Source organism: Manihot esculenta, chromosome 5 (assembly GCF_001659605.2).
Source record: "Manihot esculenta cultivar AM560-2 chromosome 5, M.esculenta_v8, whole genome shotgun sequence".
Taxonomy (NCBI): Eukaryota; Viridiplantae; Streptophyta; class Magnoliopsida; order Malpighiales; family Euphorbiaceae; genus Manihot; species Manihot esculenta.
In genome coordinates this window covers 10,957,333-11,029,421 of record NC_035165.2, presented here as the reverse complement: position 1 = coordinate 11,029,421, position 72,089 = coordinate 10,957,333, and the positions used below count along the sequence as shown (strand labels likewise).

The window sequence follows — 72,089 nt, the reverse complement described above, 5'->3', positions numbered from 1 at the left end:
AGTTTAGTAAGTTAAAGTGTGATTATGAAAAGTTTGAAAGTAAATTTCAAGTTTGGTTTTTTATTTTTCCACCTCTTTACTTGTACCCTTCATGTGACTTAAATATACACAGAAGAAATGAAAAAATATAAATAAAAAGTTATCTTCATCTTTCTTCACTGTGGTCGAACCTACATTATGAAAAGGACAAAGTGAGTTTTCTTCTTTTCTTCTGATTTCTTCATGAAATTAAGAGCTCTATCCATGTAAACCTCTTCCTAAATGAAATAACTAGCAAAGGAACTATAAAAAAGAAAAAAGAAAAAAGAAAGAAAAGTTTAGGTATTTAAATGGTAAGTGATAGAAATTGAAAATTAGGTTAGAAAAATATGCCATTTCATACTTTCAATCAATTTTATATTGTTAAACGAATTAAAACTCTTGTTTTACTTATCATTTATAAAGAATATATTTAAAAGGATGAAGGTGTTTCAAAGAGTAAAAATAATTAAAAAAAAAAGAGTAATTAAGATGCACCAAAAACTTTTAAAATGAATTGTGCAAAATACTTGGTATTTATATGGTTTTCTATTTTCCTTTATTTTTCTTATAAATATGTAAAATTAAGTATTGATTTTGATTTTCGAAAATATTGCTTTGATTTATATAAATGTATAATATGAATATTGAAATGGTGTTTGGAAGATTTAAATAAAAAAAACTTTAACATAGAAACTAAAAGTGCAAACCTGATAGAATAGATTTCAACATTTATTGTCTCTGTTGGTAGTTTCATAACTTATTGTGTAGTTGTCGAAATTAGAACTAACATATACCAAAAGAAAGATAAGACAAAAAAAACTAAAACTTTCATGAGTGACTAAACTCTGAATCTATATCTAATTTTATATAAATTTCAAGTGAACTTAAACCAGTCATAGTGATAGTGTATCTGAAACAACTTGTATTACTCATACTATAACTAACTTTGTACTTAATGAAATAAGATAAGACTAGTGCCAAATAAATATTGAGAAATATATCTAAAACTTGGTAGAAGAAACGCAAACTTGAATCTATATACAAGAATATGCATCTGACGTATTTTGTTAGACTAAAAATAAGTATCAATACTAGACTGATTAGTGTTTGAAGTTTAATCAAATTTTGAGAAATATATCTAAAACTTGGTAGAAGAAATGCAAGCTTGAATCTATATGCAAGAATATGCATCTGACGTGTTTTGTTAGACTAAAAATAAGTATCAATACTAGACTGATTAGTGTTTGAAGTTTAATCAAATTTTGTCCCTAAGGCACTTGAAAATGTGAAACAAAATTAGGCAGAAATAATCCAAACTTGAAAATTGGCTAAAAATGAATTGACATTGCGACCAAATTATCCACGTGCTAACTTAATAAACTAAAACTTTAAACATATTTTCTTAATGAATTAGTGATACATTCATGATTAAATAACGTCTATTATACACATATACATGGTTTTAAAAACTAATTTTATTGAAAATTTTGCTTATGACTATCTAATCTGATATGCTTGTTTATTTGAATATGTTAAAAATCTAAATAAATAATTTTGGTGTAAGTGAATATTTAACATATACATATACACTATTAGCCATAGTAAACCCCAGTAGGAGTTGTAGACATAATAAAAGTATGATATGCCATATACAATTTAGCAATATTGTGCCATAATGGGTTACATGATATGATATTTTGGCACTTTATGTCATATATAGTTTTTCTGTTTCTGAGCCATACATGCACAATATTTGGCTCTCAGGCCATACAGTTTGGCATACTATGCCATATAGACACAAGCTTTCTCTTATCTAGTTAGATGATCATGCTAATAGTTTATAGAAGCTGAGATTTAATTATATGATTGGTTAATACTTCATAAATATGCATACAAGGTGGTTACCACAATATGAATAAAATTTACATGTATATAACTGTATGACTTAATTTGCTCACTTTTTATCTACAGACACATAAATTTTTTATATGTTTTTATGAAATAATTTTGTTATAATTTGCGTATAAATTCCTGTTTATACCTTGTTTGAATATATTATTATTCACCCACTAGATATAAGCTCAGTGTATTGAATCTTTCCATGCGCGGGTGGTAGACAGAGAAAATGATAAACGAGAAGTTTGATTCCGTATCAATATAGAGATATCATCATAACTAGTTAATCTCAAATTTTCTATAAATATTTATATTTAGTATGTACATAAATAGTCTACTAGAAGTCTGCAAATGAGTTTTGAAAAGTGAAAATGTGTAACAACCCGAAAACCGGATCGCTACCGGCGCTAGGATTCAAATCGACTTAAGGTCGCCGGAGCCCATAGCAAACCTACTGTACATCCTGATACATCTGATAAAAATCCCATATATGATCACATGATATAAAAAATAAAATAAAAAAAACTTAAACATTTCATGAACCAAGACTCGACCTGTGCATGCATCATAACTGAAAACATAAAATCCATACTAGAGCCCTCATCAAATGCTCCAGTATGGTCAACAAAACATGCCTCAAACTCAGTTCAAACATAAACTCATACTTTAAAACTTTTACATAAGGATCATGAAAAAACAGGGATTACAAAGACAAATACTAAGGTAAAGCACAATTCTAAAATCATAAAACAATACATGTCTACATATATACTATTATAATAAACTATACCAGCAACTCAGCCGACTTTCCCGAACTAACTCTGATCCTGCAAACCTGGGATTAGGAGAAAGGGATAAGTTACAAGAGTCTAGTGAGCAGAATATAAAAATAGTTCAATAAATGTATGATCGTATAAATGCGTCACAACACAAACAATTCACATCAAGATGGATTTGTCACCAGTAATCCTCTACAAATTCCAATAGTACCCGGCTCACGACGGGTGCTTCTCAGGACTTCCTGTTAAACATATCATAGCATATCCATAATACCAAGGGTGTAGAATGGGCAGCCCTGGTCTTTCTCTTACATAGTGCTAGGGGCGTAAAATGGGCAGCCTGGTCTTTCCATATCCATCATAGCATATCATATCATACTCGAGGGCTAGTGGGTCATTCAATATCCATCCATAACAACAAATAAATTATGCAATGCATCATATTCGTAAATTCTAATGCAAACAACCTAATTACATATACATGGCATTCGTGATGCATGAGCATGCTTAAAAAGTTTGATTTCTTTAAAATAATAGATCAGTTCAGTTTTACTCACCTCTGGCTGACGCTCGCCTAAAACTACAACAGTTATCTCATTGCAGGCCTCTACGGTCTCCCAAGTTCGATTCTACACAGATGGACTTAAATGAGGGACTAAACATAACTTTTACAATACTCTAAACAACTCCCCAATAAACCCTTAAAAATATACCAGAACATATATAGAAAACAAGCAGAAAAAGGCTGGGCAAGGAACTTTCGGCGATAGGTTCGGCGGCCGAAGGTCGCTCACAGATCCGAAAGTCAAAACTTTCGAGGGCAGGTTCGACGGCCTAAATCTCTTCACAGATCCGAAGGTCAAAACCTTCAGGGGCAGGTTCGACGGCTTAAAGCCCTTCACAGATCTAAAGGTCAAGCCTTTGGGGGCAGTTTAGGCGGCCAAATGGCTGCCTCCACATGCAGGTTCGGCGGCCGAACTTGAGTTCTCTAGCAAGACAAAACCCGATTCTACCCTATACTTACAGCCACCAAAAGCTCCCTTTCTCACATGCAACAGTTCAGAAACAATTGCACGCACTCAACATGCATAAGGGACATCTACATCTAGCCTAATCCTCATCATGCATAAACAGAAACCCAAGAGAAGCACATCCCTCAACAAAACTAACTCAACCTTTCATCTTAGGAATATTTAACATGCATGCATCAACAAACCTCCTTAAAACACCTATAAACTTGCTGGAACCTTGATGTAAACAGAAGAAGGGTGAAGACCAAACTTACCTCTTGAAGAACACTAAGGTGACAGCAAGCTAGGAGAGGGTTTTGGAGATGGAGAGGTGAGTTCTGAGGGTTTCAAGAGCTAGAATTCCGAAACAAAGCTTAATCTTTAAAACAACAGCAGAAAAATATGAATTCTTGAGGGATTTGGAGAAATTTCAACAAAAAAAAAATAAAAAATAGTGCATAAATTCACCTATGCCCAAAAATGGAGAAAGAAATCTCGCATTTTCAGGCTGATTGCCTCTTATAGGCGGCCGAGAAAACCACATTCGCCGGTCGAAGAAACCACATTCTAGCCGAACCTTAAGATTCCTCTAAAACTCTTTTCTCTTTTCATTTCTTTTAACATAATTTAAAATTTTCAAATTTATTTTATGAAAACCTTATTTTACTCTTCTAAAAATTCAAGTTTCAAAATTCCGGATTTTGATAGAGATTCCGTCGAAAAGTGAAAATTTCAACGTTGGACTTTAGACAGATATTATAAAATACAAATTAATATATTTATTATTTTCTATTAATATATTTTATATATTGATTTAATATCATGAATAAATATTGAGAATTTATGAGTATTAATATATTTTATATATTGATTTAATATCATGAATTGAGTAAATATTGAGAATTTATGAGTATTTTTCATAGGGATAGTTTTAGTTGTTAATAAACTGAGAAATTTTTTAATTTCTCTATTTAAAATTTATACTGTAAATTGAATATATTTTTTTAAATAAATTAAATAATTACTAATAATATGAAAATTAAATTAAGTCTACCTATAATATAGTGTGCAATATTCTTTTCTCAACTATCTTAAAGATGAATAATGGCCGTTAAGATAACGGACATTATTTGTTACTATTTTCCATTATTGAACCGCTGATATTTTGTAGTGTAAATGTGATGCTGGTTTCTCTCCTTAGCTGGTTGGATTTGGGGTAACACTTCAGATTTACTGCGAGAGAGTGATGGACTTGGTTGTGCGGTGGAGATGTACAGTAGAATGAGCTGGAGGTACTATTCTGACACTGTCGGCCAACTAGCAGATGTTCTTTGGTCCTTCATTAACGGTTACGGCAACTCAAGTGCACATGCTCTCACCAGATTATTTTCCATGCTCCATAATTTGCAGGTCCGTCCGCTGCTTCTGCTACTCTTGCTTCGGACGTAATCCTCTCTTTTGTTTCAATAAAAGCTTTATTTTTTAATAATAATAATAATTTTAAAGGTGTCACATACTATTATCAATTTTAGAATAATATTAATAAAAGAATTTAGACAATAAATGACTAATCTCTTTTTTTTATTTTAAGTGGATAATAAAATTAAATTATTCAATATGGAAATTTTGAATTATACAAAAATAATAAGCATTGGAATATGTGATTGCTAAAAATATATATGAAAATAAATAAATAATTTTATATTTTTTTAATTGGGCAATAATATTTAGAGTAAGTGGTACACAATAAAACCTAATAAAGAATAGAAATTTTAATAAAATTTCAAATTTATTTTTTAAAAATTAATCATATATATATGTCTGAAAAATTTTAATTAATTGAAATAAAATAATGAATTCAACTGATTGTAATGTGATAATATAAATAATATTTTGATTGATTTAGAATCTTAATAGAATTTTAAAGTCTCTTTTTAATAAATTTAATCTAATAAAAATTTATATGATTAAATAAATATAATAATAACTTTAACAAATTCAAATAAAATAATATAAAAAATTATAAATCTCCGTATAAAATTGAAGATTGGATAGCTAGAAAATTGAGAGTGACCAAAAGGGATATCGAGGGGTCGCTTTCAACCGATTGCCACTCATAATAATGCACCGAGTAGTGGGCGTCCTCACCTACTTGGCCACGTGTATACGTCTATTGTTTTCCGACACGTTGCACCTAATTAATCCCCATGGCTTCGCTTTTCCATCTCTTCCTTTTCTTTTTTTTTTTTTTTTAAAGCCGATAATTCAGTACGTATGTTAATTATATTAATACATGATGAAGAATTTTATTAAAAAAAACCAATCCAGTGGACCCCACCCATGACATGGAGCATGGGTACTCCTTGTCTGAGACTGAGACCGCGAGTGTCACATCCATTACTCGCCGATTTTGTTTATAGGAAAATTCCTACCTCGTTGGCTTAAAACTTTTTGCTTTGACCATATCGAATGATTTTCAGAAGAGCATGCATGAATTGATTGGTTTTCATCTAATTAAATAACGTTCTTATATATATATATATATATATATATATATATATATATATATATATATATATATAGCGTTCTTATTATTCCACCAAAAAGAAATAACGGTCTTATTAATTAAATTTCTCATACGATTAATTTCTATTTAAAAATTCCAATTTAGACGTTCATGTTTAAATTTTTATTTTCTTTTTACTAATATACTATTCACTTATATTATTGAATTACTAAATTATTTTTATATTTAATGAATTTTAATTTTTTTTAATACATATCAATAGAGATATAATAAAAAATTAATCAATAAATTATTATCTAAAAATTATCTAAATGAGTTTTAAAGTTTTGGATTCGCTCTTCTAAATCTCTTAAGGTTTATGATATGTCGATAATTTTTATATTGAATACAGTGTTGATTTATATTTTATTTTTATTTTTTTATTTTTAATTGAAGATAAATGATTTCATTGATAGAAATTGCCCAAGATTACAAACATGTATGTGATTTCAAATGTTCAAATATAAGACCCACAGGAAAAAAAAATCACTAATTTTATTGAGAAAGAAACATTGATTTATCACCAATGTCTTGTTCTCTACTGGGGATAAAGCCAATAAAAGAGTTTTGGATGGGTGTCAATGATTGCTTGAGAATTGATATGCACAAATCAATCATAAATCAAAAGAAGAAATAATACTCATTTCATGTTAATACTCAATAGTCAACAAATAAAAAAACACGACTTGAATCATCTGAACTATAGAAAGAGGTAATAAATATCTTTATTTAACGAGTAAAATTAATCGGTAAAATTTATCGTTTATAGAAATAAAGATAGCAAATGAATTTCAAAAACGCTATGCGTCAATATTAAAGATGTAGTTTTTCTCGTAGCGAATAAATGTATCTATCTAAATGAAATACTATTCAAATAAAAGAACTTCAAATCCAAAAAGAAGAATGCTATAAAGAGACAACATTCTTCCCTACTAAAGCTAACAGAAAGATGAAGAGTCTTGGAAGAAGCCGATGAAAACGTTACTTCCTATATGCAAAGGCAACACACAGAGCTAACAAAAATAAGAAACTTACTTATCTTAAAGAAATTATATTTTTATTTATCAGGTTTAGCATTTAGTGTTTAGAATTTATGCATAGGCAACACACACAGCCAACAAAAATAGAAATTTGCATATTTTAAAGAAACTATCTTTTTATCTATTAAGATAATTCATGGTTATTGTGATATCACATAAAAGAAATATTATTATATCTTACAAATATTTGATAAATAATCTCTATAACCTTTTTTTAAAATTATCCAATGAATAATTTTCTATTAAATAAAATAGTAATTAACATATAAAAAATATTATAATTAAAATAAAAAATAAATACATCATAATATTTCAATGATAAAAATGATTTAGGTGGTGTTTGGTTCGATAGCTCATTAGCATAAAAACAACTAAACTAAGTGTTTAGTAAGTTTTTAAAGCAATAAGCGATAAGCAATTGATAAAGACTTACTAGCTTTATTTCAGATTAGCTCTATAATTAGAGTCATTTCCCATGAGCTAATAGCTGTTTTGATTTTATTTTTTATTTATACTATATTATTTTTTTAAAATTTATTAATTATAATTTTTAAATTAAATTTTCTTATTAAATTTTGTTAAAATCTAACCCATTACCACAAAGCCTTGGTCTTACTCCAATTTGAATTTAATACTTTTTTAATTATTTACTTATTATATTATTTTATTACTTATTTATTTTTATTTTTAAGTATCAATATTAAGTAATATTTTAACTATATAAAATAATTTCAAGAAAATATAAAATATTAATTTTTTTATGGATTATCACAAATTAATTGTTATTGAATATTTATTTTTTTATTTTTAATATCTAATTTCATAAAAGATTGTGTGGATAAGAAGAGTAAAAAATCTTAATATTATTTAAAAGTGCTAAAAAGTTTACATTTAATAATTAAAAATAATAAAGATAAATTTTACAAGTGTAAATATTTTATTTATTAATGTAAATATCTAAAAAATATGAAATTTTAATTTTAATTAGAAAAAATAAAATTATTATATATAAAAAGAAGAAAAATATAATTTGCATTTAATTTAGAAACTCATTATAATAGAAAGAGTGAATTTAACTAAAGTAGGAAGAGTTTTAAAAAATTAGAGAGAATATCTTGAGAAAGAAAACGAGTGAGAACCAGTAAGTATTGTAAATTAAAATTGAGCGGTTAAATTAAATTAATCGAGAGTTTGAAAAATTAAAAAAATTAACAGTTTAAAATAAATAATATATTTAAGATTTAATTTAGAGGGACGGTATTTGAATAAATTTAAGTAATTTTTTTATTTTTTTAATTTTTTAATTTTTTTTAACAGTAAATAATAAAAAAGCTAGAGGAGTCAATTATTGAAGGCTAGCATTAGGGTTGTGTAATCCGTCGATTCAATTTTAAACTGAATCAAATTAAAAAAATTAAAAATTAAATTATAAAAATATTAAAAATCGAAAAAATTTATTATAAAAATATAATCAAACTAGTTTAGTTTAATTCAGTTCGATTCAAATTAAAATCTATAAATTTTTTAAATTTTTTATTTTTAATTTCAGTAGAATAATTTAATAAATATTTTACATAAATTTATTAATAAATATTATTTGAATATATAATGATAATATTTAAAAAATTTATAAAAAATTATATAAAATTTAAAAATACATATAAAATTAATATTTTACATAATAAAAATATAAATAAAATTAATTATTTAATTATTTAATATGTTTAAATCGAATCATATGGAAAACTGAATAAATTAAAATATATTAACAGAATTAAATTAAATATTTTACTTAATTAAATTATTAAATTAAAATTAATCGATTAAATTTGATTTTTCAATTGAAATGGATTTATGCTCACCTCTATTGCAGTAGTATTAAAGAACCGTGAGTTATCCGTCACTGTAACAAGTGGAACCCTCGCAGACCAATCCAACCACTAGACCAGAAATCCAAACTCTACGACGTATCCTCACGAGTTACAATCCCAAAAGCATAGCTTCCACGTGTCAAATTCCCAGACGCCTAAACTGAACGACACGTGGCGACTTTTGCTTGCTTTGCTTACCTGTTGACACGCGTCCACACGGAAAGCGCAACTTGTCTTGGGTAACAGAGACTCGAAAAGGACAAAACATAACAATAATTAATTTTTTAAAAAATGAGGAAAAGAAAAAAAGGTTTCTGTCAGTCTTACGCACGTGTCGCTCTGCCGCCTCTCATGATCGCCACTTGGCTCTCTCCCAGACACTTTCTTCTAACGTTAAGGGTATTTTCGTCTACCAATAAAATAATTTTCCTTTTTTTCCTTTCCTTTTGTTGTTTTATCTCTGTAACCCGAACCCCTTCTCTCCTCTTCTCTTCTCCCTCTTCCTTCTGCTCCCTTCTTCCTTGTATTGTTCTGGTTCTGTTTCTGTTATTTTTCTCTCTCTATTGTTAAACCACTAATTTTCCTATTTGGGTTTCTTGATTTTTCTTTTTTGGAATTTTTTGGGTTTTTTCATGAGTTATTGCTTATTACAAATTCAATTACAAAATTTTGCGAGTTCTTGTTTTTTTTTTTTTGAATAGCAGAAAAAGAGAAACCTTTCTGTTTTGGGCTTCTGATTGCGGCTTTGGGTTTTGATTGTAACGCTTTGTTTGGTGCATATTCATTAAAGAAGATAATAAAAATCAAGTCTTTTTTAGCCATGGGTTTTTCTAAGTCAGATCAAAGATTTCCTTCTCTTTTCCATGCTCTGTTTCATTGCCCAAAAAATACTGTCTAGTTCACTGAAACACTCGTATCTGTTTTCTTTTCCCTGTTTCTGTTTTCAAGAAAACAAGAGACAAACATGGGAGAAGAAAATCAAAACAGAAGCAGAAATAGAAGCAGCAGTAGCAGTAGTAGCAAAGCAATGGAGAGCCTCTCTTTGGAAATAAACAAATACCCAAGAGATCTGTTGCAGAGATTTATGTCAAGTGACACGCAGCAGCAATACAAAACGTCACCAACTCAGGGACAAGATACAGAAGAGATTGAGCTGAATCTGGGGCTATCACTAGGAGGCAGATTTGGTGTTGACAAGACCTCCAAGAAACTAACACGATCATCTTCCATAGCAGGCTCAATACCACTAGTGAGAGAGGATGATGCATTTAATATACCGCCTGTTTCATATCCTGTCCTTATGAGGACATCTTCTTTGCCTACAGAGACAGAGGAGGAATGGAGGAAGAGAAAGGAAATGCAGAGTTTGAGGAGAATGGAAGCCAAGAGAAGACGAAGCGAAAAGCAAAAGAACTTGAATGCCAATTTCAGAGGAGACTTGAATTTGGAGGAGGAGAGAAGGGGATTAAATGCGAATAGAGGAAATTGGACACCCTCATGGACTCGGCTGGGTGCTGCCGGAGCGATAAACCTGAATAGAGGTAGTGCTTTTCAGGGATTGGTAGGGCAGCATCAGGGTTCACAAGGCTCTGTGGAGTCTCAAGGAGGAAGCTCTTCTGGGATGTCGGAAATGGAGAGCAAGCCTGTTCAAGGTAATACTCTCTCTCTCTCTCTCTCTGTATGTGTGTGTGTGTGTGTGTGTGTGTGTGTGTGTGTGTGTTGTTTTATATAATAATCCCCCTTTTCACCTCCTATTTTCTCTGGTTTGTGTTTAGTTGTTTTGTTTCACTTGCTCTATTTTTTAAAAGAGTTTTGGGTTGAAATGGACGATTTTGATGTTGGGTCATGTCAAACAGTAGATGTTTTATCTTATGCTAAGTTATTCCTATATTAGGTCTTTGTCTTGGCTGCGAAATAGTCCCTTTCTTAAATTGTTAATGCTTCTATTCTTTAGATCACTTTTGTGAAGGTCACCTGCCAAGATGTTGGTTGCTTAGTTAGAGTTGGGAAAGTGTTAAATTTTGATGTTTGTTTATTTTCAATAAATGCAACTGGTAGGTGCTGCTTAGTGGAGTATATTTTGTTTTCAAAAACTTAGAAGAAAAGAATTGATTTTGGGTTCAAAGAAGATGCCGTATAATGTTTATTTAAAGCAAGAAATTGTGATGGGTAATGACATAGCATGTTGGTTGAAGATGCTAATAACTATTGTTTCATTGCCATTGGTGGGAATTAAATGGCTGTAACTTAACACTAAATTTGCTTACTTTATGGTACTTAGGTGTTTAACCATTTGTTTCAATAATGTGGGATATCATTAGAAGCTATTTGATGTGTGACCAACTTGACTGAGCACCTGGGTTAGGCATTTTGTTCAAGGTGAGTGCATGTCCCATAGTTCTCATTGTGGATTCCATGTAAATTTTTGCTGGACAGGGAGGCTCATTTTGTGGTAATAGGTTCTCCTTTCTAACTGCCATTGCATTTTAAAATATCTGACCTTTTGGTAATTGCAACAGTATATAATATTATCCTAAATCAGGCCGCAAATGGATGATTGCTGCAAATTTGTTTTGTAATGCAATGTATGTACATATATATACATACACACAGCTGCTTGTCATGCTTGCAACAATTTTGGAGGATACAGCTAAAAAGTGCACAAGCATTTGAAGATGAGGCCTAGATTGTGTAGTCTATTTTTGAATTGGTTTCTAATGATTCTATTAATCCCAAGTTGTGCTTAGATGAACCTACGCATATAGACAGCATATATTGGGAAATGTGTAGGGTGGATGCTCAAATTTTTGACATAGAAATAATGAGTTAACTGTTGGGCAACAATCTGATAGATGAAGCATCGGGGATGAGCAACATACATCACGTGTCAAATATGTGGTGGGAATAATTAATGACTGAAGGAGAAGGGCAGTGAATATTTAATGTATCTTGCCAGCATAAGAATTTGCCCCTTTTTTTATTGTTGGTGATGCTGATGACAAAAGGATCTCATTTTTGTAGATTTTACATATCAAAAGTAGTGTTGTATGCTCCCCCTTTGCATGTTGCTTGTCTCTTCCTCCCAGAGGAGCCTGGTTGAGATCAAACAAGACTGGCTTCTGACTAGTTTGTTTTGCTGAGGCCGATATCTACATGGCACGATGTGTTGAAAGTACTTATGCGCGATTGTGCTACTAAGCAATGTAACTCGTCAACCATTCTACTTTTGTAGCGATCCGAACTCGTCACAGGTCTTTCGAGTATTCCATTGCAAACTTTTTCATTTCAGCTATATATGACTCATTGACATGTTCCAATTGTTAAGTGTTTTAAGGGCTTGGTCTGTTCAGTGCTCCATCTGTAGCCTAGATTTTCCCTTGAAGTGGAGTTGATATCTTTTGCTATTAGCTAGGTCTGTAACTGTTATTTCCAAAAACTTGTGTCTTTCCAATTCAGGGAAAATAAAATTAAATGTCAAAATCCAAGTGGTCTTTTCCTTCCTTTTTTTGGGGAGGTCTAGGGAGTATCTCAGTCACACATGGACAAACATATTAAAGTGAAGAAGGTGAAGGGGTTCAAGCTACAGGGATTGACTTTGAAATTTTCATGTTTTCAGAGGATGCTATTTGCTTGAATTGCAGATTGGAAATGAAACTCATCATGGAGAGCATAAGAGAGGAGGATGTGTTTTACATCCTGCTGGAAATGGTAAGGAATAGAGTGGCTATGTGATTCAGGGTGCTCATATTGTTTACTGGAACTCAACCCTCAATGAAATTGCTTGTGTAACAATTTGGCTCGGTGATGTGGTCAAGTAAGATTCAAGTTAGGAATATGTAAGCAGTTCTATTAGGTATAGTATTTTCTTAATTACAATTGCTTTTACATTCCTAGTTAGATTGGTTTAGTATTTTCGTTTGGGATTACTGATGCCATTAGTAGTGGTAGGATTAATATTATACTATAAAAATCTATGTCATCTATCTATGTATTTTATCAGGAACTTTTCTTATCGAAACTTGAGAAATGATTTTAAGAACTAATACAAATATGAGAATTGTTTATAGTGACATTTAAGTGTTATTTGTTTTATATCAATTTGGTATCTGAGCATTTGATCCAATTGTCTCTGCGAAATTCCTTTTTCAATCTTTGGGATTTTTCTTTGTGCTAGAAGATCATTCAATGCATTTTGTGCACATGTACTCTCACTAATGAGTATGTTGGTCCATTCTCTATATTGTTATGGATGATCCATTTTTTGCAGAGTGGACTCATTTTAAAGTATTCTAGAATTTCCCCATGTGACTTTGCTTCCCTGTTGCTATTTATTTTCCCAACTCTTGTGAACTCTTGCCACTAGACTTGTTTCTGTGCCTCTCACTTGCTATGTTATTTCAAAGAGTTTCAACCTTTTTCGTCTTGTAGAATTTCATTGGTATCTTATACCAAACATCCTTGCACAAGTGTCACCTAGTTTTTCTTGATCTCTCACCATCCTTTGCATTTTCCTTTTTTCCTATTGTTCTCCCTTTTGAAAACAAAGCCTCTCTACTCTTATTCTCTAAGCCGCCACCATAATTCAACTGCCAAACAGCTGCTTATGATTAGGTGAGCTTTCTAACATCAATCGGCCGGCCATCAAAGGTTTTGGTTTTGACCCAAACACCTTCCAACCCTAAATTTGTTGTCACAAATCGTATTGATATACTCTCACATGCTGATCGATACATTGCTATTGCCATATTGCTTGTCAGGTAACCTACATGCTGACATGTGCATGGTTGGTTGACACACACTAAAACCAAGGTGACACACACTATTTGTATTTCATTCCTAATCTAGTATCTTGAGTCTTGACTCTTGCTATATCATGCCAAAATACCTGCCACATGGCACCTCAGCACTCATCATAGTTGACAAATTTTTGGTAGGATGCTACCTACTAATTTTGACTTCATGATGAGGATTTAAAATAAGGAAGAAGTCATGTATAGTATATATTGGAGAGGTGTTTTCTTTCAGACAGAGAAGTTCTATTTTGCAAGTATTTGGCTTATGATGCTCTTTTGAGTAGTCAAGAAGTTATAATCTTATGGGAAGATGAGATCCATCTTGAAGCATACATGGTTGGCTTTTTAGTTTGAATCGGTTTCAGTTCAAGGATTCGGATTAATTGGGATCAACCGAAGGGCCCCTTAGTCTAAGTTCTAGTTCAATGCTGCTTTGATCAAAACTAACGGTTGAAATGTTTTGAATGTTTTCTTCCTTTTTTTTTAAAAAAAGGAAAAAACAGGTTTAACCCAAGATTAGACAAGACCAAAGACCCACCAAATTTGGTTCCAGTGCTAGTTTTAGTGGATTCAGATTTGATTAACTTTGATTTGGTTTCGGTTTCATATTGGGGAGTTACAATTCTAAACTGGACCGCAACTATGATTTCCTTGTAGAAGCTTTGGATTAGGCTAAAAGTGGAGTTAGAAGAAATATCATATTGCTTGAAGTTGCAACGAATATAAAAACAAGAATGTGATAATGAAAAGCTCCAAGAGCTGCTTGAAAAATCTAAACTCTTTAATTGTTGAACCAAAGCATGTTGAAATCTAAACACGTTTCTGTAGTTTTTGCTTCATTCTTCTTAGTATCATCGGAGAAGGTAGATCTGTCTGTTCTCCCAATTTTGCTTCTAATTATTTAGCAGTAGAAAACTAAAGGTGAAGTTCTTCTCCAATTAGGATAGAATGATACAGGCAAGGAAGATTGTTTATAGTCATCTTGTTTTAGGATTAATATACCTATTTCATCTGGATTTTTTTAGAGAGACTTCTATTATTGATAGTTAGAGAACTGCTTTTGTGTGTTCTTAGTGAGAAGAAAAAAAAAACTCGGATAGAGATATGACCACCGAGTATCTATCTTCTAATATACTTCATATGCATCACAGGATCAAGCAGTGGTGGTGAAGCAAGAAGCCCCATGAGTAATCAATCCTTGCAAGACAGAAGCAATCAAGAAACACTTGGTTCTTCAGGTACCAAAACAAGCGAAAACATGTGCAGAAGTTCCAGACAAGAAATGGAAAATAATCCATCCAAGAAACTTGATTCTGCAGAAAGTAGAGGGAAGGAAATCGGAACGAATGCAATGGAAGACATGCCCTGCGTGTTCACAGTAGGAGATGGCCCTAACGGAAGAAGAGTAGAAGGGATACTTTACAAGTATGGTAAGGGTGAGGAAGTAAGAATAATGTGTGTATGCCATGGGAGCTTTCTCTCTCCTGCAGAGTTTGTGAAGCATGCAGGTGGAGGAGATGTTGATCATCCTCTTAGGCACATAGTCGTAAATACTTCTGGCAGTTCCCTTTTTTAACTGAGGTGTATTCATGTCAACCCCCTCCAAGAAATGCGGGGATGTGAAATAGGAAAACGAGCAATGAGAATTTTTAGAGGATAGATTTTTATTTTATTTATTTGTTCTTTTTTTTTTTTCTTTTTAAGTTCATGAAAAGGGAACTTTATATAATTTAGTGTTTTCTTTTTTTTCCAATGTTTTAGAAGAGAGATTCTCAGTTGGAACTCGTTGAGGTTGTCTGTAAAAATTTCGTTTCAGAAAAAGATGCCAAGTCTCTATTCTGCAGATGAGTGATTGTGATAAGATTATTTTGTATTTTATACAAGAAGTTAACTGTAATAATGGTGAATATTCAATTGATTTGAATTAAAATTGAATTTAACTGAATAAATGAAAAAATAATTACCGAAACTTATGCAACTAGTGAAGGGACCGAGGTTGTGGAAGATAAGCAAATCTGTCCCATGGAGTCACTTAAAAGATCACAACAAGTGAAGGGACCGAGGTTGTGGAAGATAAGCAAATCTGTCCCACAGAGTCACTCAAAGATCACAACAAACAATTTTTTGTGCGACCACCATGTCTGAGATGGAAACGGAAGCCAACAATGGCTTCAGACAAGTTGCACCAAAGCATAAAGAAAAGGATGATGACAAGGAGGCTGCTAATAGGGTGAAACGGTCGGGTATTACCACGCAAATAGAATATATTTTATCAAGACTCTTTAGAATGGAAGGGAGAGAGTCAAATTCGAGATTTTCGGGTGATTCCACGATGTCTTGTCACTCTACCGATGAGTGGTAAGTGCAAAAGACATAATGTAATTTGCCTTTATTTGAACAAGATTTAGGTTTGAAGAGTTGAACTTTTTTTTTTCCTTTATTTGTGAAAATAGAAAATGCTAACAAGATTTATGTATAAATTAAGAAAAATTTTAAGATTATTGTATAGATTTCACATGATTAATTATCAATATCTAATATTTTATGTATAATAATTATATTAAATGAATTTTTATTTACAATATTCATAGTCTCGAAAATAAAAAAAAATCATTATTTAATTCTTTTTTTTTTTCTATATTTTCTAAATGTCTAAAAGTTGAAAATTCTCTCTGCAGATCATTACTTTGAAATGAAGTTTGCACTTATTCTGCAAATTATGGTTTCTCCTTTAGCAGATGTCGTCGACAGGGTAAGAAGTTTTTGCACTCATCCAAGAGAACTGGATCATTTATTAAGCTCATATCTTCAATATTCTTAAGCCGAATCTATATGGACTGGTAGCGTAAACACTCAGAAGTTATTGAGCTAACCTTATCATTTCAAACACAGTACGATTGATTGCTCCATATCGCCGGCATATATCAATGCAAAAGAGAATTTATGACAGAGATTAAGGGGCCTAACATTTGCAGCAAATAGCAACAGAGAGCCGAAAGAAATGGAATAGTAGTTCAGAAGAAGAAATAGAGAGACGAATAACATCTTTTGGGCAGCAAGAACGGCATGACATGACATGAATGAAAAATAAATGAATCGATTTTTTCTTGGAATAAAAAATTTTATAAAAATTCAATTTAATTCAATTATTTTTCGGCTTTAGATATAAGGAGACTATTAAATTCAGTAATTCGTCTCTTATAAAAAAGAACATTCCTCTGTTAAGCTAGCTTTCTTGATAGGAAAGATTACAGAAATCAAATGGAAAAAGAAAGAACAAGAAGCAAGCAATGAAACGTGATTCAGCGAGTGGCTTAGAAGCAAGACTCGTTAGAGTTGTAACAATTCATGGCTGCTTAACATACCTCCATAATTTCCAATGGAAGAAAGTCTTTGCCAACTAAGAAACATGGAAACACAAAATTGTCAACTAAATGTTGAAGGTTGAACTCAAATGAATGGTTCAGAAAATCCAATTCATAAATACTCACAATAACCAGATGTTGAGGAACTGGCCAAAAAATTATTCATTTTAAAGGATATTAGATAACAGAGGAAGATGGAAAAGAATTGAAACTCAGGAATCTGTTTTCCCAACCTGATATTCGTTATTGTGAATTGGAGTATCATTTGCCACATAGCACCTTAGAGCATATCTGCTGGCTTCTCCGACATTCGGCTGCAAGATGGCCAGCCTGACCACTGGGTGGCTCAGTAAACATGACTAGCTGTGTCATGACTCATGAGACAAATAAATTTTTAGAATCTTCCAAAAGGAAAGTGAGTTGGAACCCAGAAGTAGATTTATATAGAATTACCGACTAACCTCTCAATACTGAGAACAGCATAATCGAATATACGTTCTGATTATCATAAACCAGAATTCTATGTGGGACTCATCAATCTAAACAGAGCCAAAAATACTGGGCAGGAAGATCAAAGGCCTAAAACCAATTATAAAGGGGGGAAAACTCAGACCATATAGACAATGCCGTCTGTTTGGTTACTACACAAGAAAGGAATTTGTCCACTCTTAGAAGGGAATGAGCTGTGATTCAACCTCATCTGTATACAATATTGAAGTGCAATTGAGAGCATACCTAGAGGAAAAATTGGTGCCAAGAGTGATGATGTTAGGCCATCTCCAACGCTGCGCTAATTTTCATTTTGGCGTTGGAAATGGCCCCCTAACGCTACCCCAAAATCCAACGGGATTTTGGCGCTCGCTACAGTGTCACGCCACACTGTACCAGCGCTATTTTCTTTTTTTTTTTAATTTATAATATAATTTAAATTTTATATTTTTTTTATTTTTTTAAATTATAATATAATTTAAAATTTATATATATTTTTAATTAAGTTTAATTTTTTTAACTTTTATAATTTATTATATTTTTAATTTATTTTATATTTTTATAATTATTATTTAATTAATACATTTTTATAATTAATATATTTTTTTTATTTATTTATAAAATAATTAAATATTTGAATAAAAATATAAATATATAAATATTTAGAGTAAATATATAAAATTATATAAATTTTTTTACTGAAATATATAAATAAAATTAAAGTAAAATAAATAATATAATATTAAAGAGAAAAGAATATAAATAAAATATTTTTTTTTGTGTTAAAATTATTGTTAAAGGTTGGAGATAATATTACACAATTTTAGTGCAAAACACTAAAATAGTATAAAAAATGGTGCATATGGTTGAAGACAACTTAGAATCAGATGTTTCATGCTGTCCTTTAAGAGATGAGAGATTCCCCTTCACCTTAGATTCTTTTCTCAATCTTTCTTCCTCGGATTCCTAGCACATCAGAATGAAGGGTCGGAATGTAACTTCAGTACTTTCATAAAAGGAGCCACTCAAACTAGCAAACAGAAATCTTACAGTGTCTCGGCTAGGGCAGAGCAAATATCAAAAAACTGAAAAACCAAAATGTTAATTATTATTAAACTAAACCAAACCGTTTTTATAGGATAAATGAAGCAAATCAAACCGAAATATATCACTTTGGTTCGGTTATAAACCGTTGCTTATGGAAGCCCAAATTAGCGAATTCAACATAAAAAATTTCACATATTACACTCAAAATCTCAGCATTCGCATTTCACAACCACAATCAAAATGGCAATCACAGATAAACAGTTCCAACAGTTCCAAAATGGCAATCACAATCACCATCACAGAAAGCAAGGGGAGAAGACCCATAAAGCTTTAAAGTTTAAAGGGGCAATAAGGAACCAGGGCATGCATGTGCCATCTTCATCACATGCAGATCCATATTCATAAGACTATACAATCGGTGAAGAACCGAGGCCAACTGCCAAGGCAATGAAGGCCAAACTGTTGGTTGAAGTGAAGGCATGAGGGTGAGGGCTGAGGGTCAAGGCCCCGCTCAACTGAGGGGAAAGGGAAGACGGTCATGTACTGCACTCACATTTAGAGGAAGAGAAACGGGATTGGGAGCTGAAAGCATGTGTCCGTATTCTATCTAGCTGCTGGAGGCGAGAAAAGTAAAGGAAAATTAGGGTTAAAAGGTTTAGGTGTTATATAGTCAGCCAAAACCCCCAAAATGACACTATGCTTTTGGTTCGGTTGAGTTCATCATTTTGGTTTTTCAACTGAATTAACGAAACCGAAAAAACCAAATTGATTTGTGTGGGTTGTCAGTTATAACCAAAAACTGTCGCCCTAGCTTCAGCAGCATCTTTTGCAGCTCTAAAGCGCCGAGACCATTGTTGATTTATTTTAGCTTTAGGTGGAACCCCATCTATAAAATTCAAAGGTGACATTCCTGCCAGTGCATTAGACTATGATGCCATCTTAATGCCAATCCTATGTTGATTTAAGACCATATCTACAACAAAAGTACACATTTCTCCACAATGAAATCATAAATTACACTTAAAAAAATCAGCTTCTTTACCTGTAGTTTGACATATTGACAACCACAGGAGAAGACACTTTACTAAAGGTACATCAATGGCAAGTAACCTCGAGGGCGTAAGTGACATCTCCATAGCTAGGCATAGAAGAGGTGGCAATTATGCCATTTTATCCCATAATTAAATATTTGCATACATGGGCTATAAGCTTTGCAGCTTTACTGCATATCTATAAATAGTTTCTTCTTCCCACACATCTCTTACTCTTCCCTGTCTATTGACTCTTTCCATCCAACTAATTTCTCCAACTTCAAACTACTTTTGTGAGTAAAAAGCCTTTATTATTTCTCTTCTATGTTGCCATATCATCACAAAGATATTAACTTCTAAATTCTGAAATCTGTTTATCTATACTTTGCAGGAAATGATTTCCTTGGAATTTATCTGATAACCCTTCTAGCCACACCAAAAGAGTTCATGGATATGCAGGTGGATAGTCGGATGCACATGCTACTTTCTATGGAGGTGATGATGCTTCTGGTACAGTGGTAAGAACTAAAAAGCAAACACAATCAAAACCTGTGAACAAGCATTCCTTACTGTATAGTTTTTGGCTCAAGCAATTTTTGGGTAACATAGAAGAGAAATAATGAAGGATTTATGTTTACACAAGTAGTTTGGATATAAGAGAAATCAGGAAAAGGAAGGAGTCAAAGACAGGGAAGGGTAAGGCACATATGGGAGGAGGAAGCTGTATTTATAAATGTGCAAAAAGGAAATTAAGCAGTATGCTGCAAAAATTATTCCCACGTGTGCAAGATTAAATTACGGGAAAAAAAGCCTAATTGACACCTCTCTGATGCCTTGAATTTTATGGAGTTGTCACTTTGCCGCCTGATTAAAAAGGAAAACTTGAAAAGGGTATCTTGATTTTAAGAAAAGAAGGACATGCATGCTTCAAAAAGTATTAGATAAGCAAAAGGAGCTGTTCTCCAACCAATATAGAGCCTTAACTCTATTGCTTGACATTATAGTTTAAAACAAGCACTCGTAACTGAAATCAAAATACTATCAACAAGAACTCCAATAAGAAATGAATCATCTGAGACAAACCAGAGCTGCAGAACTAGGTGATCTTTCTGCAAATTCTCAAGTTCCTTCAAACTACACTTGGAAGAGAAATGAATCATCTGAGAAAAATATGCAATGTAAGAAGTAGGTGGATCTTTCTGCAAATACTTAAGTTCCTTCAAAATACGCTTGGAAGCCATGATGTTTCAATCAGGGAGCTGAAAATACTGCAGATAAATTGTAGAAGCTGAGAAAGAGCAATTAAAATCCTACAAAAATTAAAAGAGATCTACAACTAAATAAGACCAAGCAGTCAGAACCCAAAAAAAGAAAAAAAAACACAGAAACAGAGATAAAGAGAGCAAATAAAAAGATATTAGAGAAAAGTGAGCACCTGAAAATGAAAATTATGGTTTGTAAGGGGTAATCAGGGTATGTATAATAAAAGTGTATCAGGGTGTCTGTCTATCTATATCTCTGTGTGTGTAGACTCAAATTACAAAAGTGTAAAGCACGTATTCATACCTAAAAGAAAGTAAAGCAGCTGTAAATTACGCTCCACCAGTGCTAAAATGTAGAATAGACGGCCCATACCATCCACCAGTTGTCAAATCAAGTACCCAAAAAAAAATCACAAAAGCAAAGATAAAGGAAGGAAAAGCAAATAAACCAAAACATATTATCTTTGATTGAAGGCATCAGATGCGAAACAAATAAAGAAAATTATGAGACTAGGATAAATCTTATACTTTAAAAATGCCCTTGAATACGCCATTTGAATCTCCATTGTAGGGTAAATTCCCATGGAAAATAATGTAATATTATGTATATCCAAATTGTTGGAGTTTTTAAGAGTAATTTTTTACCTTTTTTTTTTTATGGGGGGTGGAGGGGGGGAGTGGTTCTCCAGTCTCAGTTGAACTAATATATACCTATGAAGCTCTCAGAATCAGAAATTTCAATGATGGACCTCTCCTTCGAGCAAGTCAAGATGTCCCCTATTAAATTTACCTTGCTACACCAAGAGGAAAGATACGTTTCTCATTTACTACTGCATCTCAACAACTTGTTGTTTCCCAAGAACTATAGAAAAGTTACTGAAATAGGAATAGCTTATATGGTAATCTCAAATTCTAATGAGCTATTTTCTGCCCTCAATGATCTAATATAAAAATCATATAAATTAGCCTAGCCCAAATCACATGTATAACTACAAAGTTTTAGCAAAAATATGAAGCATATATTTTTCATAGAATGATATTGATGTTCCAGCAAGAACAACAATTTTCATAGGATGATATTGTTGTTCCTGCAAGAACAACAATTATCACATTCCTCATACAGTATGTTTCTACATTTAACATTTCTATGTTAACTATGATAATTTCTATCAGCCTAATGCAAGATGGAACATGGCTATTGAAGTTACAGCATAAAGCAATTAACTTTAGGTTAGCATCAGATGGATGCCTGCAAATGTACAAATTACATTTCGAACACGCACGCATAAGCTTCTTTGGCTTGCTAACATTAGGCAGGTTGAATTTGCTTCAACTGCTGGACAACTTGCTTCATATTAGGCCTCATTGAGAGAGACGCAACTGTACATCGGGCAGCCAAGTGCAGCATTTCCACTAGATCATCTCGGGGTGCTGAATCCCATAACCCTGCATTGAAGACATCATTCCCTTGGCCATGTCGCAACAGCGTGCAGGCCCAAGAAACAATATTGAAACCATTTTCATGTGAAGAAAACGAAGGATCCAAGGCTTTCTTATCTGATATCAGCTCAAGCAAAACCACACCATAGCTATAAACATCAGCTTTTTCGGACACACGGCTTGTCATAGCATACTCTGGGGCAACATATCCAAATGTTCCAGCCACACTAGTGGTTACATGGGTTTGAGAAATTCCCAAAAGCCTAGATAACCCAAAGTCAGATAAATATGCATTTAATTCATTATCCAACAATATGTTATTAGGCTTAACATCACGGTGCAGAATACGAGGAACACATTGATGATGGAGATAAGCAAGTGCAGAGGCTATGTCTAAAGCAATCTTGTGGAGAACCTTCCAAGTAACAGCTCTTGCTGATCTTTCCTTGATAAAATCTTCGAGATTACCTCCAGGCAAATAATTATATATGAGAAACATTTCAGTTTCACTGGCATGGTACCCTACTAAAGTTACAAGATTAGGGTGCCTCGCCCTACTCAGGGCCTTTATCTCAGCATGGAATTGTTGAACACCTTGAAACCTTCCAACAGCAAGCTTCTTTATAGCCACTAGTGTCCCTGGAGAAATTTCAACCTTGTAAGTGGCACCAAAACCTCCATTCCCTATGCAGTTGCTCACATTAAAGTTCCCTGAGGCTTCTACTATATTCTCATATAGTAATGGAACTCCAATGTTAACAAACACGGTAATTTCCCTTTGTTCAGATACCTGAGCCCTGGCATCTGTTCTCCATTTTCTTGTACAAAAGAACAGAAAAATTAGAACTAAAAGAACAGAGACAACAGCCGCTGCAGATGCCATAGATAAAATCTCAATGTGCTTAAAACCAGTACTCCCAGTTTTGGTTTCTGGATTAGAAGTTGCATTACTTTGTTGATCCCCATTGCCCTCTGTTGGATGTGGAGATGATGCAGAAAAGGAGTATGTTTTACAAGACCTAGGAAAAGGATTTCCTGGGGCATCGGTACAATTCATCAGCTCACTAGTCAAGCGTGATGGCTCTGCTGGGTAATTTGAAGACAATGATCGTATATTACTGAAACCAGAAGAAAGTTGGCGTAAGAGTTTGTTGTTTTCAAGCACAAAAGATGTAAAATTTCCCAATTTCACAGTGTTCTCTGAAATTTTGCCGGAGAGAGAGTTTGGGGTAATTTCTAATGATTGAGGGGAATGCAACTGCCTGAAACTAGAAGGGATAATTCCAGTCAGGTTGTTGCCAGCCAAGGAGATGCGCTTTAGGTACTTTAACCGATAGAGACTAGCAGGGATTTGACCCTGCAGTTTATTCCCACTCAAGTTAAGGGCAACAAGAAATTTCAAATCCCCAATACTTTGGGGTATGGACCCCAAAATTTGATTCTCAGACACATCCAAAAATTTTAGAGATCTGCAAACTGAACCAATATTCAATGGAATAGGACCAGATATCTGGTTTTTGCTAATATTGATAATCACTCCATGTAATTTATTGCAGTTTCTAAATAACCTTCCAAGAAATAATCCAGTAACCTTATTTCCACTGGCAAGAAAAGCATAATCAGTCTGCTTGCCCAATCTCTCTGGTGCAACTGGCAGCCAACGAATCGGACCAGTGAACTTGTTTCCACTAAAGTTGTGAATCATTGCCGTGTTGGCAACAGAGAATGGCAGATGGCTTGCAAGGCAAGTTTTATATCTTAAGAATGATGTGTAACCATGTGTTGGGTCACAGGCTTCACCAAGACCTGAATTCAAGGAGCGCACACGTGAGCAAATATTGTCATTAAATTTGTGGATGGTGCCAGAAATTTCGTTTTGACTAACATCAAAGAAAGTCATACAAGGAACTGGAAGTTTCTTGTCAAGCTCCCCACTTAGCATATTTGAACTCAAATCAAGGTAATAAAGCTTCTTGCATCTCCCAAAAACTCCGTTTATTTCTCCAACAAAACCATTCTGAGCTAAGTTCACCATTTCCAAGCTTTCACAACGACCCCAAGTGCTTGGAAGCCTCCCTCCAGAAGTTATCCTTGGTGCCCAAAGCACTCTTAGCTTTGGAAGGGTTGTAATCTCGGTAGGAATAGACCCTTGAAAATGATTGTACTCATGATTTGCAAATGTTGGCAAATTAGCTGATATCTTTCTACTCCTATTTCTGTCATTCGGCCACGTCTCAAAAAGGTTTGAAAGTATAAGAACTGACAATTCAGCACAATTACCAAGCTCAGCAGGGATAGCACCATTAATGAAATTCCTTGAAATGTCTAGAACTGCAAGCCTTCCAAGCTGACCAAGCTCAGGAGGAACCACTCCATTCAACTTATTCGAAAACAACAAAAGCGTCTTCAACTGCCGACAATTTCCCAAAGCATCAGGAATTCCACCAAACAGGGAATTTCCAGACAGATCAAGATGCTGAAGATGCTGGCATTTACTTCCTAAGACAGCTGGAATAGTCCCATTCAGCTTATTATTTGCCAAATAAAGCCCCCTTAGCTTAAAGAAACTACCAAAGAAGCTGGAAATTGACCCCTTGAACTTATTACCAGCCAAATTCAAAAGCTCTAAACCAGCACATTTTGATAAGGAAATGGGAATCTCCCCATGAAGTACATTAAACCCAAGATTCAAAACTCGCAATTTCCTTAAGCCAACAAATGCCGAAGGCAATTTTCCGGTAAACACATTTCCTTCAAGATCAAGCACTTCCAAATTCTTTAAACCCCATATTTCCAAGGGAATTTCACCACTAAGTTCATTATAAGGCAACGATAAAACTCTAAGCTGACTAAGTTTTCCAATCAACGGTGATAGATTCCCCGCTAACTTCCCAACACGATTAGAACACTTTCTCCTGATTCCAAACCTTGTAAAAGGAAACTTTAAAGACTCAGAACATGAAAGAGTCTGAGAACTACCTTCAAACCCATTATCACCGCCGATAATGCTGATGGAAAGAACCCTGGATTTGGAGTTGCATGCGACACCGACCCATGAACAATGATCGGCACCACTGGAGTTCCAGCTGGAGAGAATCCCATGAGGATCAGAAACAAAGGACTTGAATTCCAGCAAAAGCGAATCGTCAGGAAGCACTCCCCCGTAAACAGAAGAGCAAAAACAAAGCAGAAAGAAGATAAGAATCTCTGGAAACGAATTTGTATTCATTTCCTCAAGAAATGATGAGAAAGAAGTAGAGCGACCTCAGTGAGTCCAACACCCTTCTTCTACTCACAAAGCGAAACCTTCTTGGAAAAAGTTCTCTTCTTTCCTCTACGTCGTCTCCTCCTCCACGACTGCTACACTTATAATACTACAGTTCTTTTGTTTTTTCCAGGTCTAAGCGGCGAAGCCATGCGGACGGACTTTGCTGGTGACAGTGGATTGTCAACGGGTCAATTAATGCATCATCCCGTCAACACACGGCAACTTCCTGTGAGACCAAGCACATATCGGGTCCACATTGAACTTGTTACAATATAATCATTTCAAGGAATAATCATTTGAAGAAATGATTGTTTAATGCTTTTTATTTATTATATTAATTATTATTTTTTTGTTATTAATTATTATATATTTTAATTAATAAAATAAAAAGTATCAGAGAGTTACTTCTTCAACTCACCATTGTTATCATTTTTCTAGTACGAAAAATCCTAATTTTTTAATAAATTAGAAAATTATTAACCAGCCAATCAATGCAAATGGAGTGAAGACTGGTGCTTAAATCTCACTTTTCCATGTCTTCTTTTGAATTACACATTTTTTTAAAAAGTCATTTTTTTCCAAAAGAATTAAATAAAAAAGTTGTTGACTTACGAAGAAATGTGAAATGTGTAATTTTCACAGCCTCAACAAATAAGGAACTTTTTTTTATTATTTTTATATTTGATGATCTTGATATTTTTATTAATTAAATTAATTTATTATAAACTTTAAATGATAATTATATTCTTAAATAGAGGAATGTAATTAATAAACTAAATAATTTTTGTATAAAATTCTGAATTTATTTTACGCCGTTTCCTCATGAGAATTTTATAAATACCTAAACCAATACAATGATTTCTATTTTTGTTGCAACAAACCAAACCAGAGAGTGGCTTAGTGGACCAAACAAAACCTTAATTGAAGTTTCTTCTCATAGTTCATCCAGCTATCATATAGATAGAGGTTTGAATTTAATTTGATGTTCCAGCCCCTATATAACAACTGAGTCTAATTCTGTTGTGCCAAACAAAATTTGAAATTAATTAGAAATTCGCAAACTGAACATAATAGACACCAGGTATAACTTCACTGATCTAGCTAGGATGAGGATCAATTTGTTAAAACTGTGTTAAAGAAAAAAGATTCCTAATCTGTGTAGGAAAAGAAATATTTTTTCAAGGTAAAAATAGCCACAATAAATGGATAATATTTAATTATATATGATTACATTTGACAATAATTTTGAAAATTGTGTTTAATTTTTTATTAATATTCAGTAGAAAGTGAAATTATAACACTTTTTATAATGTTTATTAATTATTACCTGAATAATTATATTTACTATAAATAATTACTACAACGATTAATATTATAAAACAGTGTTGCATATGAGTGTCGATAAATTTAAAATTCAATGAAATAAAGAGATGATGATATGTAGATGAGAGTTTAATTTATGAAAAGGTTAATAAATTATTCGTAATTGAGAAATAGATAATTCTATCAATCGTAATTGAGAAGGAGATCAGGTTGATTTTACAATTTTAAAAATGTTGAGAATTTTTAGAGTTATTTTTGAATTTTTAAAATCTGATTTTTTTAAAAATCTCTCTTTATAAAATTAGTGAAAAGTATTAATAATCGTTTTGGTGTATTTTGACAGGTCCTTCTATTTGATACAACGATAGAGTATTATAATAGAAGTGTAAAGTGACTCATTGATTCCATTGGAATCTGCGTGCTTTAATGAGATTGGTTTGTACGCTCGATATATGAGTAGGTCGGAAATATTAGAGATCAGACTTGTATTCCATGATGAGTGATCCTCCAGCAAAATAGTTGAATCAGACACGTGTCACCATCTAAAAGATTCATCATTATTATATTATAAATATATAAATATTTAATTAACGACAAACACCTAAGATTTATTATAACATATATATACTTTGTTAAAAATAAAAATATTATGAAAAACTCAAATTATTCCTGCATTGAGCTTAAAAGCATCGTTTTCTCTAATCATGAAAACTATTTAAAATTGATTTTTGCATGTAAAGAAAATAATTTAAAAGATTATTTTGTTAAAATGCAAAATATTGTGTAAAAAATATTTGAATTATTTTATTTACAAGCAAAAATAATTTTAAAAATAGTTATAATGATTATGTATAAAATATATTTATTTGAGAAAAGTAACAAAAAAGTTTTTTATGCAAAAATAGTTATAATAATTATATATAATTTTTTAATATTTTCTTAAAGCATCAAAAAATTATATTTTATATATCACAAAATTATGAAAAAGCTTTTGAGCTTCTCAGAATATTATTATTTATCTAGTGTCAAATTTTTTTGCGTTTGATGCAGGTTTGAAATTGAATTCTAAGGGATTTATCTTATTAATTATAATTCAAATAGTTAATTTATTGTCTTAAAAAATTATTTATATTATTTATAAGCTGATATCAATATATTTACTGATATTTTTTGGAAACTAAAATAAATTATACTTGTTAATATAATAATTTATTTATTTAACTATTTAATTCAAATTAAAAAATAAATATAAAAGTTTGGCTAAACCCTTGCCTGGCACACCATACAATCCTTCTCAACCGATTCAAGTAAATGTGAGAGCAGTAAATTTGGACCTCATTTGAAAATTAACGAATTTAATGTCTATTAATTAGATTTAAATATTCATATTTAAAAATTTTTATTTAGATTGGATTTATATAGATTTATATGGTCTCTGTTATTAAGAATCTATATAGACTCCATCGATTTTTCCTAAATGTTCAATATGTTAAAAATTGTGCAAATTCTAATTAGGTTTTCCCACGTAAATTTGGAAAATTTTTTTAACACAGTTTTGGCAAAAAAATTTTTAACACAGTTTTGGCAAATTGCCCTAGGATAACAGAATAAATGTAGATACATGGGAGGAATTTGCAATTTAACAAAGCCTAGAAATGTTGAAAATTGCAGTTTATCTATTGGCGGCGTCCCAATTGAACAGGAAGGAAGGTTGAGAAGACTTGAAAAACGTCCTAGCTCCTTCTCTCAACAACAATGACAACAGCCACTGCAAGCACCACCACATCAACAACAACCACGAAAACAAGAAGAACAACTCCGTCGATGACACGAAGTACAGTTACGAGGGTTGCATGAAGAAAAGCTAAAAGGGAGACATGAAATAAACCTAAAAGGGTTAAAAGAACAAGAAGCACACGGGCAACAAGAACATGGGCAACATGAAGAAGAAAAACTACACGGGTTATCACAAGAAGAACAGTTACAGGGGTGACAACAAGAACTACTACACAGATTGCACGAACGACAGCAAGACGGGCGACATAAGCAGCTGCATGAAGAGCAAGAGGAACAACAAGAAGAAGGACTGCATGAAGAACAACTACAACACTGACATGAACAACAACTGCAAGGATGACAAGAAGAACTACAAGGACATGAAGAACAGCTACAAGGGTGAGATGAAGAACAACATGAGGAACAGCAACTACAAGAGTGCCATGGAGAACAGCTACAAGGGTGAGATGAAAAACAACATGAGGAACAACAACTACAAGAGTGACATGAAGTGCAGCATAAAGAACAACTACAAGGGTTACAGGAAAAACAATATGAACAACTGCAAGAAGATGATTTTTTAATTACTTGGTGAGGTGGTGGAGTTTTGGGAGCTGATGGTAACTTCGGAGGCGGACGAAATCCCTTTGGAGAAGTATATACCGCAGCTGCCAAACTGCACATACAAAGAAGTTAAATTTTGATGAGTTTATACATGCAATTAAATGAGTTATAATGGACATAACAGGTAAAAAATGCTGAAGCATAAGTGAATTCTAAGTGGTTGTACAATAATAAAATACAATAGAATTTATTATTTATCAAAAAAAGTTTGAAAGCTTTTAAACGAAGAAAAATAGTTAGATGGATCCGATTCATCATGAATCGAAGACACATGAAGGTGGATTTCATATAATTTTTTCACAATGAAATCCACTTGTCTATGTCTAGAGTACATAATAGACCGGGTCCAAAAAATTATTTCCCTTAAATGAAAAGATGGGATAGAAGCATACGTGGTGGGGGAAGGACGACAACAACACGAGCACCAACACAATCTTCCGGGACTACAGTTCCAACAGTAACAGAACGAACAGGTACATTTAGAACAGTAGCATCTTGGCCATGTACAGTAGCAACCTGGCCAGGTACAATAGCATCCTGGCCAGGTACAGTAGCAAGGGGACCATGCACACTTCCTTTTTCTGCAACAGACAAAGGTCTAATTCCTCAATTGACAGAGCACTGGATTTGGGAAGTTCCATGTAATTATGTCTCTATATGTGCGTGTATAATGTGAAGTAGATGACTATATCTCTGATTTACATGCACAAGTGCATACACACCCAATCCAGGCATCTCTGTCAATTTGGAATCACACAAATGTCCGCAGATCAAGTGTGCATGTAATGTGCATGTAAACTAAAGATGAAAGATAAACAAGATTTGATTTTTTGCATACCCTAATTTGATTCTATCACCTTTGTACATATATACCTAAGTTTTATGAAAAGCTTCTACAGATTGAGAATGAAAATTAACTTACACTGGAAACGCGAAAGAGTTATCGCTTTCTCCACTTTCATCTGAACTTTCGGAGTTCACGGATCCAGCGGACTTTTTTTTCTTTTTTTCGTTTGGATATTCAACATCACCTGGCTTTGTTGCATCTTTGGAGGTTGTCTCATCTGCTACTCCGGCTGCCTCCTCACTCTTTTCTATTTCAGTAATTTCTTCTCTTCTTTCTTCTATGGGCACTGAAGGCTGATTATCTGCGTCCGCCGCTGAAACGCGAGTTTCATTATCCACCACTGAAACGGAAGAGGATGAGCTGACTTGGGAGTCTACTTCTGCAGTGTGACGGTCTCTGGAGAAACTAGGTGCTAATTGAAGGCTAAACAATGAATCATTAGAAGCAATGCTCCAATCAACTGGTGATGTCTTGTTTGATTCAAATACAGCTGATGGAATCCTCAAAGGATCGTATCCTTCTCCTCCTGCCGATGATCGATCCATGGCTTGCATTGGTGGGGATTGCATCATCGTCGCTACATGCCCATGATGGGATTCAGGAATAAAATCAGGAATTGCAAATGTTACTGATTGATTTGCAAACCCATTATTAGTGTTTCTTGATTTCGAAGCATGGTGACTCTGTGAAATCCCGTTTGCTCCAACTTTTGATGCAGGCGAAGAAGAAGCATTCCTGGATTCATTAACATTTTTCCCAAGAGGAGGCAAGCCATCATCTGGCGGTAAAGTTGACGAAGAAAAAGACAGAGACACATCAGGGGAAGAAAATTCTTTAGCAGGCGAAGAGGAATTGGAGGAAGAAGATTTAATGGAAGGGGACCCAAGATGATCTCTTCCATTAACAAGATCTGAAACATTTGAATTCAATTTCTTACCATTTTCTTTTGCAGGCGTTGCATTCTCCATATGTTCACTGATTCCCAACACAACACCATGTTTTAGATTTCCCTCATCAAAATTACTTCCTCTATTCTCATCGCTTTCATTCACAATTGATTTTACTTTCGATTCTGATTGCTCTCTGCTTCTGTTCTCCCCTTTCAAGCTCATTTAAATTGAACATAAGAACAATTCAATTCAGCTCCTCACTCTTTTTCCCCCTTCAATTCTCACCTGTAATTTGAGATATTTGATCCGTTGCCATGCGAAGTAAAATCCAAAAACAATTAAGGCAACGGAGCAGAGAAGATCATTAACCTCTATGCGGCCAGACGATTCTGACCTGAGTGAAATAGATCGCCGGATTTTCACCGGCGATCCAAGCTTCTCTTCTCCTATGCTAATGCAATTCTAAACCTCCCTCAATCTATCATTCACTCAAACGACATTTACTCAAATGAAATAGTCAAAAAGATAAATTAAAAAAAGCCAAAAATAAATATAATTTAAAATAAATGAAAGAACACCGATCTTTAGCCTTTAAATTACAGGTTTGATTTTATTTCTCTTTGCGTTATTTTTTTTTTAAAAAAAAAAAGGGAAAAAGGGTGATTAAGGGAAAATGAGATAAAAAGGATTAAAATCTGACAACGAAGACATTACGACTAATTGCGAGAATTAGGGAGATTGTAATTGTAACTAACTAAATGGGTCTTTCGCGCCACTGATTTGATTCTATTTTTTGAATTATGCTTATCCTATCACATTGTGCCACGTCAATGGTTACATATTTTGTTGATTTTTTTACGAACACTCCGGATCAAATGCTACCTATTGTGGAGTAATTTTATAGGAAAATAAAAAATAAATTAAAAGATTTAAGGGAAAGTAAAATAAAAATTAATTTAATTTTATATTTTTTAATACACATGTCAAAATATAAATGGATTGTCATACTTAATTAGTGTTGCTGAGTATTTTATAGTTTCTTCCTTTATATAATTAGAGTTCAACATTCACTAGTTTTAATTTTAAATTTAATTAAATAAATTAAAAGTTAAAATTTTAATATTTATAAAATTCAAACCGAACAAATTTTAATTAGAAACTGAATTAATTTGATTCGATTCGATTTAAATTTTTAATAAATTTTATATTTTTTAATTTTTACACTTTATTTTTAATATTTTAAAATTTAATTAAAATATTTTAATTTTATTATAGCTAATCTCTATATATATAATTTCTATATTATTAAAATAAATATTATTATTATTAATCGGTTCGATTTGATTTTTTTAATTTTTTTATTAAAATTAAATCAAATTAAAATAATTAAAATTTTTAAAATTAAAAATCAAACCGAATTAAATTAAATAAAAATTAAAATTAAAATTTTAAATTAATTTAATTTGGTCAATTTTTTTATTTAAATTGAATAATGCTTATTTTATATGTAATGCAATGTAATCGCACAATCCATCAAGTTAGAAGTGTGTGAGTATTACAAACTGTATAAAATTTTAAAATTTTAAAGAATTATGTATTTAATTAAAATATTTATAAATGAGCTATAAATAATTAATATATTCATTTCAAAAAAAAATAATTAATATATTAAATAGTGAATTATAAATATATTTATTATTAAAATTACTAAAAAAATGTGGTAGAATTATAAATAAACACGTGCCAAACACCCTCTTGGATGTGGGCAAGAATTGCACCAAATTGGAACTTGTTAGTGGTGGCTATACAACTCTCAGATTATTATCAGCTCAGTGTGTACGGTCTCTTCCTTCAATTTGACAGACTCACTCCTCTCCTTCAAGGCTTCAACCCCTGCGCTTTATCATCAGTTTGGCTCCTAACATCTGAATTCTTAATCTCATTTTTGTTCTTTGTTCCTCTGATTAATCATTTTTGTTCTTTGTTCCTCTGATTAATCGATAATTTTGATATAGATTTATATTCACAAACATGAATTGTTCAAGGTCTTGATATTTTAATTTTCTGCTCTTATTATTTGTTTGTTCTCTCTCCTCAGGTCTCAACTCAGAAATGCATGAAGAACATGAAAGACATCAGTAATTATAACAGTTATTTCCAATGTATTCAATGACCAATTCAGGCTTAAAATCATTAATGAACTCTGGTTCAGTATCCCTCTGGGAGAATCTGGGTTGTTACGTAAATAAGGAAAAAATCGAAGTCACATGGAAGAATCACGAGGTCGACGTCTACCTGATCTTCCAGAACTTGCCTTTCCAAATAATACTGGAAAACTTAATTTGGATGGGTGTGGAAATGGTGTTTCTGGCTTGCCAGGCCTGAAGAAGAGAGGTCATGGACATGGAAGCAGATCTTGGATAAAGATTGATCAGAATGGTCACTCGAAGATTTTGGAGCTTGATAAGGCTACTATAATAAGACATTGTTCCTTACCTGCTAGAGATCTACGACTATTGGACCCACTTTTCATTTACCCTTCAACTATTTTAGGACGGGAGAAAGCAATTGTGGTCAGTCTTGAAAAGATTAGATGTATAATTACAGCTGATGAGGTTATCCTGATGAATTCCTTAGATGGATGTGTTGTCCAATATGAGTCAGAATTCTGCAAACGTCTCCAGACAAACAAAGATCAAGCTGGTAAAATACATCTAATCTTACATGCTATATTCATCTGAATTGTCTTAAAACTTCCAATTGTTTTTCTGCCTAGTTGGTACATAGACGAATAAGCCTTAAAACTGCTTTTGCAATATGTAGGCTGGGAGGAGTTTGTTGAAGGACTTCCCCCCTCTTTTTCGGTCTTTCCATTTATATGAGCAAAATACAAAATATTGAATAAGAAAGGATGATATGCATAATTTTCTTAGTAAATGTGAATATCACAATCAGTACCATTTAATGAATATCACAGTCAGTACCAGGAGCAATTTAAATGAATATATATATAGCAGGCAATAGTGTGATATATGCTGTTGTGGACTATGTTTTAAGGTAAGTATATGGAGATTGCAATAGGTCTATAACGTTTTTTTTCCTTAAAATAGAATATTAAATTCTATCAATCTCAATGATTGGTTTTTATTCTCGAAAATGGAACTGATTTATGTCTTGCTCATTGGTGTGGCGATTTTAATTCAGAGGATTTGCCATTTGAATTTAGAGCTCTGGAATTGGCTTTGGAATTAGCTTGCATGTCTCTTGATGCTCAGGTATGTTATAATCTTCAACACTAGCTAACTACAGAAATGCTGCTTCTTTTCTTTCCTTTCTTTTCTTTTTTGTTTTCAATGTAAGAATTTTTTTTCTTCCAATTATAAGGGGATATCTCGGGATATGATACATGTAAGTTTGTTAAAGTGATTTAGGCTTACCATTTATAAAATATCTCCCAAATCCCAATAGAGAATCTTCTTAAGTTGCGGCTTGCAATTTCATGAGGTACATATCTGAACTCTATCAGATGTAAAACTCTTTTTAGATTATTCACTTCATTATAACCTTTAGCCATTCTCGACACACATGGAGCTAGCAGTTTGGGATTGAGGTGAAATGAAGTTGAGTTGACTGCTTCATTAAAAACTTTACTGCAATAACAATAATATTTCACAACAAAAGTAAAATGAAATATATAGTTTGTCAGAATTGAATAGGAAAGGTGGTAAATTGGCTCACAGTGTATCGGATATGGATTTTTGCACTCTTGAAGCTTAATAATGTCAATTTACAAGAAGGAAACTTGGGATGTGGAGAGGACTGTTTTTGTGATAACATGATGAGCACTAGACCTTTGGAGAGACGTAGAAGGCCTTAGAATTGACTTAGGAACCTTGGGTGTATGGGGTGACCGTATTTCGGTTTTAAGAAAAAAACTGAACTAATTTCATTTTTTCAGTTCAGTTTTGGTTATCATTTTGAAAAATTTCAATGTTTTGGCTCTATCCCTCGTCCCTTTCTCCTCCTTTCCCTTGATTATCAATTTCCCATTCTCATTTCCCTCGATTATCAGCTTCTCGTTCTCATTTCCTTGATTTTTGGTTTCAGTCCTAGCCTTCTTCAATCATAGTTTTTCATTCTCGCACCATCACACGTCACCATCCTCCTTAATGTGTGCTGTTAACCTTGCCACACCTTGATGCCTTCACCAATCACCATGCATGGAATCGCTGCTGTACCATTTCAACTACCATAGGACCACTCTTCACGACTTCAACACAAGGTCTCTCTCTCTACACCCCACGAGCTTTGATTTTGCAATAATTAATCTTTCGGTTAATAATTTTTATGTGTTCTACTACTCTTTAGGATTGTTGTTGAAAAGAGGGTTATGAGTTTTTAACTTTGCAATTTGTTCTTGAAATTTGCATATTTTGTTGTTTGACTCTCAAATTTGCAATTTTTGGATATGATTGCGGGTATTTTTAAACAGATAAATTGTAATATGAGGGGGTGGGATTGTAAATCTCCATTCTCCTTTCACTATTTTGGCTGCTGGATAATTTGGGGTAATGAGTGAATTGCAGACTGAAGAGATGGGGTTTCGGGAGCAAGGAAGACAAAATAGGGTAGGGGAATGCAGAATAAAAAGGGGCATCTTTGGCTTTCTCTATGAAGTATGAACTGGCAAACCAAACTGAACCAAATCGAAGTTATTCGGTTTGTTTCAGTTCTTATTTTGTATAATTTTGGTTGGTTATTCAGTTTACTATTTGGTTCTGAGTTTTTTCTATGATTCATTTATTTATTTATTTATGTTTTGGTTCAGATTTAGAACTGAACCAACCATTTGCAGACTCCTACCTACATGAACACAAACAAACCTTTGTTTGATTCATATCTCCCAATCCGTTTGGAATTCCTGAGAGCGTTTTAAAGTATCATATGCTAGATATCTCAAGCTTCTGATAATAGGTCATGGGCTGAAAACCGGTGAGAGATGAGAGGGAACTAAGTTCTGAAAGTTGAAGTAGAAAAGTTGCCCTTGGTTGGTAGGTTAAATCTGATATTTGCCTCTTGTTTTGCCCATATCTAGAGTTCCACATATAACTTTGATGTAGTGTTTGTTGCATTAGAAACTAGACATCCTAAACTTTTTAGTGATATGTGGATCACGTAAATTCAAAGTCGGATGAGGGAAATATGAGCATTTAAATTCGGTCCAGTACATAGGATCCAGAGAAGGGGCATGCATCCCTATTTGGGCTAGTAAGTAGCATCTAATGGAAAAAAAAAAATGTAAGCTTGCTGCTGGAAACTCAAAAGGAAGTGCATACACCTTTCAATGGGTGTGTGCCCCTACTCATTGGGTCACACCTCTTCATGGTACTCATACGATTTTGAGTTCTTTGTTCTTTGGTTTGATCTACATTTGTTTCCTTTCAACTCCCAGAAAGCGGTGTATCCTTTCCATGGATTCACATCTCTTGTACAAGAGGATTTTATCTCTACTTCATAGGTGAAAGACCCTTTGATTGATAAATCTAAAATGATATGAATAAATCTTTTTTTTTTAATATTTGCAATAGTTCAAATGCTAAGAATATGTATTATATCTATGATCATGTCTTGAACCCATATAAATGTTATATATGCATTTAATGACTTCAGCATGCGATAAAAGGGGTCTAGTCTGGTGCAATGATAATAATTTTCAGGCTGACAAGTGCACATGATGGGGTTGAATCTTCTTGAGAGGAGTCCATTTACAAATGTTTGAAAAGATAAGGACCATGTTCTGATCATCTATTTCTGCACTTTGCTTGGAGTTGACTTTCAGTGGAATGCTATTAGTACATGTTGTGAATGATCATTATACTAACCAGCATTTGTACACACAAAAAGGAACTTATAGCAAAATTGCTTAGGTTACTTTTTTTTTTTTCTTTCGGGTTTGACAGGTACAAGAACTGGAGATGGAGATTTATCCAGTGTTGGATGAACTAGCATCATCTATTAATACTCTTAATCTGGAATGTGTCCGCAGACTCAAAGGCCACCTTCTCACATTGACTCAACGTGTTCAGAAGGTACATAAATATTTCTTTTCTCACTTCCTCTATTTGTGTTAGTCTGTTCCCACTTTGCCCGTATATTTTTTTTTTGAAATTATAGGTGCATGATGAGATAGAACATCTCATGGATGATGATGGCGACATGGCTGAGATGTATCTGACAGAGAAGAAAGAGAGCGCAGAAGCTTGTGCACTTGGTGACTTATATTTTCAAAATAATATCTCAGGTGAGATACGAGTGGTTTCAAAATCTGCACCTGTTTCACCAGTGAGGTCAATGAGTGGGGTTCTGCAATTACAAAGGACGTTTAGCAATGTTGTGACTTCAAGCAAACATGGAAGCTTAACTAGTCCTTCCACTAATGAAGAAAATGTTCACCAACTTGAAATGTTGCTTGAAGCATACTTTGTTGCTATTGATAACACTCTCAGCAAGTTGTTCTCGGTGAGATGTTTTCCCGCATAATTTTTGTGTTTGAATCTGTCTAAATTATTGATAACACTTTCAACAAGGATTACTGCATCACATATTATTTTCAACTTATATGTAAGCCTTGAGGCATGTCTAAAAATTATCAAGCAATCAGCTGAGTGAAAAAAATTGCTAGTTTTTGAAACCCACAAATTTTAATTAGGATATCCTGTTGGTCTAAGGCAAAGTTTAGTGCAGAATCATCCTATTCATAGGTTGCATAGAATCATGCACATGCTAAAAACTAGTCATATAATTTTGACATGGAGAAGTGTTTTCCAATTGCAATGGACATTGGTGATGCCTTGCCTTAAATTTTCAATTGGCAATGCAGCTCAAAGAATATATTGATGATACTGAAGATCTAATCAACATTAAATTGGTAAGTGGTTAATGGCTTATACGATTTATGATGCTTTTAATTGGGCAAAACAAATTTACCTTTTATTTTTATATGGACAGGGAAATGTGCAAAACCATCTGATTCAATTTGAGTTGCTCCTAACTGCAGCAACCTTTGTGGCCGCCTTATTCGCTGCAGTGGCAGGAATATTTGGGATGAATTTCACGGCCTCAATTTTTGATTACCATTCTGCATTTAATTGGGTTCTGATTATAACCGGGATTGCATGTGGTTTGCTTTATTTCTTGTTTTTGCTTTATTTTAAGCACAAAAAGGTCTTTCCATTGTAGAATATATTCTTGTTCTTGTTGAGCGTTTTTGAAAATTTTGAACTAATTTTTTTTTATTATACTTTCAGTTAACTAGATGATTGGATTAATGAACTAATAAATATTTATTTACTAACATTTTGTAAAGTGTCCATTTAATATGAATTATGTATACACACACAACAAAGGAAATAACTATTATACCCTCATTATATAAGTATTTAATGTAAATAAAACAATTATTCCCACGTTTCACTCTAATATTTTGGGTCATTTGAGAAACAAAACTCTTCTATTTAACGTCTGAATTTCTTTTCTTTTCTTTTCTTTCCATTATTCTCGATTCAAATTAGGTTAGACTGTAGCATTCTGCAATGACATTTCAGGCTCAATGGGATTAAGGCATTTTTTTTTTCCTTTTTGATATTCAAGTTGGTCATAGGAAGCTAAAGAACGGGAAAAAAAAAAAAAAAGAAACCATGGAATTGTTGTTATGAGTTGTTCTAAAAGAAGCAAATATCATACTTAGCATGAAATGGAGTCTTTCAGAATTCCACAACTACTTAGGCCGTTTAGGTTGAAGATTCAACTTGACAAAAAAAAAAAATTTCCTCAGAGGCATATTGTTCAGCATTTGAAAACTTGGAATGGGGAAGTTAAGAATTTACCTGTGACCTTATTTAGAAGAAAGAAGAATATATAAGAAACATGGAAGCAGTCAAGTTCACGGTTCTGATTCATAACATGAACTATCATGTAACAGATAATACTTACAAGTGAGTTTTATATCTATACACAAATCAAGATGCTAGTGTCTTACTTGGGCAACTATCCACAGTGCAGGCCAAGATATCCCTATAATCTCGGGATATCCGGAAAGAGTCGTAAACCTTTCCATCTCTGCTCTTCTTGTACTCGAACAACAGGTTCGAATGATCAAATGCTGTAAGCTTCACAAATCCATGATCATAGTCTTTATACAAACTCCATGAAGTTTGGAGTGTGGTATATGGTGAAAGGCTTGCTCCTGCACCACCAGCAACTACATGTATTGTCCCATTCAGGCTGCCTTTATAGTAGTGTTTCTCTTTACTGGTGCATATATTCTGTAAAAAGAAAATTAGATATTCAAATAGATTAGTTGCTTTCTATCAGTGTGGCTCATCAAAAGGTAAATATGCAAGAAATCAGAGAGTTTTATGATTATTTAGCTGCATGAAGGGCCTGTTCGGCATTACTGTTAGAACTGCTATGTTGAGAAAAGCAATTTCTTAAAATTGTAATTTAATTATAAGAACACCAAAATAATAAAACAACTTTTCCAAATTGCTTTTTTCAACAGCTTCTAGAAGGATGTTTTTTTCTAAAAAGCACTTTTCTGACCTCCAAACAAGCTAGAAGTTTCTGAAATACCTGATATATGGGGCAGGTTCTTTCATAATTGTGTACATGACCATACATGGCAATGTCAACCTTGTACTTCTGCCAGAGTTTTTGAAGGCTCTCTCTTCCCATTGGTTCCTGGAATGATCCTTCTATAGCATAAGTTATACAAGAAGAATAACCCAGTACCCGATGTGCAAGAAAGATCAGCCATGGTTGCTTTTGCCTATCCACTGAAGCTAGGCAATTCTCTATAAATTTGTACTGTTCTGTTCCTTCTCTCCAGTCATGTTCTGTATCAGCTATGCAGAACCGGAACATGCCATAGTCTGTAGAGTACCTAGTAAATGAAAATCATAACATTCTTCTTCAGCTCTTCAGCAAATCCAAAAGAAATATACATAAAAATACATAATAAAAATGCATATGAAACAGGCCAAATTCTCAAAAATGACCTGTGCTGAAGAAGAAACATGCATATTCCTTTTGTAATTGAAACAAACAATTTGTAGTTGTACAGGGAGTTGATCAAGCCAATTACGATATTTACGAATAAATCACTCTGGATATCCTTTTACCAGAACTTGGCCCGGTTCTCTGCAGGGACATAGAACATAGTCTCAGCCAAAACACCGCATTCTCCACCAGAATCCATGTTCCCATAGAAGGATCCTGTCCCCGGCCAGTCGCGCTCATGGTTACCACTGCAAGACAAATTATCAATCATCAAGTACATAGATTTCATAAATTTAGGACATGTTAAGGAGATTAAAAAACTAACCTGGCAATCATGTAAGGGACAGTTGATGCAATAGGCTCAATTTGTGCAGTAAATTGGTCCCACTGTGATAAGTATCCATTTGCATAACATATATCTCCAATGTGGAATACTATATCAATGTTATTCAATTCTTGAATGAGCTGCTTAGTGGTGTTAAGAGAACCAGGCTGAAAATCATTATATTCACAAGAACCATCAACTTCACCCTGCAAGAATAGGTGAATGCATATTTAGATGCCACTGAATTCTAAGATCGCCATAGCTGGAAAATTCAAGAAACACGTTTAAAACAGTTACGAACCTTTCCCATGTCACCAAAAATGACTACACGTTGTACAGAATTTTGTCCTGGATATGGAGATGCTTTAAACTGGTATTCTCGACTCCAAATACAAGTGCCATTGAACAATTTATGTCCAAGCTTGTAGGTATACCTACATAATCAGCAAGAGGCACATCATTTTCTCAGTCCATGTAAAATAAACACCCAAGTTCAAATCGTTTAAAACAGTGTTTATCTGATATTTCACAATTCCTTTTGTAGTCAAACTCATTTGATGAAGTGGGTGTAATAGTTCGAAACTTTTGGTCTTGATGATTATTTTCTTTCCATTGCAACCCAATATTCTGAATTCAATATTAAGGATCAAATTTCAAATACCAATACACATATAATAACTTACACTTTGTTCGGCCACAAATCCTTCAAAAAACTAGTATGTATATATCCAGGATCACGCCATCCCACTGTCCTTGCTGGTGCACCTGGGGTTAGGCATGGTAATTAGGATTTTAATCATTATTAAAATGAAATTAACTTCTAGAACATTGCTGCAAATCAGTACATAAGACACCTATCTAGAGAACATGTCACCTAACGCTTTTTCTATAAGCTCCTCACGCCCAAAATTTTACTGAATTTTACTAGTGTCTGACATATTTGTAGGAGGCCCAACATGGGAGGCTCTGATAGCCTAACTCACCCCAAAAGTTAGCTCAAGGGAGAGAAGTGCTTATGACTCATATAAGGGGCACATTACCCTTTTCCACAATCGATGTGGAATTCAACGGTAGCCATCACCTAAGATGACAAGGTTAACCTTTATAATGCTGTGTGCTTTCATTTAATTCATTAAGTCCGAAGACTCAATCTTACTCACCACACATGCTGCTTCTGTCAAAAGTCAATGTTCCAGCTGGAGAATGAATAGGATCACCTCCTTTAGGAGCCCATTCAATAAAAGGTTCTGCTTCATTGATTCCATATCCACTCGTCCATGTTACAGTCATCTGAACGTCAGGATGAAAATAATGTTACCCCCATGAACAAATGTTAGTTCTAGAACCAAATGACCAACTAACATCAGAACCTAAAAGGGAAAGGGACCAGGACCAGGAAGTCTAATGTGGAAACAAGTTTATGTTGTGATGCAAGATTATCTTTGTAGTTGTAATGTTTAATACATGCAAGAAAGGAATTATATTCTCAATTCATAAGACAAATGAACTTTGAGGAGAGATGGGATTTACTTCATTCCATGTTCTTCCTTGTGCTAAGCGTGGATAGACAGGTGCATTTGGATTTGAGAAGGCAACTGTATTTGACACCGCCACCAACTTTGGCTATTACACCAATAAAAAGAACAGAGTCAAAATATTAAAGATGATTCAGGTGCATTCTCTTTTCACATGAATATGCAAATTGTGTTAGGAGCCACTCAACAAAAATAACTGTATAAATTAAGATTCATATAAAAACACAAGGAAATACAAGGAAATAGAAGAACAAATTGTAGGTAAAAAGAACTTTAACCCCCCGTTTGGAATCAAGAATCTTGTTTCTTGCAAAATTCTTATTTGGAATAGAAGAATTCAAAATTCTTTAACTTGAAAGATTTTTATTATGTATAGAAATGAAATCATGAATAATTTGTCCTGCAAAATCATTCATGCCAAACCAGGGTAAGAGAATACATTTAAAAATCCACCAGTAAATAGAGCAAAAGAGAAGTCTGATCTCTGGTTGATCAGTTGCAGCTTCATTGAACCTTTTCCTGAATCTTTATACTCAGGACTAGAGTAATTGGCATACTGATACTGAAAATAAAAAGAGAAAAAAAAATTGAGTCATAGATTTGTAAAACGATTCCACAGACAGGAAAGGAAGCTAAGAAACAAAAACTTTCCAAAAATTAAGCATTGGAATGAACCTTAATAGGTGCAGAACACAACAGCGGAGGATAAACTCTAGGATTTTCTGAGGGACAGGAAGAAGCACTGAACAGTTCAATACTTCTAATTAGACCATTATATCATACAAAACTACAGCATAAGTAACAGGAAAGAAATCTTGGTGGAAAATTTACTTTTAGTACCTGAAATTAGCAGGAGAAAATACTCCAATCCAATCATTAACTGAAGGGACTGGATTACTGTATTCCAGTGTCACCCATCCTGAATTCTGCTCCTGAAACAAGATAGCTTTAGCCCTTAAAAACACGTCAGATTCTGGTTAATTTCATGAGCTTAATCTCTACCCTTTTGAAATTATTGTAGTAAACAGCTTACCGTCAGTCCAAGCACTGAAGGAGAGGCTTCAACATAAGCAAGATCATTAAGGGAAAAAGTTGACTTATGTATAGCAATTTTGGAGAGGGGATTATCTCCATGTGAAGTCGTCTGTTGAAGAGCTAACAGTAGTAGAATTGCAGAGAAAATCAACTTCAGTGCTCCCATTTCGAAGCTAGAAAAGATAAAAGAAGGTGAGTTCAGAAAGAGGATTTTGCAGGCAAGACATCGGAATCTTGAAGCGATTGTAAGAATACGGCATCTGCAAAGGAAGATTCTAATTTCAGCATCTTCCGATTTCATGCGAAATCATTGGACGAGCTTTTTGAAGGTTTGTTAATTTAGTTCCAATTTAGTCTTTTCAAAAATAAAATAAACATAATTTAGTGGTGGGTAAAATAATTAAGATTTTTAATGATTTTTGGACGGGTTATTTTTTAGAGTAAATTATATTTATAATAAATTTTAACGTAATTATAAATTAATGGTTAAATTATTATATAATTAATTTATTTTAATTATTATATAATTAATTTATTTTAATTATTATATAATTAATTTATTTAAATTGGAGATCAACTCCATAATTTCATTAGTTAAATAAATATTTTAAATATTTATGATGTATTATGCTAAGTGGACTATTTATCATGAGTTTTTCATTTTGTTAATTTTGGCACATTATGTATGTATTTTTAAAATAATTTAAAATAATTTCAGATGACATGTGTATTTATTTTAAATTATTTGATGTATTGAATTAATAATATTTAATTTTGATAAATTTAGTAGAACTTGAGATTAGTTTAAAGGTATAACATGTCATACAAACATGTAGAGTTTACAGTACCGTTACCGATACATGATTTGATGTTACATATTAAATTTCTCATAAGCATGGTCATAGAGCGCTACTATCACAGTTTTGACTTTTAAGCTTATTATTTAATGCTTCGTGGCCATCGTTATAATTTTTTATCTATCTAGTTTACTCTATTATATATTTATAAAATCTGAGAACTTAATTAAGATTGGTATTAAATTTTTATAAAATTATCCTTGAATATTAATATGTTTATATATATTGCATACATTAAGTATGGTGATTTGCTATGAATACAACATTTGCATTCCTATCTTATAGCAGAAAGTTTGACAAGTTTGTTATATATCATATTAATTACATTTCACATGTTTGTAATTGTTTACTTAATTATTTATACACATATATATTTGCTCTATTTTATTATTTATTTGAAATCACCCACTAAATTTTGGCTCAACGTGCTGGTTTACATCTCATGCAGGTTGTAGACAAAATAATCATTGTAGAGATCACTAGATATCAATATCAAGTATCGAGACTTTTATTATAGCTGTTTATTTTGAATTTATGAGTTATTGTATAATTATATTTTGGCATATACGTATTAAATAGAGTGGATTGGGAAGATTTTATAAGTTAAAATAATATAACCATGTATGGATAAATTTTTTTTAAATATTTGCATGTGATGATATGATAGAAAAATAACGGATGATACTGTTATGAAATGTGTGCTAAATTAGTGAATAGTATAGCAAATGACAGTCGATAGTATAATTATAAATATATTTTTTATATGTATCATACGTTGAAATACTGATAAAATAGAGAAAATTCTATCAAAATTTTAGTTTAAATAATTTACGTGAATTACGTAATAACTTGATAATTATACAAAAAATAAATAATTTAATTTTGAAATATCTAAAAAATATAACTTATAATAATTTTTTCTTAGTCTACTCCTATTAGATAAAAGGTTTTGCATTATTACTGATTAAATATAAAATTCTACCACTAATTTAAATAAAAAATTAATTTTTAATATTAATTATTAAATATTTTAAATATAAAAATTATTAAATCCCTTTTATTACACATTATGAAAAATATTTTATATTTTTATTTATAGAAAATCTTTATTAATTATAGAAAAAGAAATTAAAACCTTGAAATTAGTTTTCGTTTAAGTTGAATTTGAATTAATTAATTTAAAAAAATAAAATAATAATAATAAAATGTATAAAAAGAAATATAAAATAACAAATAAATTAGTAATGAATTTATGATATTATAATTTTATTTATGAAAGAATAAATTTTTTAATTTTTAGTTTCTTTAAACATAATGACGCAAGTGATAAAAAAAAGAAATATAAAAAAAATCTAAAATAATTATTTTTCATTTTAGTAACCTGCAAATCTATTATAGCATGTCAGAGTCACTTTTTTTAGACAAAATTAGAGTTAAATGATTTTGTTAAAATAAATTAAAGTTTAATGATAAAAATAAAATAAATCTCAAAATTCTAGGTAAAATTATTTAAAAAATATTATTTTAATTTTTTATTCAAATAACCAATTTGATTGACTTTAATAAAAATTTATAGATTTATTTGACTAAAATTTTAAAATTAAACTTATTCAACCCTATAAAAAACTAATTAGATTCCATAAGAGTTTTAATCACTATTATTTAGTTAACACGATATAAAAGAAAAAATAAATTGAAAGACGAACAGTCTTAATAAAATTCTTTAAAGAGTGGAAAAAAGTGAGTTTTTAATAGTTAAGGGATACTATTTATAATAAAAATAAAATTTTAATATATAAAATTATAAAAATATTTAAAATATTCAAAAATAATAATTAAGATGTAGAATTAATCTCTAAACAATAGAATTTTCATATCGAATTTTGTTACAGATCTGCGTGTCTCGTTATATTTTTTAAAGTCATACGTTTCAAAATTTTTTTTTATAAAAATTATCATAAATCTCTATTAGACATCGATAATAAAAATTAAATTCAGTTATTTCATGTGATGTCATGATCTTTAATAAAAATGAGAGAAAAAATTTAAATTTATTCCCGTATTCTTTTATATTTAATTAAACAGTATCATTGATGAGAATGTCTTCGATAAACCTGAGTTGTTTCTACTGCAACATCACCCAACAAATGTGTTAAAAAAGAAAATTATTTGTGAGGGAGGAGATTAGAAGGAATTTATTTATGAAATAAGGGTTGGATTTTTTATGTCAGCAACTTGATTGTCAATTTGACACACTGTAATCATATTTTTTACAAAATTGTATTTATATTATATAAATAATTATTAAAAATAATAGAATATAATAAAAAAATATTTCTAAGTGTTTATCAATAAATATGAAATAAATATTATATAATTTTAGTATTATAAAACTAAGATATAGGTCTGGTCTAATATTTATATTACGTTTGTAATTGTGAAATTACCGACCTACTTATTTTCGATGTAATTTTCCTTCCGTGATCACTTTGTGACTCATACTCTCACATTTTCCTCTTTCTTAAACCTAATTTTTCTTTCTCTTTCTCCATGGAAGATGATCTACGTCAATTAACTATCGATGAAGAAAAAAATATTGTTGTCCCTATTAAGAGTTTCAAAGATATTCCGATCGTTAATTATAATTTCTGTATGGTGGGGATATTTCTTACATACAATTTAATCAATTTTCAGAATATGCAGACCTGTTTGGCAGATTTATGGCGGCAATCATCGGACAGTTATTGTACTGAAGGATTTGGTTTCTAGTTACAAATCAGACATTTTATTTTTGATGGAAACAAAAACTCTTAGTTCTAGTATGAAATTTTTTTGTAATTTTTTTACATTTTGATGGTTGCTTCTCAGTCAATAGACAATGATTAGGAGGAGGTCTTTTGTTAAGGTGGAACAGTCATAGATCTATTTCTATGGTTGATTTTTCTTTAAATTTTATTGGTTCGGTTGTTTCGGAATATAATATTTAATAGAGGTTTATTAGTTATTATGAGTTTTTAGAATCACAACGACGACGTCAGTCTTGGAATCTTATTCGAGTTTTTTCTTCTTCTTCTTCTTCTTCTTCTTCTTCTTCTTCTTCTTCTTCTGAGGAGGAGGAGGAGGAGGAGGAGGAGGAGGAGGAGGAGGAGGAGGAGGATAGAGACTATTTCGTTGACAAAAAGAAACGATAAGAACGTTTTAATAGATTTCTAAAAATATAGGGAGATACGATTTCATTGACGGAAAGAAACAATGAGAAGGGACTATTTCGTTGACGGAAAGAAATGATAAGGACGTTTTAATATATATGATAAAAGATAAGGACTATTTTATTGACGGAAAAAAACGATAAGCACGTTTTAATAGATATGAAAAAATGTAAAAAAGTTTTAATAGATTTTTAAAAATGTAAGGACTAATTTGTTAATAATAACAATATTCAAGGACTAAATAAAGGGTTTTATTTGAGAGTAAAATTGGATTTTAAAAATTTTCTCTCTCCTCCTTTATCTAATTTTGACAAAAAGATGACAGAAAAACTATTTCATTGACGAAAAGAAAATATAAGGATGTTTTAATAGATTTTTAAAAATACAAGGACTGATTTATTAATAATATCAATATCTATGGACTAAATTATAAATCTCCCTAATAAAAAATAAAAATTAATAAGAAACGAGATATTTTCGCTCCCAATAAAAAAATAGTCTCAGTAAAAATTATTCAGCCAGCAATAATATAATATATTTTATTATAAAAATATATTTTATTATTTTTAGAAATTAATTTATAACATTGAAATTAGATTATAACTATAACATATTTATTACATATTATGAGGTATTTTTTAAAAAAATTTAAAAATAAAATAAAATTAAATAAGATTTTATTATTATACATTAAAAAAAGAAAAGTAGATAATAATTTAAAATAATTAAAAAAAATAATAAAAAATTATAAAATAAGGAGAATATATTTAAAATTTATTTTATATATATCACAATAAAAACATATTTTACTATATATTATAAAATACATTTAATTATATTATAATAATATATTTTAATTTATTAATTTAAAGTATATTATAGCGATAGACATAAAATTTAATATTTATTAAATAAAAAATTAAAAAAATTATGCCTCACCTCAAAATTAGAGCACTACTTAGGGCCAATCTGACAGACATTAGATTAGTTTTTAGGAGGGGTAAGCATTCGGTCGGTTCGGTTTAAAATCGAACCAAATTGAATAAATTGAAAATCAAAATTTTAGTGTTTATAAAAATCGAACAGAACTGATTTTGGTCAGAAACCAAATCGAACCGAACCGGTCTGATTCGGTTCGATTCGGTTTGATCGGTTTCGATTTTTAATAATTTTTTTATTTTTTACACTTTATTTTTAATATTTTAATCTTAATATGATTTAATTTCTCTATATTATTGAAAAAATATATTATTATCACTAATCGGTTCGGTTCGGTTTTTTCGGTTTTTTTCTGATCAAAACCGAACCGAACCAAAATAACTGAAATTTCTGAAATTAAAAACCAAACCGAACCGAAATATATAAAAAACCGAACCAAATTTTTAAATCGATTTGATTCGGTTGATTTTTTCGGTTTGAACTGAATACTGCTCACCCCTAGTCTCTACTACCATTTTAACAGTGAAAACGCTTAATTCATAAATAACTTTTTCATACCCCTCTTTTTCGGGGTTTTTGCCCATTTAGGGTTGAAGAAAAACAAAATATCAATTTGGAATTGGATAGAAAGAATTTGCTGATTTGGGTCAGGTGGCGGTCAAAAATCTCTACTTGATGCGCTTTATAAGTGTGCTAAGGCCTAGCGCTCTTCAAAAGAGCGTCGGGTTTAGCTTGGCGCTTATTAAATAAGCGTCGAGTTGAGTAAGCTAGCAAAACACGCTTTACAAGCACAATAAGTCCTAGCAAAGAGCGCCATATTCAGTCTGGCGCTTGTTAAATAAGCACTAGGCTGAGTAAGTTAGCACAGATTCCCTGCCAACCACACCCCCTAGCACTTCTTAAAGAAGTGTCAAACTGCCCTATATAATACCCCCAGTAATAAATCATCTCTCTCATCCTTCTCTACCTCTTTCCCATCATTCTAAACTCTCATCTCCCTATTTCTCCCTCCTATACTAAAATCTCATTTCCTCTCCCTTGTTCTCTTTCATTATTGTAATTTTCTAACTCTCTCATTTAACATCATCTCAATATTTCATCTCTCACCTTATTATAATTAAATTATTCAACTATCTTTCATTTACTCTCAATCTTAAAGTGTAATTTTCATTTTTAATTTTATAAAATAAGTTTTTTAATTGAATAATATTTAGCTCAGTAATACAACTATTAGAAGTAATTAATTTGTATATTAGGTAATTTATTTTTAATAAATTTTTATTGTCTTTTATTAACAGATGACAACTACTTACATCATGTTGAAAGTGTTAAAAGAAGTAAATTTGAGAAGGATAGAATTAGAAAAATATGAAAAAAAGTATATGAATTAAGAATGGACAGCTGTATAAATTTATATCAACATGTTCTATTACTGAATTATTGTTTGCAAAGAAATAATTTGTTGTAGTTATGATATGCTAGACAAACAAATGGTTGATGCATTGTTAGAACAGTTCCACTACGTGAAGATTCCTCTAGATAAATGGACTCGTTCCCATGATAGTGGCAAGCGATATGGATTAATGACGACTAACACAATTAAGTCTGCCAGTGAAATGTTGAAAAGTTTTCGAGCATTGTCCATTACAGCAATGGTTGAAAATTTTTTTATCAGTGTACACATTACTTTGACGCTAGAAAAAGCCAATTCCTTCGGCAACAACAAGATGGTTGTACATTCACCCATTCATATGGTGAAATTATACAGAAAAATGCTCAATCTGTAAATAGTCATCATATAACAATATTTAATCGTGATGAATTGGTTGTCCAAGTTTGAAGTGTAAAATCTGGGAAAAAAAATAAGTGGTTAAACTTATAGAAAGGACTTGCACTTGCAATAAATTTCAAGAGATGCACATCCCATATTCACATGCCATAGCAACATGTATGTCAAGATCCGTGAATTATGAGTAATTTGTTGATAGCTACTACACACTAGACAGAACAATCAAATGTTACGAATACATGTTCACTCCTTTGGGTAATTCAAACTATTAACCTGCAGATTATAAAGTACCACTTATTCCAAACAAAGATAGGATTAGAAAAAAAAAGGACAATTGAAGTCGTCGAGAATCCAAAATAGAGGGTTGCCAAAGTTAATATTCTCGAAAAAAAGAATTATTGTTCAATATATGGGCAATCGGATCACAAATAAAAGACATATAGTGTGAATCAGAATTTATAATTTCATATGACTTCATTAATAAAATATTTTATATTGTGTTATATTTCCCCGTTTGTATATTATATTTAACTATTATGTCATACTTATATTACATCTAGGAAATGTCTTTTTGTAAAAATCCTTGTGACTCATATAATTGTCGTAACACTCTACTAGACAAATATATTGATCCTAACGGTTGTTCATGGTATGGTCACAAGTGGCTTTACTAATCAACCAATTTATGTTTGCTTAGAACAAGACTTTGCTAACCATATATTTATTGGACATCATTTTAAAAAACTTTCTGATTTTGGACATAGCACAATTGCTCCTCAACATGATTGGCAATGTTTGTAAGAAATTCAATGCGAATTGGAAGTTTACTGTAACTATCATGAGTTTTCAATTCCAAAGGCTAAATCGGCAGACATAGCTCGCAATACAAATGAAGAAATTAAGAAGCTGAAGGATCACATTCTCAAGGAGATTAGAGTTATGGATAAAAGGCTGGATAAATTTCATGCTGAAAAAAGTGAATTTTCAAGTATGTATGACGACAACCAATTCTCGTATTCCAGCGATTTATACGTAGAAGATAATGACCTATTTGACTATAGTGACAATAATAGTGATGATTTTACGAAATATCTATTACATTGTCTACCAAAATGTTGTTGAAATTTTTGTATATATTGACAATGTTCTGTAATAACTAAACATATTAGCAATGATCTAGCTATTTATTATTGTAGGCAGATCATGATTAATTACACTCCACGTGATATTTATCACGCAACTGGTAGCAGTTTGGGTTAGATCAACCCATTCTGCTACCACCAAGTTAAACAGATTATATGCATGGAATAAAATTAATATTTTCGGCCATAAACTAGATGACCGAACACCAAAACTGGATTGCGCTTTGGGAATCAAGGCACCAATGGATTGCCAGCAACATTCCTTTAGCCTAACCCTTACACTTCCATTCATAATATATGAAATGGTACAAACAGATTGCATATCAGTAGGTGTCTTAATCGGCGTAGTGGTAACATTTTATTTGTTTCTTCATTACAAAAATAATTATAATATTTAGGTTTTGGGATTGATAGCTTAATAAATACATGTTATAGGAGGATGGTCTGGAGAGCTGCCGCTTATGGACGAGTGAAGTTCGTCACCAAATAATGGATAAGATTGAAAGTGTAGTCAATTTAATGTTTCATGCACTTAAAATGTTTGATCGCATTTTTTAAATACTACCTCCACAGTCGACCCCACCTTCTCAACCAATTCCAGAAGATGTACATGATGCACCCTCAGCCTCTCAGAACCCTTCACGACATCATCGCCAAAGTACCAGGCCTTCAAAGGAGATGAAAATTCCACGACCTACGCCAGACCCCTGGTGTAATGCAGATACCATCACCGGTTGCATTCCATCCATACAGCTCATACATAGAATTGAGCCAATCTTCACACATGCCCACTTATGAAGATGATTATCAGAGTCAGTATACAAAATGAGTACCAAGGCCTTCTTCTATACCTTTTCAATCATCTACTCAAACTTCTTACAATTACGATCAGACTGGAAGGGAAGGTGTAACGACCCGGAAACCGGACCGCTACCGGCGCTAGGATTCAGGTCGGCTTAAGGCCGCCAGAACCCGTAGCAAGCCAAACATACGTCCTGTGAACCTGTTTAATCCCATACATGGTCAACAATCATACAGAAAAATTAAAAAAAACTTTTCTTTCATTCAAACATTTCTTTGCCAAGCCTAGCCTGTGCATGCACAACCATAACATAAACCCCTCATTGGAGTCCTCATCAAATACTCCCATGGGGTAACATAACATAACATGGGCTTGGATTACATAGGCGTCATAAAAACATTATATCTCATACAAGACCATGTGTACAGGGAATACAACAGACTCTAGTCAAGCACATTATCAACTTACATTACATCTCATACTTTTACATTACCAACAAACCATGTCCACAGCTAAGCTATTACATAAACTTCTCTTACTCTGCTGACTTCTCTATCTACTCTGCACCTGCAAGACTGGGGTTAGGGGAGAGGGGGTGAGCTATAAAGCCCAATGAGCAGAAACTAAAAACATGTGCTTTAATTCCACCATTTTTAGGTATATTATTATTCATTTTATTATTATTATTATTATTATTATTATTATTATTTAACTTTTTTTTTTCTTTCTTTTTCTTATTCATGCTTTCATGAAATGCAACACATCACAACTAATCACATAAAAGGATGGTATTGTCACCATTAGTCCTCAACATCTCCAAATGCCAGGGGCGTAGAATGGGCCTCACTGGTCTTTCTCTTACATAACATAACATTCTAAAATGCCAGGGGCGTAGAATGGGCCTCGCTGGTCTTTCTCTTACATAGTGCCAGGGGCGTAGAATGGGCCTCGCTGGTCTTCCATAACATATCATCATAACATAACATCAGAGGACTATGGATCACCCAACAACCATCCACATCAACATCAATTTATGCAATGCAGCATATTCGTGAATTCTAATGCAAACATCCTGAAATATTGCATGGCATAATGATGCATGGGCAATGCTTTATGATTCATTCATTTATTCAATTACTTTACTTTAAAACTTAAGGGGTTGTTCCACTCACCTGGTGACTGAAGCTTTAACAACGAACTCTGAACGACTATCTCACAACCGGGGGTCTCGGTTCCTCGGGTCCGAACCTACACAGGTGGACTCAAATGAGGCACCAAAACAACAAGAACATAACCCTAAACATACCCCTAAAAACCTCCTAAAAACACCTCAAAACACTCCTAGGAAGCATGCAAGAAAAGGCTGGACAGGGCACTTTCGGCGGCCGGAAGTCCCTCCAGAGCCGAAAGTCAGGCAGGTTCGGCGGCACCTTCGGCGGCCGAAACTCCCAGACAGAGGCGAAACTCATGCATGTTCGGCGGCACCTTCGGCGGCCGAAAGTCTCGGACAGAGCCGAAACTCCAACTTTCGGGGGCAAGCTTCGGCAGCCTAAAGCTGCCTCTCAAGCCATGTTCGGCGGCCGAAACTCCCTTCGGCTGCCGAACCTGGTTTCTGCCAAAGGGCAGAAACTTGGCTCCCTTAAGCATTTTTGCCTTCAAACTCACCAATCATGCATAACTCGTTCTAAAACATGCATAAACACCATACATCACACCTAGGGGTCTCAAACTATCAAATACCCCAACTACAACACTTCAACACACACAAACAACATACATTGTTCATCAAAACATCAAAACCATAAACTCATCAACAAGCCTAAACATGCATCTCTACCCATAAAACAACTTAAAACTTACTTAAAACATATAAGGAGCTTAAGATCGGCTCTTACCTCTTGAAGATCGAGAGGGAGACGACCTAAACTTGGAGATCCACGAAAATGAGCTCCTGAGTTCCCAAAGCTCTAAAACTTGGTTTAAATGCTTAAAACTTGCAATGTGAGTTTAAAACTCAAGGAAAATGGAAGAGATTTGGAGGAAGAACACAAGATTGAAAAGGAAGGTCGGAAGCTTGCTGTGGCCGGAAATGGAAGAAAACCTCGCCCATTTCGGCTAAGGGTCCCTTTTATAGTGGCTGGCCAGGCCACGTTCGGGGGCCGAATGTGCCTCCGCATCCATGCAAATGTTCGGCGGCCGAACTTGAATTTCGGCGGCCGAACCTGGACTTCCCTAACTCATGCTTTCGGGGGCCTAACGTGCCTCCAAAACGCATGCATGTTCGGCGGCCGAACTTGACTTTCGGCGGCCGAACCTGGGTTTTCCTCCAATGCTATTTTCATGCAAAAACTCATTTAGTTTCATACTTTAAAACATTAAAATTCATGAAAACATTTTATAAAACATGTCCTTACCCCTTCTAGAAGTTCCCGACATCCGAAATTCCACCGGACGGTAGGAATTCCGATACCGGAGTCTAGCCGGGTATTACATTCTCCCCCCCTTAAGAACATTCGTCCCCGAATGTTCCTCACTAGCACACATAGCAAGGCAAAGAACATAACACACATAGGGATCTAACCTTAAAAGAGATGAGGGTACTGCTGGAGCATAGACTCCCGTGTCTCCCAAGTGCATTCTTCCAAGTTGTGGTGGTTCCACAGGACTTTCACCATCGGGATTTCCTTGTTTCTTAACTTTCTGATCTGGGTGTCTATGATCCGCACTGGCTGTTCAACATAGGTGAGATCCTCTTGGACCTCTACATCAGGCTCACTAAGAACCTTGCTCGGATCTGACACAAACTTCCTCAACATTGAAACATGGAAAACCGGATGGATTCTCTCCATCGAAGCAGGTAAATCCAGCTTGTACGACACATTCCCAATCTTTTGCAAGATTTCAAAGGGTCCGATGTATCGTGGGGCTAGTTTACCTTTCTTCCCGAAGCGAACCACTCCCTTCATTGGAGACACCTTGAGCAATACCAGATCCCCCTCCTGAAACTCTAACTGTCTCCTGCGGACGTCTGCATAGCTCTTCTGTCTGCTTGTAGCAGTCTTGATTCTCTCTCTGATTATGGGTACCACCCTGCTGGTAATCTCTACTAGCTCAGGCCCTGCCAAGGCCTTCTCTCCAACTTCCTCCCAGCAAACAGGTGATCTGCACTTCCTTCCGTACAAAGCTTCATATGGAGCCATCCCGATGCTAGCATGATGGCTGTTGTTGTAGGCAAACTCCACCAAAGGTAGATGCTGCCTCCAAGAACCGCCAAAGTCCAGCACACACATCCTAAGCATATCCTCTATAGTCTGGATGGTCCTTTCTGACTGTCCATCAGTCTGGGGCTGGAAGGAAGTACTGAAATCCAACCTAGTACCCATGGCATTTTGCAGACTCCGCCAAAACCTGGAGGTGAACTGGGGCCCTCTATCTGACACTATCGAAACAGGAACCCCATGCAGCCTGACAATCTCATCCACATACACCTGCGCCAACTTGTCCACAGAGTAGCCACTCCTGACAGGGATGAAGTGAGCAGATTTGGTGAGTCTGTCCACAATCACCCATATGGAGTCCACTCTGTTGGACGTCGCCGGTAACCCTACTACGAAGTCCATAGCTATGTTTTCCCATTTCCATTCTGGAATCGGTAGCGGGTTAAGCATTCCAGCTGGCTTCTGATGTTCCAGTTTCACCCTCTGACACACTTCGCAGGCTGACACGAACTGTGCCACTTCTTTCTTCATCGCTGGCCACCAATAAACCTTCTTTAAATCTTGATACATCTTGGTGGCTCCAGGGTGAATGCTGTATCTTGCATTATGAGCCTCTCTCATAATGTCTCCTTTTAGCCCAATGTCATCTGGTACACATAGTCTGCTCCCATAGCGGAGGATCCCCTTACTGTCGAATCTGTACTCGCTATCATTGCCTGACTGAACAGTCCTGGCAATCTTCACTAACTCTGGGTCCTCATGCTGTTTCTGAGCCACCTGCTCCAGAAACACGGGTGTCACTCTCATCTGGGCCACTAAGGCACCTGTACCAGACAACTCCATCTGTAGACCTTCCTCGATAAGCTTGTAGAACTCCTTCACCACTGGTCTCCTCTCTGCCGTGATGTGGGATAGACTGCCTAGTGACTTCCGGCTTAGGGCGTCTGCCACGACATTCGCCTTACCCGGATGATACTGAATCTTGCAATCATAGTCACTCAGCAGCTCTACCCATCTCCTCTGTCTCAGATTCAGATCTCTTTGACTCAAGATGTACTGCAGGCTCTTATGATCTGTAAAGATCTCACATTTTACCCCATAGAGGTAGTGCCTCCACATCTTGAGTGCAAAGATTACTGCTGCCATCTCAAGGTCATGTGTGGGGTAATTCAACTCATGCTTCTTCAGCTGCCTAGAAGCATAAGCAATTACCCTCTCATTTTGCATCAGTACACAACCCAGTCCCACACGGGACGCATCACAAAAGACTGTAAAGTCCTCTCCACTAGATGGCAGAGCTAAAACTGGTGCTGAAGTCAACCTCTTCTTAAGCTCTTCAAAACTCTCCTCGCACTGGTCGGTCCACAGAAACTTCTGATTCTTCCTGGTTAGTCTGGTCAGAGGAGCTGCTATCTTTGAGAAGTCCTGAACGAACCTCCTGTAGTAACCTGCCAAACCCAAGAAACTTCTAATCTCTGTCACTGAAGTGGGTCTAGGCCAGTTAGTCACAGTTTCTGTCTTCTTGGGGTCCACCTCAATACCATTTTCTGACACTACATGCCCCAAGAACGAAATGCTCCTTAGCCAGAATTCACATTTAGAGAACTTGGCATACAAGCCATGTTCCCTCAAAGTCTGCAAGACCAACCGCAGATGATGGGCATGCTCTTCTGCATTCCTGGAATACACTAAGATATCATCTATGAAGACAATAACGAAGTGATCCAGGTATTGGCTAAATACTCTGTTCATGAGATCCATGAATGCTGCAGGGGCGTTTGTTAACCCGAACGGCATCACTAGGAACTCAAAATGCCCATATCTGGTCCTAAATGCTGTCTTTGGCACATCTTCATCTCTGATCCTCAGCTGATGATACCCAGATCTCAAATCTATTTTGGAGAAACAACCTGCTCCTGCTAGCTGGTCGAATAGATCATCGATCCTAGGCAACGGGTACTTGTTCTTGGTAGTAACCTTGTTCAACTGTCTATAGTCGATACAAAGTCTGAGGGATCCATCCTTCTTTTTCACGAACAACACTGGAGCACCCCAAGGTGAGGCACTCGGTCGGATGAAACCCTTGTCTACCAGCTCTTGCAACTGTTCTTTAAGCTCTTTCAGCTCTGCTGGCGCCATCCTGTAGGGAGGGATAGAGATTGGTCTGGTTCCTGGCATCAGTTCTATTTCGAACTCTATCTCCCTAGGAGGCGGTAAACCTGGCAGCTCGTCTGGGAAAACATCTAAGAACTCTCTAACCACAGGCACCGAGGCGGGCTCTCTGACATCTCTGTCTAGCTCTCTCACATGAGCTAGATAACCCTGACAACCCCTCCTGAGCAGCCTACGAGCCTGTAGGGCTGATATCAAACCTCTAGGTGTACTCCCCCTGTCTCCTCTAAAGACAACCTCTGACCCATCCTGACATCTGAACTTAACTACCTTGTCTCTGCAATCCAAGGTAGCACTATGGGTAGATAGCCAATCCATCCCTAGAATGACGTCAAAATCTGTCAAGTCTAGAACCACTAGGTCGGCGGATAGGCATCTTCCCTCTATGAAAACTGGACTGTACTGGCAGACTGACTCTGCCACTGACGGGTCACATTTGGGTCCGCTGACCCATAGGGGACACTCTAACCCAGAGACCATCAAACCCAACCTCTCGACTGCTTTCGGAGAAACAAAAGAATGGGATGCACCCGGGTCCATTAAGGCATAAACATCTGAACAACCAATGATGATATTACCTGACACCACGGTGTTGGATGTGTTTGCCTCCTATTGCGTCATGGTGAAGATCCGTGCTGGAGCTGACGGACCTTCCCCTCTGTAACCTGATGAAGAAGAGGCTGACCCTCTCCCTCGGCCTCTGCCACTAGCCTGTGTTGCGGCTGAAGCTGCTGGCTGTGCTACGCTACCCGAAGTTGTCTGCTGGGGCTGTGCCGTAGGAACTGCTCTCGGACATTCCCATGACATGTGTCCCTCTTGCCCACACCTGTAGCAGGCTGTCGTCCCAAACCGGCATACCCCCCTGTGTAGCTTACCACACCTTGCACACACTGCATTATCAGCACCAGAGCTTGAGCCACCTCCTATTCCCAGACCTGATTTGATCTTGCTCCAGAACTTATTCTTCTTTGGTTTCTTAGTGGTACTGCCCCACTTTTTACTAGCTGAACTCAAGGATGAAGGGTCTATCCTTCCCCCACCTGGGGTCTTAGAACCAGAAGGCTGTGCCACTGACTGCTTGACTTTTCCCTCTATTACGGCACTAGCCTCCATTCTCCTGGCCATGTCTATAATGGCATGGAAACTTTCTCTATCAGCTGACTGAATCAAAGAGGAATACCTGGAATTGAGCCTCATGATATACCTCCTCGACTTCTTCGGATCTGTGTCCAGATGTTGCCCAGCAAATGGCAATAACTCTAAGAATCTATCGGTGTACTCATCGACACCCATCTCATCTGTCTGCTTCAGCTGTTCAAACTCAATCACCTTCAGCTCCCTGGAACTGTCAGGGAAAGCCCATCCTGCGAACTCATTCGCAAACTCCTCCCATGACAGACTGTCCACCCTTGGTTTCACATAGTTCTTGAACCACTCTCGTGCCTTCTTGCATTTCAGAGTGAAACCAGCCATCTGAATGGCTCTACTGTCATCAGCTCCTATCTCATCTGTAATTGTTTTGACCTTCTCCAGGTACACGAACGGATCATCACCGGTATCAAACTGGGGAGCACCCAACTTCATATAGTCGGTCATCTTGGCCTTGCTTCCTCCAGATGAGGTAGGTTGAGGTCTTTGGGTTTCTGTAACTGCGGTTTCTGCTAGTGGTGGAGGTGCGGCATCCCCTGGGATAGGGTTTGTTGTGCCTGGATGGAAGGATGGAGGTAGGTACATAGGGTACTGTGGATATTGTGAGTAGAAAGGTGGGTATGGCATGTGAGAAGGGTAAGGATTAAAACTGGGGTAATCCGATGTACTTCCCATCGAATACCCGGGGTATGGTGAAAAAGGTGGGTACTGGGGTGGTGGAACAAACCCCGAGGCTTGAGTGCCTCCCTGAGACTCACCCATGCCCTCTTCTGGCATGCTCACACCAAGACTACCATCCCTCCTCTGGTCCACATCCATCTCTTCTCCCACATCCACTGACCTGCCTCCTTGAACCGTTCCTCTTACTGATCTGTTTCTACCCAGATCCAGAGATCTTCTAGGGTCTCCCACTGCTCTGTCCCTGTTGGACCTGCTTGACATTGCCCTTGGCAATGCTGGAGGACGGGCGCTCGTGCCCTCATCCTCCGGTGGTACTCTAGTCAATCTAGCTGATCGACGAGTTCCTCGCATTCTGTTTACTGAAAAACAGCACAGATAACAAAACATTAGCATCCAATGGTTCATGTGGAAACACATGAACCCACATCATATACATAGCATATCTCATGGCATATCATACTTTCATTCTAGACAGGACTCTACATCCTATCCTAGTGGACATGATTTCCTATTGTGCTTGACTTTCTATCACATCTATGAGCCCGACACTCTAGGTCCGACCATATGAACCTAGGGCTCTGATACCACTCTGTAACGACCCGGAAACCGGACCGCTACCGGCGCTAGGATTCAGGTCGGCTTAAGGCCGCCAGAACCCGTAGCAAGCCAAACATACGTCCTGTGAACCTGTTTAATCCCATACATGGTCAACAATCATACAGAAAAATTAAAAAAAACTTTTCTTTCATTCAAACATTTCTTTGCCAAGCCTAGCCTGTGCATGCACAACCATAACATAAACCCCTCATTGGAGTCCTCATCAAATACTCCCATGGGGTAACATAACATAACATGGGCTTGGATTACATAGGCGTCATAAAAACATTATATCTCATACAAGACCATGTGTACAGGGAATACAACAGACTCTAGTCAAGCACATTATCAACTTACATTACATCTCATACTTTTACATTACCAACAAACCATGTCCACAGCTAAGCTATTACATAAACTTCTCTTACTCTGCTGACTTCTCTATCTACTCTGCACCTGCAAGACTGGGGTTAGGGGAGAGGGGGTGAGCTATAAAGCCCAATGAGCAGAAACTAAAAACATTTGCTTTAATTCCACCATTTTTAGGTATATTATTATTCATTTTATTATTATTATTATTATTATTATTATTATTTAACTTTTTTTTTCTTTCTTTTTCTTATTCATGCTTTCATGAAATGCAACACATCACAACTAATCACATAAAAGGATGGTATTGTCACCATTAGTCCTCAACATCTCCAAATGCCAGGGGCGTAGAATGGGCCTCACTGGTCTTTCTCTTACATAACATAACATTCTAAAATGCCAGGGGCGTAGAATGGGCCTCGCTGGTCTTTCTCTTACATAGTGCCAGGGGCGTAAAATGGGCCTCGCTGGTCTTCCATAACATATCATCATAACATAACATCAGAGGACTATGGATCACCCAACAACCATCCACATCAACATCAATTTATGCAATGCAGCATATTCGTGAATTCTAATGCAAACATCCTGAAATATTGCATGGCATAATGATGCATGGGCAATGCTTTATGATTCATTCATTTATTCAATTACTTTACTTTAAAATTTAAGGGGTTGTTCCACTCACCTGGTGACTGAAGCTTTAACAACGAACTCTGAACGACTATCTCACAACCGGGGGTCTCGGTTCCTCGGGTCCGAACCTACACAGGTGGACTCAAATGAGGCACCAAAACAACAAGAACATAACCCTAAACATACCCCTAAAAACCTCCTAAAAACACCTCAAAACACTCCTAGGAAGCATGCAAGAAAAGGCTGGACAGGGCACTTTCGGCGGCACCTTCGGCGGCCGGAAGTCCCTCTAGAGTCGAAAGTCAGGCAGGTTCGGCGGCACCTTCGGCGGCCGAAACTCCCAGACAGAGGCGAAACTCATGCATGTTCGGCGGCACCTTCGACGGCCGAAAGTCTCGGACAGAGCCGAAACTCCAACTTTCGGGGGCAAGCTTCGGCAGCCTAAAGCTGCCTCTCAAGCCATGTTCGGCGGCCGAAACTCCCTTCGGCTGCCGAACCTGGTTTCTGCCAAAGGGCAGAAACTTGGCTCCCTTAAGCATTTTTGCCTTCAAACTCACCAATCATGCATAACTCGTTCTAAAACATGCATAAACACCATACATCACACCTAGGGGTCTCAAACTATCAAATACCCCAACTACAACACTTCAACACACACAAACAACATACATTGTTCATCAAAACATCAAAACCATAAACTCATCAACAAGCCTAAACATGCATCTCTACCCATAAAACAACTTAAAACTTACTTAAAACATATAAGGAGCTTAAGATCGGCTCTTACCTCTTGAAGATCGAGAGGGAGACGACCTAAACTTGGAGATCCACGAAAATGAGCTCCTGAGTTCCCAAAGCTCTAAAACTTGGTTTAAATGCTTAAAACTTGCAATGTGAGTTTAAAACTCAAGGAAAATGGAAGAGATTTGGAGGAAGAACACAAGATTGAAAAGGAAGGTCGGAAGCTTGCTGTGGCCGGAAATGGAAGAAAACCTCGCCCATTTCGGCTAAGGGTCCCTTTTATAGTGGCTGGCCAGGCCACGTTCGGGGGCCGAATGTGCCTCCGCATCCATGCAAATGTTCGGCGGCCGAACTTGACTTTCGGCGGCCGAACCTGGGTTTTCCTCCAATGCTATTTTCATGCAAAAACTCATTTAGTTTCATACTTTAAAACATTAAAATTCATGAAAACATTTTATAAAACATGTCCTTACCCCTTCTAGAAGTTCCCGACATCCGAAATTCTACCGGACGGTAGGAATTCCGATACCGGAGTCTAGCCGGGTATTACAGAAGGCATGGCTAGTACGTCGTTCGACTTCTTCTCTCTTGCACATACACATACTCTATCAGAATCTATTTTTTCTACATTCCCACGACAATCACTGGATGATCCCTCAAGCCAACTTAACTTAATTTTTTTCAGATTTCCTTGAGTTGTTTTCTTCAACCCTTATTTAGAGAATTTTGGCTTTACAACTTAGGATCCAATTGTTGGCAAAAGTTATAGGCCTCAATCTCAACCTCCTTACTTAAATTTATCTATGGCAGACAATGATGTTGGAGATTTTGAGAAGGCTCAACAAAAGCCATTATTTGACGGTTGCAATGCAATACAAAGCACCCTCAAGATAAGAGACCACGACAGTGTGATATAGATGGTCATCGTTAAAAGTCATCCAGAACATTTTTATTATTAATTTTGTATAATTAAATTTAATTATTTTTACTATTCTTATTATTTATTAAATTAAATTTATTAAAATAATTATGTTGACTATTATTTTTTTATTATAATTTTTTAACTTCATTTTAAAGTTAATAGAAAGTTATGAGATAATTGATAAATTAAAATTTTAATAAATATAAATAAAAATTTATGGATAGTAATTTATTAAAATTTATGGGATTTTAATAAATGTTAAGTTTAATAATAATTATATATAATAAAATAATAATTAAATATATTAAAATTTTAATTTTATTTTTAAAAATATTTGTAAAATAAAATTTCAACGATTGCCTGCCGTGGAACAAGCAATCATTGGAGTTTGGCATTTTTTTTAAACAAGCGCCAGACTTCATTCAACGGCTGACAAGCGCCAGCCTATAACCTGGCGCTCTTTTGAAGAGTGTTAGACCATGGAGCGCTAGCACGCCAAGCAGGGATTTTGTTATTAACTGACAGTCAAATCCCAATTTCCAAATCGGCAAAATTTAACAACCCAGAATAATTTTTTTCTTCCCCAACCCCAAATTGGCAAAAACCTTCCTCTCTCTCAATTATTTTTCTTTTCAAAACTCATTCCCTGAACAGCCACAAAATCCCTCAGTCTCAGAAGACCCTTATCAGAGAGCTACGGTTAGATTATGGACCCTGTTTGAGGACAAGCTCCTTCATACCGAACCTTTTAGTTCTTCTCATAAATAAAATCCGAGCTTGGAGGATTTTTTTTTTTATTATTATTTAAATTCAGCTAATTTACACAATTTGAGTGTTTATTACTGGAAGCTGCAACTTTCCTCGTGATTACATAAATATTTATTCACAGCTTCAGTACATGATCATGCAACTGTGGCTTCTGTAGCAACATCAAAGCAATCATAGTCAGGATGCTAATGTTGTACTTGGACAACTATCTACCGTGCAGGCCAAGATGTCTATGTAATCCCGGGATATCTTGAAGGAGTCGTAAACTTTACCGTCTCTGCTTTTCTTGTATTCGAACAAAAGATTAGAATGGTCGAATGCTGTAAGTTTTACAAATCCATAATCATAATCTTTAAAGAAACTCCATGTTGTATTGATGGTTGTAAATTCTGCAAGGCTTGCTCCTCCTCCTCCTGCTACCACATGTATTGTTCCATTTAAGGTGCCCTTGTAGTGATGTCTCTCTTCATTGGTACAAATATTCTGCAGTAAGTTAAAAAGAAAACAAAGGTAAGATGTAGAGCTTGAGTGTCAACTGTAACTTATAGACTAGTGTAAAATAGAGACGAGGGACAGGTCCATCGCTGCGAGTTGTGTGCATACCTGGTAAATGGGACATGTTCTCTCATAATTATGCACATGGCCATATATGGCTATATCAACCTTGTATTTCTGCCAAAGTCTTTGAAGACTCTCCCTTCCCATTGGTTCCTCAAATGATCCTTCCTCAGCATACCAGGTAGCAGAAGAATAACCCAACACTCGATGAGCGAGGAAAATCAACCATGGCTGCTTCTGTCTATCTGCAGAAGCTAGGCAGTGCTCAATGAACTTGTATTGCTCTGTTCCCTCCCTCCAATCATGTTCTGTGTCAGCTATGCAGAATCGGAACATCCCATAATCAGTAGAGTACCTGGTGAAAGAGATTATGATGTTCATTTTCAGTTCGACAGTATATTTACAAACAAAAAACATGAAGAAAATGAACGTCAAGATGCACTCTGGCTTAGCACTACTTTTCTTGCAGGTAAATCAAGAATACGTAGAGTATCCAAAGAAATCAGAAAAATGAATTTCATAGAGAAGGAATAATATTTTTATAACAATTGCATTGCAATTTCAGAATAGGTACAAGGGTAATAGCTAAGCTTCCATTATTTAGGATATCAAGAACTTCATGAATTAATTAATTCAAATCAAAAGATTAGAGTTCTAAATAGTTATAGAGGTCATGTGATTTAGAAAATGTTATGGGAAAAAGAAAGTATAAAGCAGAGGTTTAAACAAACCAGATATATCAGCATAGTTATAAATGAAAACTATCACATTGCAGCCATAGCTAAATATGACTAAGAGGTTCTCGACAAACTTCCATACCAGAATTTAGCCCTGTTCTCAGCAGGGACATAGAACATTGTCTCAGCCAGCACACCACATTCGCCTCCAGAATCCAAGTTCCCATAGAAGGATCCTGTTCCTGGCCAGTCACGTTCATGGTTACCACTGAAAGGACATTGCACCACTTGCCATATAAGATGAACTAGGTTATAGATACATGCTCAAATAAACAGCAGAAGTAAATTATTGCAAACCTTGCTATCATGTAAGGAACAGTGGATGCAATTGGCTCCACCTGTGCGGTAAACTGGTCCCACTGTGAAAGGTATCCATTTGCATAACATATATCTCCAATGTGGAAGACTATATCAATATTTTTCAAGTCTTGAATAAGTTGCTTGGTAGTGTTAAGGGAGCCACTCTGGAAGTTGTTATATTCATTGGAACCATCAGCTTCATCCTGGAAAGATAAAAATGTGTTTAAGCAGTGCATGTATCCTTGTGAATAGCTTTACAGTCCAAACAATGAAAAGAAAACTGGATGTTCAGATGTGCAGAGACATTGAGAGCAGAAAGCATTTGAACAAAGACCCTGGCATTTATATTCAGTTCAAATTTGATAACGGTTAATTTCTGTATAAATAAATAAATGCTGCTAGAATCATGAGACAAAAATAAAATATTGAGAAATGAAAAAGTCAAGCAAGCATAGCCAAATCCATTTATGCATATCACCAGAATACAAGATGGCCATAACATCAGTGCATCTGACATTCACAGCAGAGGTATGCATATGCTGTTTTAACTTTCAGATAATGGTATCTGACCGAGGCATGATTTTACATTTGACACACACATGATCCTTCTAAAACAGTTCAAACCTTTCCCATGTCGCCAAAAATGACAACACGCTGTAGAGAACTTTGACCAGGATATGGAGATGCTCTAAACTGGTATTCTTGACTCCAAATATATGCACCATTGAATAGTTTATGCCCAAGCTTGTATGAATACCTGCATAATTAGTAACATTATTACATGTAAAAAAAAATGGTCGACAATGAATCTCTAATATGATGCTAATCTCATAGATCATATGTAAGAGTCCAAGCATAAAGCGAACAAGATAATCCAAATCCAACTTCACAGGAGAACCACCTTTACAACAAGAACTTCACAGATGCCAGGCTGCAAAAGATAGTTATAAGCTGCAAGAGTTCACTTTCTTAGTATCTTATAACTAATCATTTCAACTTTGTTTCTCTCCTGCTCTTATTCTAGCCCTTACTTCTCTGATCATCTTAATACTTTGTTTGCAGCTTCAGTTAAGCATGGCAGGTAAACTTCAAATACCTTGATCCAAGAACCCTATCGCAATCAGTTATGATCTTTCCAATGTCTTCCCCACATGGCCTTTTCCTAGCCAAAATGGGATTAATTCTACATGTGATTACCAATGTAGCCCTTGTATGCAAGCACTGTCCACATCAATTACATTTCCCCTTGCATGATACCTTCTTAAAGAATGATGCATTTTACAAATCATCAAAAGACCAACCTTATAATTATATCCCACTTGAGACCAACTTTTGTTACCAGAGGAGCCAAACAAAAGCGTTTGAACCGCTTTAACATGAGAAGGAAGAATAAGACATAAATGGCTTAACCCCTCTACTAGTCACTAACTATTGGCTCTAATACCCCCCTGCTGTGCAGTGCATGGGACAGTAATTTCAAGTGACCTGGACCCCTTGCTACAAGAGCTAGTTCAATACTATCTCTAAGCTCAAGAAGCTTATGAAAATTAGCATTCTTCCACAGGTCCCCGAGTTGGTACTTTTCCAGCCAATTTATGCTTTATAGTTAAAGACAGCAGAAGCATCAACACATTTAACAATTGAATTGAGAGAAACAGTTTTACAAAACATTATTTGCTATTATCATCAATCAAATTCTGTTGGTCTAAATTGTCCCATCTAGCTTATTGATTATTTGGCATTGGTGATGCAATTTCTTGGCAAGCTGTAAAACAACAATATAAAATATCTATAAATGAACAATTAGAAATGCATGAGATTTCATATTTTCATTGCATCAAGAAAAACATTAACAACTTGCAGAATAATAGAGAAAGCAAAGAATTTTGGGGCCCATGTGAAAAGTTAGGCATGCTACATAATGTGTTGAGTTTGATGTTGTTTTGTGCATTCTAATGACTTTTAGTTACTTCGTATAAGGTTCAAAAGTGCAATAATGTTAAAGAAACTAGTGTGAGGCGAGGGTCTCAATGTTGAACTTCATATTTTCACAGCTACCTGATAGAAATCTCTTGATATTTGCTATAAAATTTCTGACCATTGCATCCTTTATTGTTACTATTGCTAATAGAATTTAAGATCGTTCATAGGCTAAAAGAAGAGTTACATACACAACATTGGGCCATAACTCCTTCAAAAAGCTAGTGTGTATAAATCCAGGATCACGCCACCCCACTGTCCTTGCTGGTTCACCTATACACATATACATCTGATATGATGAATCAACTGCCTAATTAAGAAAAGAAAGGAAATTTTTACGTGGATTCCAATCACATGGAAAAATAAATTAAACAAACATAAAGAACCTAATTATTTGCAGAACTAGTATAATTATAACTACTATTCTTAAAACCAGTTTAATCTAATAAATTATAATGAGATATCAAGGTCAAGTAACCTTCAGAAAAGTCCTAACAAACCATGTAATAGTTAATAAAAAGTAAAACAATCACCCACCACACATGCTGTTACGGCTAAATGTCAGTGTTCCAGCTGGGGAACGTACACGATCACCACCTTCTGGACCCCATTCAACAAAAGGCTGTGCTTCACTGATCCCATATCCACTTGTCCATGTTATTGTCATCTGAGTATGAAGTTTGGAACCATGTTATCTCCTTGACAAATTGTTAGCTCCAACATAAAAAGACAAATTAAAAACTGGGTAAAGCATGCTTGTTCACTTGTGGAACGCTAAGGTAGTTTTTTGAAAACTTCTCAAAGAAAACAGGGACACAAAATGTCATGTTCACATGTGAAAGTTTCCAAATTGAGAATAGAAACTAGGTTTCCAAAACTTAACTAATATTTGCGAAACAATTTTAACTTATTTTCCGCTATTTTCCTTTATAACTATAATTTTTTCAAAGTTAAAATTAAATAATTAATTAGGAAAATACTTATTAACAAGAACTAAAAATTAATCATATTATTATAAAATAAATGAATGGAGCATAGTACAAATTTTAAAAGTAAAAACAAGTTTCTAAAATATTGTATGATTTTCTAATTACAAAATATATGAATTTTTTTTATTTTTTGAATTAGAAAATTGTTTTTTCATTATTGATAAGTAAATGCCTTTTTTCTTTTTTCCCCACCTTTATTTTTTGCAAGGAAAATGAAAACTTGATTTTTCTTATCAAATAAAAAAGAAAAAAAGAGAATTGCTTCCCACGAGTAAATAGGTCCTGAAAAGTCTTGATTTTCAGACTAGACAAAAATAAATAATCCATCAATACGAGGTGAAAATACAATGTAATATAAAAATGATTAAAACTTTGCAGTTTTAAGTATTTACTTGTGCAACAAATAAACTCCCCCCCCCCCCCAACACCAATATTCTTTTAGTGTATTACACACATAAGATAACAACAAAGAAAAAATTGCACTTACTTCATTCCATGTCTTTCCTTGTGCCAAGCGTGGGTAAACTGGTGCCTTTGGATTTGCAAAAGCAACTGAATTTGACACAGCCACCAGCTTTGGCTATGTATAAGAAAAAATTAAATTGATCAAATAGTATCAGAGTAACCAAGGACAGAAAGAAGAGATAATCATACTTCTGAATAGAAGATTCTTCATCTAAATGTGAATTATGAAATAAAATAGCAGCAGTATATGCATGTATTTAACAGATATATTATGCATCTAAAATGGTAAACATTCTTATAATTTATTACCATATCTTTTAGAACATAAGGAAATGGCTAAAGACAGAAGCCTAGATACAATAGAGACAAAACAGAATGCCTACTAAGTTCTCACTTACTCTCACATGTACACATGCAGGCACACAGATATTCATTCATAAGGATAAAAAAAATAGAATTATGTATATTCTATAACAGACCAGTGCATAACATCATTCAGGTTCATATGCATGCACCAGCACACTAGAGTGATAATTAAAAGGGCACTTTGAGAATTAAAGAACAGAATTGATCTACATTGAGCTAAATGGTACAGCTTTAGTATAGCCAACATCCATCAAGCAATCACATTAGACCTTGTTCAGTTCATTCCCAACTAGATTGAGACTAAGACTAAGTGGTTGTTGTTGTTGAAAGGGAAACATGCATGATGGATAATAAAAAAGTTCAACAAATAATATCCTTGATTCTCTGACATCAGTTAGTTGTTATCACCTTCAAATATAAAGCATAGGACAAAGAAAGTCATGAGCAAGCATACATTTGCTAAACCTCCAGAAAATAGAGCAAAAGCAAAATCTGATCTCTGATTAATTAACTGAAGCCTCAATGATCCTTTTCCTGTATTTTTGTAGCCTGGGCTACTGTAGTTTGCATACTGGTACTGCAAGAGTAGTAAAATTATTTGCAACTTCCTCTCTGCTTCAAAAGAAAAGTATAAAGATCAAAAGAAAAAAAAATATATAGCAAATCAGTATAGATGAACCTTGATAGGTGCAGTACACAAAAGCGGAGGAAAAACTCTCGAGTTTGGGCTTTCTGGGTTGCACGTGGAGGCACTGGCAATAGATAAAAACATTACTTCTAAATAGATCAATAAGAGAATTGGAAAAACATATAAACTATCAAGCATAACATGCCAAACGCTGGCCTTAGCAAAACTGAAGAAAATGATTTTACAATGCCAAGGACTCTATATACCTGAAATTTGCTGGGGAAAATACTCCAATCCAATCAGCATTGGATGCATTTGGAGACGCATACTCCAGCGTCACCCACTCTGTGTTTTGGCCCTAATATGTGGAGAAAGTTATTTAACTAACCAATTCGTTAAACGCCAGCAGCCGCTGTTTATTGCTTTCCTCCCTTAAAAATTAAATGGTTATGAAATTCATTCTTCCTAAGTTGCAAACCTAATAGCGCACTTTGTAATCAAACTAAGCTTCCTCTTTACGATGTGGGACTGGGAGCTGACAGATGAAAATGAGAAAAAAAGAAATGATGCAAAAGCAGCTCACCTTTAGTCCAAGAATTGCCGGAGAGGCCTTAACATAAGCATTATCATTAAGAGCAAAAGTCGTCGTATGAACAGAAATTCTTGAGAGAGGCTGAATTCCATGTGAACTTGCCTCTTGAAGAATAGCAAGCACCACTGCAATTGCAGTGAAGATCACTCCTAATCCCCTCATCCCAACGAACACCTGAAATCAATACCAAATCAATAAAAACCTTAGCCGACCATGGTATCAACTCACAGTACCAAAAGAAATTCGATGCAATGTGAAAAGATGACCTAAACAAACTTGGTATCCTAACTCGATAATGAACATAGAAATCAGTTGAAAACACAGATATTAATAAAGGAAACACATGCTCTTGCCATCCAATACCACCAACCACAGTCACCGGGAAACAACCAGAAAACAAGTAAAAAAAAATACAGCTAGATAACATATTTGTGAACTGCTTTAACAATTTTAGACCAGATAAAGACAGAAGTAAGAAGGAGGAAATTAGAAAAGAAAGAATCAAAGCAAAGCAAGAAACTAAAAGAAAAGAAAGAATCGAAGCAAAGAAAAATCAAAGACTAACTATTATTTAATCGAATTGCCGTTAAACAAAAGATATCAAATGAAACTGCTAGTTGAAGTGGCTTGAGATCATTTGCAGCAGCAAGAAGATGAAGGTGGTGTAGTAACTATGGTGTATTATACGGATGGAACAAGGCAGATGTCTATTTTCGTCAATAACATTAACTTCAGAATCTTCTTTCAGAGATGCCAACAGATGCCCGATGAAAGCGCGCAAGTCAACTGTTCCACGTCGCCGGAAAGTTATTGCCGGGCACGAGATACGAGGTAGCCTTCTCCCAAAACCTTTTTTTTTTCGTCCCCTCTTGCTTTTGAAACGAAAGGAATGAATGTAAATTATTACGGGACATTGTTTTTTCAACTCCTTTATTAATTGTTTGAAAAATTATTTTTCTTTTAGCAATGTAAATATAATATTTCTTAAATGCCCATGGAGTTAGATACAAATGGAAATTAAAGTCAGCTCAAAGTTAAAAAAAACCTAAGATTAAAAAAATTTTAAAAATAAAATAAAAAATAACTAAAATTAAATTAAATCTGTATAAATTAAAATCAAATCAAATCAAACATATAAAATACCAAACATTAACAATGAGAAATACCGCTCCTCCGATCACTCACTTCCATTGATCCACTGCCGTCATCAGGATCAAAGACCATGATGAAACACAACAAACTCAAGCAATACAAAACTACAAAACAGACATGCAAGATAAAAAGGCTGGCCATCAGTACAAACACAGAAATTCGCCCATCAACAGTAATAACTAGTAGGAGTAAATGTGACAGAATCCAATTGAAAAGGCTAAGGAAGCATGAACCACTGAAAACATCAGTGCGTTTTGGAAATGTTGACGGCACGTAAGCAAAAATCCTTCCACCCGAGGCCAAAGTCAAATTCTTCAAGTTAGGTCCATCGAGAAAATCTCTCCCACTAAAAAGTATCAAAAATCTGTAAGATAAATAAAAATAAATATATAAAAAGAAATTAAAATGTAGACTAGAGAGATGGTGCAGAGTAATCAAAAAAGTTAAGAGGGAATTGATGAGAAATAAAAAAAGGGAGAATTAAATTTATTTTCTATTATTTAAATAAGTTACACATTGTTACGTTATTAATTAGTATAATTACATAACTACCATGAACTATAATTCTTTTTATATGTTATTTTGAATATATAAATAATATTTTTTTTCTTTTGATTCTTTTTAAATTAAAAATAAATATTGATAATATATAAAAAAAATTATAAATTTATTTTTAAGTAAAGAGTGAATTCACCTAAAAATATAATAAAATATATTCCCGATTCAAAAAGAGAATGATAAAAAGAAGGGATTTTTTCTCTTCAAGAATGGTTTCCTTTTTTTTTTCTTTAATTTTTTTTTCTATAATTTTTATTTATTATTATTATAATTCATAAATTTAATTTGAATATAAGAGGATTTATATTAAAACATCACCAATTTCATATCAATTATAGAAGGAAGGCTTGCATAAATCAAGAATTTTATTGAAATTATCATTGTTTTAACAATATGACGATTTTATCTTTAAATAGCGGTATTTGATTTAATTAAAAAAATTTAATTGAATTTAATTAATTTAAAATTTTGATTTGATTTTTT

The 72,089-nt window shown here is 34.3% G+C and overlaps 5 protein-coding genes and 1 long non-coding RNA gene across 9 annotated transcripts; 2 read left to right on the top strand and 4 right to left on the bottom strand.

The window, feature by feature from the left end:
* The first annotated feature begins 9,643 nt into the window (after positions 1-9,643).
* On the top strand, positions 9,644-15,819 carry LOC110616028 (ninja-family protein AFP2). Its single transcript, XM_021758325.2, has 2 exons — positions 9,644-10,835; positions 15,128-15,819. The coding sequence occupies exons 1-2, from the start codon at positions 10,148-10,150 to the stop codon at positions 15,550-15,552; spliced, it is 1,113 nt and encodes a 370-aa protein (XP_021614017.1). The 5' UTR covers positions 9,644-10,147; the 3' UTR covers positions 15,553-15,819.
* Positions 15,820-17,158: 1,339 nt separating this feature from the next.
* Positions 17,159-18,180, bottom strand: LOC122723717. The gene is made up of 2 exons (XR_006350729.1): positions 17,575-18,180; positions 17,159-17,376 (listed from the first exon to the last, which is right to left on the bottom strand). It is a non-coding gene; the product is annotated as an uncharacterized LOC122723717 (long non-coding RNA).
* A 736-nt stretch (positions 18,181-18,916) lies between these two features.
* Positions 18,917-26,142, bottom strand: LOC110614667 (LRR receptor-like serine/threonine-protein kinase RPK2). 2 transcript variants are annotated; one of them, XR_006350863.1, is made up of 2 exons: positions 21,344-21,464; positions 18,917-21,176 (listed from the first exon to the last, which is right to left on the bottom strand). XR_006350863.1 is itself a non-coding variant. In XM_021756277.2 (2 exons), the coding sequence occupies exon 1, from the start codon at positions 25,837-25,839 to the stop codon at positions 22,480-22,482; it is 3,360 nt and encodes a 1,119-aa protein (XP_021611969.1). In that variant the 5' UTR covers positions 25,840-26,142; the 3' UTR covers positions 18,917-21,176; positions 21,475-22,479. The 2 variants fall into 2 exon arrangements, 1 of the variants encoding a protein (XP_021611969.1); XM_021756277.2 differs by lacking the exon at positions 21,344-21,464 and adding an exon at positions 21,475-26,142.
* Positions 26,143-33,105: 6,963 nt separating this feature from the next.
* Positions 33,106-38,694, top strand: LOC110614830 (magnesium transporter MRS2-5). Its single transcript, XM_021756508.2, has 7 exons — positions 33,106-33,247; positions 33,437-34,041; positions 34,543-34,613; positions 37,299-37,427; positions 37,513-37,857; positions 38,219-38,266; positions 38,347-38,694. The coding sequence occupies exons 2-7, from the start codon at positions 33,606-33,608 to the stop codon at positions 38,575-38,577; spliced, it is 1,260 nt and encodes a 419-aa protein (XP_021612200.1). The 5' UTR covers positions 33,106-33,247; positions 33,437-33,605; the 3' UTR covers positions 38,578-38,694.
* Positions 38,695-39,232: 538 nt separating this feature from the next.
* On the bottom strand, positions 39,233-43,629 carry LOC110614333 (probable inactive purple acid phosphatase 1). 3 transcript variants are annotated; one of them, XM_021755846.2, is made up of 12 exons: positions 43,289-43,629; positions 43,096-43,187; positions 42,931-42,997; positions 42,695-42,817; positions 42,251-42,343; positions 41,881-42,010; positions 41,404-41,485; positions 41,022-41,154; positions 40,721-40,926; positions 40,518-40,643; positions 39,970-40,279; positions 39,233-39,662 (listed from the first exon to the last, which is right to left on the bottom strand). In XM_021755846.2, the coding sequence occupies exons 1-12, from the start codon at positions 43,589-43,591 to the stop codon at positions 39,357-39,359; spliced, it is 1,971 nt and encodes a 656-aa protein (XP_021611538.1). In that variant the 5' UTR covers positions 43,592-43,629; the 3' UTR covers positions 39,233-39,356. The 3 variants fall into 3 exon arrangements, with proteins under 3 accessions (XP_021611538.1, XP_021611539.1, XP_043812941.1); XM_021755847.2 differs by having other exon boundaries at positions 43,096-43,181; XM_043957006.1 differs by lacking the exon at positions 42,695-42,817.
* A 19,645-nt stretch (positions 43,630-63,274) lies between these two features.
* LOC110615832 (probable inactive purple acid phosphatase 1) lies at positions 63,275-70,794 on the bottom strand. Its single transcript, XM_021757987.2, has 13 exons — positions 70,462-70,794; positions 69,888-70,070; positions 69,571-69,662; positions 69,356-69,428; positions 69,131-69,253; positions 68,333-68,425; positions 67,394-67,523; positions 67,048-67,129; positions 65,501-65,633; positions 64,874-65,079; positions 64,659-64,784; positions 63,885-64,194; positions 63,275-63,764 (listed from the first exon to the last, which is right to left on the bottom strand). The coding sequence occupies exons 2-13, from the start codon at positions 70,056-70,058 to the stop codon at positions 63,459-63,461; spliced, it is 1,845 nt and encodes a 614-aa protein (XP_021613679.1). The 5' UTR covers positions 70,059-70,070; positions 70,462-70,794; the 3' UTR covers positions 63,275-63,458.
* Positions 70,795-72,089: the final 1,295 nt, after the last annotated feature.

What these genes read in the sequence shown, in the direction of transcription:
- LOC110614667 (XM_021756277.2), bottom strand. Translation starts at nt 25,839, where the DNA reads ATGAATACAAATTCGTTTCCAGAGATTCTTATCTTCTTTCTGCTTTGT.
- LOC110616028 (XM_021758325.2), top strand. Translation starts at nt 10,148, where the DNA reads ATGGGAGAAGAAAATCAAAACAGAAGCAGAAATAGAAGCAGCAGTAGC. An exon ending in GGAGAGCAAGCCTGTTCAAG is followed by an intron (nt 10,836 to 15,127) that starts GTAATACTCTCT and finishes TATGCATCACAG; the next exon opens with GATCAAGCAGTGGTGGTGAA.
- LOC110615832 (XM_021757987.2), bottom strand. Translation starts at nt 70,058, where the DNA reads ATGAGGGGATTAGGAGTGATCTTCACTGCAATTGCAGTGGTGCTTGCT. An exon ending in TGTGTACTGCACCTATCAAG is followed by an intron (nt 69,254 to 69,355) that starts GTTCATCTATAC and finishes CTACTCTTGCAG; the next exon opens with TACCAGTATGCAAACTACAG. An exon ending in GAACATGTCCCATTTACCAG is followed by an intron (nt 63,765 to 63,884) that starts GTATGCACACAA and finishes AACTTACTGCAG; the next exon opens with AATATTTGTACCAATGAAGA.
- LOC110614333 (XM_021755846.2), bottom strand. Translation starts at nt 43,591, where the DNA reads ATGAAATCGGAAGATGCTGAAATTAGAATCTTCCTTTGCAGATGCCGT. An exon ending in TGACAGAAGCAGCATGTGTG is followed by an intron (nt 41,486 to 41,880) that starts GTGAGTAAGATT and finishes GCCTAACCCCAG; the next exon opens with GTGCACCAGCAAGGACAGTG. An exon ending in GTCCCTTACATGATTGCCAG is followed by an intron (nt 40,644 to 40,720) that starts GTTAGTTTTTTA and finishes TTTGTCTTGCAG; the next exon opens with TGGTAACCATGAGCGCGACT.
- LOC110614830 (XM_021756508.2), top strand. Translation starts at nt 33,606, where the DNA reads ATGGAAGAATCACGAGGTCGACGTCTACCTGATCTTCCAGAACTTGCC. An exon ending in GACAAACAAAGATCAAGCTG is followed by an intron (nt 34,042 to 34,542) that starts GTAAAATACATC and finishes ATTTTAATTCAG; the next exon opens with AGGATTTGCCATTTGAATTT. An exon ending in TGACTCAACGTGTTCAGAAG is followed by an intron (nt 37,428 to 37,512) that starts GTACATAAATAT and finishes TTGAAATTATAG; the next exon opens with GTGCATGATGAGATAGAACA.